The 71369-nt window shown below is 42.4% G+C and overlaps 4 protein-coding genes and 1 long non-coding RNA gene across 7 annotated transcripts; 3 read left to right on the forward strand and 2 right to left on the reverse strand.

Annotated features, from left to right (window-relative positions):
• Positions 1-5419: 5419 nt before the first annotated feature.
• Positions 5420-8596, reverse strand: LOC134864984 (E3 SUMO-protein ligase ZBED1-like). The gene is made up of 2 exons (XM_063884359.1): positions 8220-8596; positions 5420-7476 (listed from the first exon to the last, which is right to left on the reverse strand). The coding sequence occupies exons 1-2, from the start codon at positions 8459-8461 to the stop codon at positions 5859-5861; spliced, it is 1860 nt and encodes a 619-aa protein (XP_063740429.1). The 5' UTR covers positions 8462-8596; the 3' UTR covers positions 5420-5858.
• Positions 8597-11805: 3209 nt separating this feature from the next.
• LOC134864220 (uncharacterized) lies at positions 11806-13841 on the forward strand. The gene is made up of 2 exons (XR_010165804.1): positions 11806-12630; positions 12824-13841. It is a non-coding gene; the product is annotated as an uncharacterized LOC134864220 (long non-coding RNA).
• A 19480-nt stretch (positions 13842-33321) lies between these two features.
• Positions 33322-36418, forward strand: LOC134865325 (zinc finger protein 862-like). Its single transcript, XM_063884841.1, has 3 exons — positions 33322-34667; positions 34814-35034; positions 35213-36418. The coding sequence occupies exons 1-3, from the start codon at positions 33462-33464 to the stop codon at positions 36099-36101; spliced, it is 2316 nt and encodes a 771-aa protein (XP_063740911.1). The 5' UTR covers positions 33322-33461; the 3' UTR covers positions 36102-36418.
• Positions 36419-46604: 10186 nt separating this feature from the next.
• On the reverse strand, positions 46605-58237 carry cep44 (centrosomal protein 44). 2 transcript variants are annotated; one of them, XM_063884007.1, is made up of 11 exons: positions 58182-58237; positions 57911-58007; positions 56038-56185; positions 55735-55872; positions 52350-52424; positions 51252-51404; positions 50142-50270; positions 49934-50032; positions 48546-48623; positions 47292-47329; positions 46605-46878 (listed from the first exon to the last, which is right to left on the reverse strand). In XM_063884007.1, exons 2-11 carry the CDS (start codon positions 58000-58002, stop codon positions 46824-46826), a joined length of 1005 nt encoding a protein of 334 aa, XP_063740077.1. In that variant the 5' UTR covers positions 58003-58007; positions 58182-58237; the 3' UTR covers positions 46605-46823. The 2 variants fall into 2 exon arrangements, with proteins under 2 accessions (XP_063740077.1, XP_063740078.1); XM_063884008.1 differs by lacking the exons at positions 47292-47329; positions 58182-58237 and having other exon boundaries at positions 57911-58175.
• A 36-nt stretch (positions 58238-58273) lies between these two features.
• fbxo8 (F-box protein 8) lies at positions 58274-71111 on the forward strand. Of its 2 annotated transcripts, none has more exons than XM_063884010.1 (8): positions 58274-58482; positions 60197-60329; positions 61904-61987; positions 62901-63045; positions 63336-63462; positions 64909-65027; positions 66046-66242; positions 68561-71111. In XM_063884010.1, the coding sequence occupies exons 2-8, from the start codon at positions 60197-60199 to the stop codon at positions 68746-68748; spliced, it is 993 nt and encodes a 330-aa protein (XP_063740080.1). In that variant the 5' UTR covers positions 58274-58482; the 3' UTR covers positions 68749-71111. The 2 variants fall into 2 exon arrangements, with proteins under 2 accessions (XP_063740080.1, XP_063740079.1); XM_063884009.1 differs by having other exon boundaries at positions 58289-58636.
• The last annotated feature ends 258 nt before the right edge of the window (positions 71112-71369 follow it).

Consider the following 71369-nt stretch of genomic DNA (forward strand, 5'->3'; position numbering starts at 1 on the left):
CTAAGTACATTCTTCAGAAATGCTAACAGTACTAGCGATTAGGGCATTTCACATGGTAACAAAGAAATCGCTAATTTTAAACCATTTACAAGGCTTTAAGTAACCCGACACGTCTTTGGTAGTATAATGAGGGTCCTAACCATAGACTGTATAAATAATGGTCATAGTATCCGTGACGTCACCCATAGGTTTGTGAAGAGTCATAATGAAGTCTACCTCCCGCCCACTCCCGGCTAATCCAAATATGGACATAGGGTTGGAGCTGAAACGGGCGTGGCTACTGAAACACGCCCATCTAGCTCGAAGCTACCAAGCTAGCGAAGGCTTCCAAGCTAGGCTACATGCTACCTTATGCTACTCTCATGCGGTAGTATTTTCTCCAGCGGCAAGGTGGCTATCATACGCTCCCGTTTAGCATCGTGGGCGTCTTTCTCGAAGGCTAACCCACGGCTAATTAGCTAGCTAACGAGCTAATCTAACAAGTGAGCAGAGGATACTTTATACATTCTATGGAGCAGACACACTGATAATTAGTGCTGACGGTGCTGAAATATAAATAAAATCATAATAACATTTCACTTACCGAAAAAAGCTGGAGACCAGACTTCTTGGACGGTTTGTTAGTACAATTAATCGCACAGCAAGCCACATTATGTCTGATATTTGCATTCAAAAGGCACCAACACCACCAACATGTCCGACAGGTCAAGTGCAGAGCAGACAACTAGCGGCTAGCGCCCACTGACAGCGCTAACCTGTCAATCAAAGTGACCACGCCCTTAATTATGCATAACTTTAAGCCTTAATATAATTAAAACGGGAGAGTTGTATAGAAATTCACCCTCCTCACAGTTGTCATGAATAGGGAAATTAGCTATAGAGACTGAGGTATATTTTGTAGCGATGTTTGTGAAGATGATGAAGAAGTCTCCGGAGACACCAGCTTGTATATAATAAGGTGTATTACAACAGCATAGTATCAGACACCAACACGGGCAATACGAGGTTCCCAGAGCCAATTGTGGAAGTCCCCCTGAACTGTCTTTGTGCATGCCATTTATAGGAGAATTTATGTGTGCGTGTCCAAAGTGTGTGTGCTCACCAGTGTTGTAGTGAAGTCACTACGCCTTGAGTCCAAGTCCAGGTTCAAGTCTCCAGTGTTCAAGTCCGAGTCAAGTCCAAGTCATTAAAAAAAAATCCAATTCGAGTCCACTACTCATCCAAGTCAAGTCCGAGTCGAGTCCCTATTTATCAAGTCCGGGGGGGCACGATAACAGAGCGAACAGGTAAAGGAGGCGTAGAGCAAGGAGATCATTGTCCACTAGTTAATCGATCGCGAACAGCGTCGTCCTGGCGGACGGAAAAAAAAAAACTAAATGGGTCGTGAAATACACTTGGGCGGCCGTTAATATACCTGGGCCCACCCAGGTAAAGTCTATAGCTATGTCTCGAACCGGACACTTCAGACAGTGCACTGAGGTTCAGGGTCCTGCATTGCAGAGCACTGACATCTGTGGTGCGCACCTTCGCTGATAAGTGTTCGATTTGGGACAGCACTTAACGTTAAGCACCTGGCGGAAGTGACGAACGCAAATCTGCTTGCGACTCTAAACCCGCGAAACATTAGCAAAAATAAACTACATTTGTAAACAAACCTACATGAGCAAAAATTAAAAATGAGTGTGGTTTTGGTGATTTTTCTCTCCTTGGTCTACCCCTTTCTCCACCCCATGTGGAAACTTCACCGTCTCCGCAATCGTGGGAGGATACTGCGTTTACTTGCTGAACGCGAGCTGGTATGCAAATTTGACATTTTGAGGGGAGGCTCCTCCTCTTCCGCTACGTAGCCAAGATGGCGCCCGTGAGGTGCGCGAAGTGTCCATCGTTTCACACTCAATTTTTTTCCATCTGAGGGGCACCATCCGGGTACTTTTAGTGCGCTGAACTCTGCCGATTTTGCCAGTGTGAACGCCCTAAGCCCCCAAAGTCAGTATCCGAAGGGCAGAAGTGTGCGAATCAAGACAGGGCCATGTGGGAAACCCTGTGTTATTTAACTTTAAAAAAAACATAACTGTGGTCCCGCAGCTCATAGGCGTGTCCTAACGGCGCGCGCGATGAACCTTTATAGGCTATGCATTGAAAGGGCGAATAAGAGAGCTTGACACACACATCATTCACAAAGATGTATGCGTCAAGCTCTATTATTCGCCTCCTAGCTCCGGCTGTGAATCACGTAGGATCTTGCGGGAGAATGCATCTGAAAGAAGAGAGTCTACTGATTCCGGCAACATTTCAACGCCGTATTATGGCATAATAAATATTAATAGAAACATATCGAAAACATTGCGAAAACGAGCCGGCGAGTTCGTCGACCTCAGGGTTTTAATGACAAAGTTGAGTCCTTTCGAGTCATCGCGAGTCTAAATGCACGAGTCCAAGTCCGAGTTCAAGTCATTAGTGCTCAAAACCAAGTCAAGTCACGAGTCTCTAAATTTAGCTCACGAATTTAGCGGACTCGAGTACTACAACACTGGTGCTCACAGGAGGTAATCAATGACAATGTATGCCTCACTAAGTGACATGTGTCCGTTCATAGGGGCCCCCCAACATATGGCCCCTGAACGAGATCTTCCCTGCACTCTCTATGACCTCAGAGAGTAACTAACTGAACAGATTTAATACACCACAAGACCAAAAGCTATTTTTGTACCACGCTGTAAACATGTTTATTTATGCTGTAAAAATTGGCATTTTAACATGGGGGGGGGGGTCTATGTAAATTGCTCTGTTTTGGAGCCAGGGCTCAACCCCGGAGGTTGCCCCTTGGTCCTAACATAAAAAACGAGGCATTGACAGCTTTGTAAGTGTGAGATTCATTACGGCTCTTCACAAACCTATGGGTGACGTCACAGATACTACATCCATTATTTATACAGTCTGGTTAGGACCCTGATTATACTACCAAATAAGTGTCGGGCTACTTAGAGCCTCGCAAATGGTTTAAAATTAGCGATTTCTTTGTTACCAGGAGACATGCCCGGATCACTAGTACTTTTAGCATTTTGGAAGAATCTACTTAAAAATAAATACTTTAGAATGCATAGGATGAGCGCGTTTTTGCTCCCAAACGAACGTATGACCTCGTTATCAATTGTCCTTTCAGTCTCATTTTTATGCAATTATTGAGTGTCATGTAAAAGCAGTTAAAAATGGTTTACCTCAGGTCATCAGTTTCAGGCTCAGAGTCACTTTCAATCATGCCCACCCCCACCCTCCTCTGAATCCTCAGAGATGGTGCCTCTTGTTCTGGTGTGGACGTTTTGAATGCTGCCACCATATTACTCCCATTGTCAGTTATCACTGTGATTATCTTTTCCTTTGTTATTCCCCAGTTTTGCATGCATGTATCCACACAAGCTTTGATTGACTGTGCCGTTTGTCGGTGGGCTACTTGTTCAAGGGTCAACAATATGTGCTGTGGTTTATCTTGTTGAACACAAAAGTAACAGGCACTTATACCCAGGAAAGAAGCAGTAAGTCCTTTTTTTCCCCACAAGTCAATGCCAATAGATACCTTCCGGGCAGCAGCCAATGTCTTCCTGAATTTTTGTATTTCACCTTCATAATACCTGTCAATCAGACTGCTAATTTTAGTTTTCTTTGGGACAGTCAGCTTTCTGTCTGCTACCTCCATCATCAAAACAAAGTCCTCATCTTCGACTGTAGTATCTGGTAGTCCTGTGCGCCCAATCCATTTTGCTATAGCCTCCTCCTTTATCTGTTGTTCTTTAGAGTCACTTTTGTATTTTAAAGAACTTACAAATGCTGTGGAAATGTTCGGCTGGGTTGCTTTCAGCTGTTTTGCGCTAAGTTGATCACTGTTGTCATCCGAGGTCTTCTGTAACTATGACATGGATAAGAGGGGGGGAAAAATCACAACAGGGAAAGCTATTGAAATGTTAACACCCTCATACTTTCAAAGGTTTTGACCGCTCACTGTACTGCTAAATCCTGCACATTTCACAGCGAAGCCACATTCACATGATGTATACTTTAGCAAGCTTACCTTCGCATGGATTTCAGGATGACTCGCTTGCAAGTGTGGCTTCAAGTTTGTTGTGCTTTTACCGGTTATACATGCTCCACATGGTTTGCAAAGTGTCATGTTTTCTGTCGTATTATATTGGAAATGCGTCCATATGTCTCCTCTTCGCTTTCTCCCTGGCGGCACTGACATAATTGTCGTGTTGGTTTCATGTGATGACCGTTGATGGAGTAGCAGTCCACCTGAGAGTCTTACCGCTCTCGGGAGTTTGATCTGATCGGATGTCTTCGGCAATTGGAAATTCCAAGTCGTCCTGCTTCAACAAACTAAAGTAGTTCTGATTGGATATCGTCTTTGGCAAATATGTTGGTCTCGTTTTAATTTGTTGACGAAAATGTCAATAACTTTCGTCATAGTTTTAGTCTTTGAGTATATTTTTTATTTAGTTATCGTCTCGTTTCCGTCAGAGGAAAAAAGGTCGTTGACTAGAACTATGACGAAATTTTTTCGGCATAGAGGTGGAGAGGGCCCGTCTGGCCCTGACTGAGACTCAGAGGCCTGAGTAGAGAGCGCTTTACAAGCCCCCGCTGACAAAGAGGCTGGGTGATCAACAGTGGAGGATTATCCACCGCGCGGTTACTGTAAATGCCTTTGTTTCAGTGATCAACCCACCTGTTTCTGATACCGGTCCGTTCTGTGACCAAAGGGAAACCATCTTCCACAGTTTCTCAGAATGTGATCGACTCCTTTGTCTTTTTCAGTTACTGACCCAGATGTTTGTTTTGTTTGGTGAGGTTTTTTCCCCCAAAGTGTTTATCCTTGGTTACAGGTACACCCAGAGACAAAAGGTTAAATGTCAGCTCCTGAATTTTTTGTTGGGCCAGGCAAAGATGGCCATCTACTTCAGCAGGAGAAATAAAGTTGGGAACTCGATGGCTTGTGATGCTATGCTGATCTTTAAATGCATGGTGAGAGCGAGGGTCAAAACTGATTTCAGTTAATGCGGGGGAGTTTCAAAATATGTGGTGAATTCCTGAAGTGAAGTTGTTTTGATTTGACGTTTGTTCTAATGTGGTTTGTTCAATTTATTTGTGAATAAAAGTGCTCTCTCTCTCTCTCTCTCAGCTAGCTAGCTGTTGCCTCGGAATCATGGATAACCTACAGCTATTTGTTGACGTGTTAAAGAAGCACCAGAATAGAGCTGTCCCAAACGATTATTTTTCAAACGATTAATCTAGAGATTATTTTTTCGATTAGTCGACTAATCTAACGACTAATCTAACGACTAATTTTACGATTAATCTACCGATTATTTTTTCAGTTACCGATTATTTCACATTACAACTTTTCACACAATATGGATATGAAGACATGTGTTGTTAATATATTATTTTTTATTAAACATGCCACTTTATTCCAAACATGGCACTTATATTGTGCAAAGTGCAAACTGCAAAATAACGCATTTGATGCCAAATGTAGCATCTCACAAATTAACAAAATAAATAATAAGTCACCCAGGAGGAATATTCCAAAAAATAAAAATAAAAAACTCTACTACTCCTTCCTCCCTCTGTCTTTGCGCAAACATAGCACTTATATTTTGCAAACTGAAAAGTGTCGGTGCCAGATGCAGCATTTAACAAATAAATGAATGTCACCCAGGAGGAATATCTTCTTCCTCTCTCTCTCTTTGTGTGTGTGTGTGTGTGTGTGTGTGTGTGTGTGTGTGTGTGTGTGTGTGTGTGTGTGTGTGTGTGTGTGTTGAATTCAAGATATAGTTTGACGGTTGGAGTGGAGGAATGTTAACATGTCAACATGATCCGGCGTCAGACTTGCCCTTTTCTTGGTTACAATATTTCCAGCATCTGAAAAAAGACGTTCTGATGGTTGTGGAGGTTGCAGGCACAGACAAGTAGGATTTGGCTAGAACTGCCAGGTTGGGGAACCTTCCTGCATTTTCCTTCCACCATTGAAGTGGGCTTGTATCCCTTGGAATGCAACTCTCCCCAAAATACAAAAGAACCTCATTTCTCACAGATTCACCCTCAGCACTGTCCTCCTGGCCAATATCCTCGGTGCCCTCCCCCTCAGAGTCCGAGCCAAGCAGAATGTCCAGCATAGAGGTGTTCTTTCGCTGGGGACTGGCCGAGTGCTCCTGCTCAATCGTTTGCAGTTGTTGCTTGGCTCTTTTGATATCAATTATCAGAGCCTGAATTTGTACTTGTACCTTCAAAGCATCCTCGGGTGACAGGAACTTCAACCTACGAAAGCGGGGGTCAAGGGCAGCAGCAATGATGGCCACATTTTTTCCATTCTCTGTAAAAGCAGACTCAGACACCCACCTTGCCTGCATCTCTTGGTCTGCAGCAATCTGAAAAGAATTCACAGCAGCAGACTCGTATGTGGTTTTCTTTGTAGACTTATGGAGACCCTTCAGCAGTGGAGGTAAAACAGATATTGTGACATAGGACTCTCCACTGAGAAAAACAGTGGCCTGTTCGAAAGGCTTGAGGACCTGCTCCAGTTCCTCTAGCAAGATCCACTGATCATTCCTCAAATCCAGGTACTGCTTCCCACGCTGTGTAACGTCTGGGTCCGAAAGTGTTGCGACCACCGGCCACCGTTGTTCCAAAAGGCGACTCACCATGTAGTATGAGCTGTTCCATCTTACAGAGACATCCTGGAGCAGGGTATGCTCAGCTGTACCCCACTGTTTTTGTTTCTGTTTCAGCTTGCTGCTAGCAGGCTCACTTTTCTTGAAATGCTTCACAAGACACCGTGCAGCCCCGAGTGTCCTGTCGATCATGGGGTTGTTCTTCAAGGCATGATTCACCACCAACTGAAGTGTATGGCCGGCACAACGATGTGATGCTACCCCATGTTTCTCCTCTAGGATGCGAAGAGCTGCAACAACATTTGCTGCGTTATCATGTACAATCGCCAGTACATTATCTCGAAGGGAGAAATCAAATTTATCTGCCACCATCTCAACCCAAGAGGCAATATTTTCAGCAGTGTGGCGCTCCTCAAGCGGCATTGTAGTTAAGCTAAACGAGGTCAGCTCCCAATTCTCATTTATAAAATGACAGGTGACACCTAAATATGCCTCAGTGGCCAGACTGGTCCAAGCATCGGTTGTTAGGGACAGTTTGGACAGGCTTTTTTTAACTTCACTTTTCACTTTGTCCATGGTAGCCACATACTTCTTTTCCATTAGGTCAGTAAAGTGGCGCCTGGATGGAAGGGTGTATCCTGAGTGGAAAGTGTTTACCATTTCACGGAAGCCTTCACCTTCCACAATCGCAAGGGGCCTCATGTCCTTCACAATCATGGAGACGATGCTGTTGGTGAACACACTAGCCTCCTGGGGTGTGCAAGGTGCCTGGTTCTTTTTATGGAAAAAGTCACCCATACTGCTTTGCTTACTCCTGTAAAGGCAAAAAACATAAAGCACATGAATATTCACAGCAGCAAATCAAAAATATAGCATCGTCCACATCATTGCTGTTATTAATTATGATACATTTTGCTAACAGTAGGATATACTACAGCCATCTCAGAGGCTCAACTTCAAAAATGATTCATGTTATTTAAATTGTCAACTTGTAATGCGTGTTTACTACTTGGAACTGGTTGCTACTAGATCGTGGAATTTCGACAGTCAACAGGTAGACTAGAACTACATAATGGCAGAGTATAAAATCCACCGTCCGGTGTTAGCCAACAGATAACAGAAACATGTCGGGACTGGTAGCGCTAACATCTTTAAACTAGGCAAACACGGGACCATATTTATGCAATTTATGTGTTTGTTTATGCAATATGACACTAGTAAGCGTTAATGTTTCTAGCGTCTAGTGTAAGCGGACATTTTATGTTTCACGCGAGCAAACTTGAATGTTTAAAGACGTCAATTCAATAGACCTACATCGTAAGCTGAAGGCAGCCACGTTAGGCTAATGTGCAAGTGTTGGTGTTTAAAACCACGTTATGCTAATGTGTGCTGATGTATGCTGTTCTGTATTTGCAGAATAATTGACGAGTAAAGGAAGGATTTAAAACCTAAATGCACGCCTGGAAGATTCCTTGTGTCCAAGTGTGCAACATTTAGCCTACTGCAACTACTGCTACTGCTTGATAAATTAACATAAATGAAATCAACAGAACTTACGGTGTTTTACTGCCATCCTGACACAGAGCTCCAGGGTGTTTTCTCTTCAGATGTTCGTGCATCGCTGATGTACTGCTGTGGTAAGCCGACTGAAATTTGCATAGTCTGCAAATAACCACATTATTAGTCGCGTTGAGGGTGAAAAATTCCCAGACTTTAGAAGTCCGTGTGCGTGTTTTTTTCGCTATGTGCTCTTCAGTGCCATGTTCAGTGCTCCCACTACTGCTTGCCGCTGCCATCATTATGAATTCTTCTTCTTCCGTTTTAAACTAAGGCGTCTAACACCGATTGGCGACTCTGGTGCATATTTACTGCCACCGCTGGACTGGAGTGAGAGTTCATCTAGTGGGTTGTTTGGAACGGGACTTCAACCAAAAAAAAAAAAAAAAAACGACGCATCGACGCAAATTATTCATGTCGACGAATTTATGACGTCGAATAAGTCGACTATGTCGACTAGTCGTCCCAGCTCTACACCAGAAGCCTATATAACATAATCTAAGTTGTTTGTGCCTCCACCCTATAGAAACGCCACTGAGTAGGTGTATTTGGCAGATCATTGATATCAGTGCGTAAAATGATGTGGATTGATGCAAACAACTATGACTAAGTCCTGTGGTTTTTAAGTCTGTACCCTAATTTTACTATTTCCTGCTTTCTCTGATAACAATTTACATTGCAATCCAGATCAAAATTCCACATAAAAACACAACGAAAACATTCATTATTTTGGGCGGGGTAGGTTATGGCCCTGGTCTCAGTTTAACTGCAGCTAATAATTTCCAGATCAACGTCATATTGATTTTCCTGAATACTTGCTGAAGCACAACTGGATAATTGCTTTGTCCAAAAAATATCCAGTATCCAGCTATCCAGTATTCCACCCCTTCCTTTCTCATCCCGTAGGATCACTAATCCTATAGGAACATTCGTCTATCGATAGGGCTTGAGTTTGTCGTAGGAGTTGACGTGCCATATGAAATTAAGCCCTTGTGAAAAAATACCTTCTCCGGCTGAGATGCTTCTCAGGCAAGCTTGAGAGTCGACTGGGTCTTTGAAGTTGAAGCATTTACCAAAAACCAAATTATATATAGCCAATTGTACAGCAATGTTCAGATCAATTACTTCAAATAAAGCTGAATGTATTCCTTGTTTATATCACTTTATAAGCATAATATGTTACATAGCTTATGTGTTAATATTGGCTGTCTTTTAATACTAAAATGGTCTTGGCGTCCTCTACAGTGAACATCAAACATCACATTTAAAAAGCCTAAATTACAAGATTAAAAAAAAACAACCTAGATGAAATCAAACAAAAAAGATAATTGGAAGACATTTATTTCCTCGATTCACAGTGGAGAGTTGTGCTGATTTAAAAAGAGGTGGTGTGCAGCAGAAATGTGCAACATGTTGTGCAGGTTTTACAATATACTGTAAATAAATCCCGCTGGGGATTACCAGGGGCGCTTGTTGGACTTTAGGGGCTGCCCCCTCACATGGTTCAGTGCGGTCGGTCATATGAGATTATTGAAGGTGAATGGTCTGGGGCGACAGAGAATCTTCTGGGCTAAAGACGGCTCTACAGATGCTCAAAGAACATAGATACACACACCAGCTCTGTGTTTGTTATGCAATCTTTATGAAGTGACATCATCAAGTAGAAGAATATTCCACAACAAATCTTCCAGAGAAGCAGCGGAAGAGACCAAAGCTCACCCTGAAGCTCCGGTATTCTCCACTGAAAATAGATAACTCATCTGGATTTGCCCAACAGGCATTGGAAGAAAATGTCTCTGGTCAGATGAGACTAAAAGGTCACTTTTTGGCCATCAGGAAAATGCTACTGCATGTCTAGCAGAAGCTCAACACCTCACCCCCTACTGAGAACACCCTCCCTAGTGAAGCCTGGGGGCAGCATCATGTTTTGGGGATGTTTTTTATCCGCATGGACTGGAATACTGATCCGATTTGAAGGAATGACAAAGAACTAAATTACTGTAAATACAGGGAAACTCCAGAGGGAAAAATCGTTTCAGTCTGAAGGGATTTGAGGCTGGGGGGGAGGTTCACCTTCCAGTGATCTATGTTGAAAACATGTTGCTTGTAAAATAACTACAAGGCAAAATAATAAGAGCATACTGTATAATAATGTCCTGTGGTTATTTACAATAACACAGTAGGTACAACACAAACCTCAGGATAAGACACCACCAAGTGATTGGGATTACACCATCCTTAATCTGACTATGGGTATACAGTAAAGTGGGGGAATAATAGCCCCATCCTTTCCCTAACCCTAACCCACCCCCCAGGTTTCCGTTCTTATCCACAACCATCTTCAAATTGAGGTTTCAACTTTAAAGTTTTGTGAATTTGTATCGGGCCAGGATGTAAAGTAGGGGTAGAGGTTAGGGGGCTATGTCCCATTTCAAATAAAGCCATTGAGGGGTCAGATCAGAAATCTCACAAACTGTTTTGGAAATGGTCATATGGTCCCTTTAAGAACGCTCCGACTGATGCCCTGCAGGGAAAGGACAGCACCTTTTTATCAAATGTTGTTTTTAAATTGGAATCGGCACGTCCATTTTTGTTTACATGAAAGGTTGAATTTTATTGACAGATTTGTTATAAAGGTCCCCTATTATGCAAAATGTACTTTTTGATTTCTGTTATACATAAATATGTGTCCCCGGTGTGTAAGGAGACTCACAAAGTGTCAGAAAATACAACCCTCTCTCTTTTCCTCCTTACCCACATCTCTAAAAACGGGGGCACAAACGAGCTGACCCAGATTTGCTGCCGATATGACATCATAACTGAAATGTTGGCTGGCTTTACATTGAACTCCTGGCAACGTCCCGCCCACGTGACTCGTCCCAACCTATAGACCAATTATTTGTTTGTTACAACGGGGATTCACGCCCAGCTTGGTTGCGGAAAACCCGGAAGAGAGATAGCAAATTAATCTGATAGCTCTGCGGTAGGGATGTTAACGGTTAATCGACTATCGATTAATTGTCGAAAAGAATTTACTCGATTAAATTAAATTAATTGTGACTAATTGAACATTGTAATCTATGACCGTTTCCCACAGGACGTTCTTGAACGTGACCCGAGATTCTCGCGAGCCGCTAGAGCTAGACACAAACTTGAGGCGGCAAAAAAACTAAAACAAACAATGATGAGGCGGTCAAAACGGAGTGGAGTGTGGGAGCATTTTAGATTAATTAACGATGAAAAAGACGCACAATGCAAACTTTGCGGTGCTACATTTAAATACAACAGCTCTACAAGTTCGTTAAGATACCACCTGAACAACTTGCATGTAACGTTAGCCATTCCGTCGCCTTCACAACCTACAATTGCTGCTGTGCTGGGAAGGCGAGTATGCGACCAAAGAAAAGCAGACGGCATTACTCAGAGAATTTGCGGGATGATTGAAAGAGATATAATGCCAATTAGCACCACCGAGGGATTTCGGGAGCTGATACAATTCATGGAGCCAGGATATAACATCCCTTCGCGAGCGACTGTGACTTCCAACTTGGAGGCACGCTACGAAATTAAGAAGGCTAGGCTAAAAACATGTTTGTCCGCGGCTAATGTGGCTCTGACGACGGATTGTTGGACAGCACTGACTACAGAAAGCTACATCACGATTACTTGCCACTATATTGAAAACGACTGGCAGGTAAAGTCGGCAGTCCTTCTTACGGAGAGCTTATCCGAGAGACATACAGCTGATAATTTAGCTGCCAAACTGAACCAGGCTGTGGAGTCATGGGGACTCACCGGCCGTGTAGTAGCCTGTGTGCACGACAACGCTCGGAACATTGTTTCAGCAAACAACCCCGCACGAGTCAGTTGGAAGTCAGTGTGTTGCTTTGCTCATACTTTAAATCTGGCCGTCAATGACGGATTCGCTGCTGCTGGTGTCAACCGAGTAATTGGAGCTGCTGGCAGGCTGGTCAAGCACTTCAATCACAGCACACCAGCAACGAAAGCGCTAGAAGCAAAACAAAGACAAATGCAGCTACCAGCTCATCGGCTCATTCAGTCCTGTAAGACCAGGTGGAACTCTGTACATGCGATGTTTGGCAGACTCGTAGAACAGCGATGGGCCGTGTGTGCTGTGCTATCAGACCGCTCAGAGACCAAGCTTTCAGATGCGAGGACGCTGGAGTTGAGAGACGACTTCTGGCAGCTTATGGAGGACATAGCGCCAGCACTAGAGGCTCTCCAATGTGCTACTACTGTAATGTCAGCAGAGGCGGAGGTATCCATATCCAACACGTACCCCATCACATTTAGTCTGATTAACACGCATCTCAAGATGGCAAATGGAGACAGCAACAGAGTGGCGGAATTCAAATCTAAAGTGCGCACTTCGTTGGGGGAACGGATGAAGGTAAGCTATGGCCATTAATTAATTAAACTCTTCGATCACATTTGAGCTATATAACAGATTATGGGGTGAATCACTTATCACCAACACATTGTCACAGTGTAAACTGCGTTTTTATGCAGTTGTACCCTTGTCATGTCAAACCTTATTAAATAAAACTCTAATGCTAGCTTTCTCCTTTATTTAATTTTAACAGGTTGAGTCTGAAGACCTCACATCAACAACACCAATGATAGCAACGATGCTGGACCCACGGCATAAGCACCTGGGATTTCTAAGCCCAGCAAGCAGGATCTCAGCTAATACCAAACTGCTTGAACTGGCTATGGAAGAACATGTGGACTCCACATCAACAAATGAAGCCACCACTGGAGATGATGTGCCAGTCCAGGGAGCTACACTTCAGAGACACACTTCTGCTATGACTCTTCTACTGGGTGAAAACTATACCACCAGCAGCAACGATGACATTAAAGAGGAAGTGGACATGTTTCTGAAGGATGCCTCACCACTCCTTGATTCCAGTCCCACAGAATGGTGGAAAGTCAATGAAGGAAGATTTCCGAGGCTGGCAAATGTGGCACGACGATATCTGTGCATACCGGGCACGTCTGTCCCATCAGAACGTGTATTCTCAGCAGCTGGCCTGACTGTAAACAGGCTGCGCACACAACTTACTCCTGACCACGTTAATATGCTTATTTTCTTGAACAAAAATAGAGGGGTCTAGGTCAGGAGCCTATTCAAAACACATTGAGACAGGAATGTTTTTGTTTCAGGAGAGGTAGCCTATATCTTCATTTGACTGTTCTAAGGGTCGCCCTCTAATGTTACTGTCACCTTCCTCAGGGATGATTTAAGTTGTGTTCAGAATATATTTGAAGTTTCCAGGGCTAGTTATCTTACTGTTACCTTTCTCAGACCAAAGGGGATTATAAATGCTGCTAATGTTTCAAGTTTTACATATGTAGTTAACCAGATTATAATGTGTAGGCTTAATATTGTGTAGGCTAGGCCTACCCATATTGTTTAGATTTCTATTTAAAATTAATTTTATTTTGCTTAATGTTTCACATGCGACAGGTGAGCCAGTGCACAATTATTTTGTTATGTATTTTAATTTTCTGTGCTTAATGTATTTTGTTAAACTACATAAATGCCATTATCTGCACATTATCCTAACTGGTACAATAAAACATCAATTGTGCAATATAGCATGCATTTTTATTCAGTAAATAAGCAATATTTAGCTTTTAATGTTAAAGACACTATTGATACACTGAGAAATTTACATTCTCAGGAAAAAAGCCGTTTATATCAGTTAATCGTTAATCGATCGATAAGGTCAATCAACTAATGATTAATGAATTAATCGATAATTTGCATCCCTATGCCTAACATAGCATTATTTGAGATTTTGTAAATGTTTTCCGCGTATTACAACAGCTTGTCATCCAGCGATAAGCTCTGTTAGGACACGAAGTTGACATTACTGAGTGGGATACGTCTTACAGATCCGTATGCTGTAGCGACCTGCCAGTGGTTAAAGGACGAAAATAAGTGGCCACGAATTCAGTGGCTGGAAATATTTAATTACCTGATTGACACTCCAAGCGTTTATACCCGAGAGAAGTTAAAAGCGTACAAGTCTCTTGATGCGTACGACTTTGTTCTTTGTGGTCATGTCCAATATATACAATGTCACGACTACCATGTCCAAAACTTCGTGGTGCTGAAGACGGAGGTTCTGCAGAGCCAAAGGCAAGGCAAGAAGACAGAGTTGTTCAAGTCCTGGGTTATCGTCAATTAGGAAAATAACTGTATTCTGACTGTGAACTACACTTGTATGGCAGGGTATGTGACCAGTACTTTTACTAAATGGTCTTACATTTCTATTATTGTTTATCCAATCCAGTCTTTGTCAGTAATTTAATAAAACAAAACAGCACCGCTTTTTTGGCCGAAATCCTACAGCTGTTGTTATTGACAAATCTTACTTGAAGCACCTCTATACTACCTTATGCAGGTTAGGGTCATGCTCCAGCCATGCAGCTTCACTAATGTTTAAAGTTGAGCTGTGGGTCAGGATGGGCAGGACAGAGAGGTGTTGTACATCAGGGACAAATATGTGGATCAACCCATCCAAGAGAGAGGTGAAACCAGCCAGACTGACTGAGATCAGCTTCAAAAAGCCTAAGAGGACAGACACCCAACTGCTACCAGCCATAGCAAAGGATAGAAAGAGCAACATCAAAGATAGACACAAGTTGAATGTAGATAAGAGCAGGTATAAATCATTTACTTATTAGGCTATTAGCAAGACAGCCTAACAAAATTCAGCCAAAGTGCTAAAGCTCTTTCGACTCAAATACACATGCAAAAATCACATTATCCTCCATCCTATTGTAGAATAAGAATAATTGTTGTTAGCTAACCCAATTGATGACTAATTTTAGCATTAGCATAACCTTACCTTACCTGATATGAAGTGCGAGCTGCTTGTAACCAAAGATGTCTGTGGTTAGCATTAAAAGGAGTGTGCTTTGATGGTATTCGGTAAAACTTAAGAAAGCTGTTAACAGATTTACGATTCTGGCATCCCACAGCACAACACGACATGTTGCAGTAAGTATTTTGCAACCAAGATGCGCAGTTGAACTTACGTAACGTTAGTGAGACGTAGGGTGGTAATTGGTCTATCGTCCCCCATATACATTCACGATCTGAATCCCCTCCCCACAGTGCTCGAATTATGTTTTTGTCTTCAAGGGGGTCTCTCTATTTTATAAAAACAAGTTGGACTCCCCGCCCCCCCCCCATAACCTAACATGTCAATTAAATAGCCGCGTATAGGTGCGAATGGCGCTTTTGCGCACGGTAGACACAACTTACACACGTAACACACGCACAACACAACAGACAGATTTTTTGGGGTTTGTTTTACAGAAATCGGTTCCATTTAATTTAAACATATTATTGATTGTCCATATTTCATTCCAATATCGCAATACATACAAATACATATATTAAACATATTCTTTTGAATTTCAGTTTAGCTAGACTGTGAACTTATGCATTATGTAGCCTATATTGGCTTTGTCAAACAACATAGAAGAAAGCGCAACTTCAACAGACATTCTCAGCACTTGTCAAATCATGTAACCCAATGAACGCATATATAGACAAAACACTCGCATCATGTAGGCCTAACAATTCAGTTCGATGCTCTGATCATGTTTGACCGTGTTGGGCTTTACGGAAATAGATTAAACATATTCTTTTGAATTTCAGTTTAGGGACAGGCTAGACTGTGAACTGTTATGCATTATGTAGCCTATGGCTTTGTCAAACAACATAGAAGAAAGCACAAGTTCAACAGCAAACATGACATTCTCAGGACTTGTCAAATAATGTAACCCAATGAACGCATATATAGACAAAACTCACCCATCATGTAACAATTCAGTTCGATGCTCTGATCATGTTTGTTGGGCTTTACGGAGACAAAAGAGACCAAACTGCCCTGCTCTCAGCTGGCTGGGGCCTGCGCCCAGGAATCCATGATGCTGATGTCCGGTGGCCACTCTTAATCCATGAGTGGACAAACGGCACGGGGTTGAATTTCTCAATAGGAGGTCCATTCAAGTCAATGAATAGCAGGGCAGTGAGGCTCGCTGCACGCAGTCCGTTCCTAGTTTTATCATCTGTGTCATTGCAAGCCGAGAAACCCCTCTCACACTCCGCTGAGGTCGGGAGTATAGTGCGGCATGCGACGATAAGTTTCTTAAGAGTATTCCCCTGAGAACCTTGAAGCTTCCAATCTCGGAATTCCTCGATAGCCTCGGTAGAAGATTCACAGAGGAGTTTTGCGAATCTCCCCACTTCGCGCTCTCCAAATAGCATTAGGTCTGACCTCTCTGCAGGCCAAAAGTGCTGATCTAGAGGCTTGAGCATGGCAATAAGTTCACTGTCAGGAAGACGTGATCTGAGATTATCAAGGATGGACTGATAAAACTGGGGTTTATTAATCTTAGGCTGCGTTTCCCTAAGCACAACGCCTTTGAACCGACCACTTGCTATGCCTGCGCGAATCTTGGATTCCGTTTTACCGGCATCTTCTTTCATAGCAGACAGTATCTCGATGGTTTGATGGATTTGTCTGCTGCCATCCACCAGAGACGTGTCCCTTCTCTGTAGTCTCAATGAGAGCCCCTGCAGTTCACGAAGCACATCTTTCATCACTGCCAAATCGGAGAGGAAGCCAGTAGATGTCAGATGCTTGAGTAGGCCACCATACTTCGCCCTCTCCACACCGTTGCGCGAGGCATCTTCGCTGGCCATTGTAAAGTGCTGTGCCAAAACAGGAAAATCTTTCACCACAGCTTTAACTGTCCGGAAACTGCTTGCCACCCACCTGATTGTGAAGACTTTGCCTATTTTTAAAATCTGCATGTTTAGTTCCCTAGCAGCATTTTCAAGCTCCCGTGCGTTTTTGGTGGATTGGTGATACAGACTATGAAGCTTTGAAATAAAAATGTCAAAATGGTTGCACCCAGCCACAGCCTTCAAAGAATCATTAACAGCTAGTTCTAATCGGTGTGCCAGGCAATGTACATCCTGCAGTCGAGGGAAGTCTTGTTTAAGTCTTTCAATGAGTCCTGTATGCCTACCGGTAAGGACAGCGGCTCCGTCTGTGGCTATGCTGATGAAGTTCCTCTTAAGAAATTCTGCCTCTATCCCCACATTTTGAAGACTGTCTTTTAACGCATTGTAAAGAGATCCTGCATCTCCTTTTTCCAACTCAACAATGTCCAAAAACACGTTCTCTACGTCTCCATTACCTGTTACATCGCACCTCATGTAGATAATCATATAGGAGCGTCCATGCACAGTGCTTTCATCCAACGTTATGCTGATACGTGAGTCGAGTTTGAAGACATGGGAAACAAGTCTTCTTTTCATTTCATCTGCTATATGTTTCACAATAGCAGCACAGGAGTGATCGGAGCGGTGTGCAGGGCCCACTGTTGCACCATTAAGCTCATTAACTGTCATGATCGGCGTCATTTTGGTGTATGGCAATCTCTCTTTGGCTATAGTGTACGCCGCCCTAAATGAGCTTGATGTAACGTCGATGGCAGCCAAACTCAGCTCTACAACTTTGGTGGGCAGAACATCTTTTTGTTTTAATTCTGCTATCTCCACTGCTCTTTTATGAGCAAGGCTGTCCCGGTGCAGGTAAATCTTCTTACGTAATTGCTTTTGCAATGAGCTACTGACGGTCCCATTAACCCATGCATCCGAAAGGTGCACCCCAGTCTTTTTTTCATGGAGCAAGAGAGTTTTTGCTGCCTGGCAGGGAGCGCACCCAAGGCCACTCTCACTTGTACACAACCATGGATTTCTCTCCTTCCACGATCGCCACTGTGTGAGCCCCCAGTTCTGAGGCAGGTGGCGCAGGTGCTTCAGTTCCATATCGGTCCCGGACCCCGACCCCGTCTCCGCAGCCTCTTCTCCGTCCAATTCCTCCTCAACGTCCTCATCGTCATTGGTAAGTGTCCCAGCTAAAACATCATGATGACTGGTTGTAGCCACAACGTCCTCTGGCTCAGTAGAGTTAGGCGCCTGGCTAGAACTAGCTGTTGCTAGGCCATTTTCTGATTCTAAATCTGCAACTATTTTTGTTTTTTTAGTGGTAAAACCGAAACTGGTCAGGGCCGAATATGAATTCGGTGCAGGTGGCCTTTTTTTCGGCGGCATAACTGGCAATTACATTTAAATTTAAGATGTGTTGTTGGTCTTTACCTCAAAAGCACATTTTTATGTGACTTCTTCGGACTTGCGAGTGCTGTCAAATCGATCTTATCCAGTTTGCTCACGTAGCCTAGTGGTGTGGTGGTGAAGTGCAGTATGCTGCGCTCTTGAGCGTATAAGCACGTCCGGTATTAGCCTATTTTAATGTAACGTCTTTAATGGTTGGAGACCGCAAAGGGATGGATAATGAGTGTTGTTTACGATTAAATTACAATGCAATATATGGCAGACACCTTCAGATATGAGAGACCCCCTCAAAAATTTGACTTTGTTGCTTTCATGGGAGCCAGTTATCACTCTATGGGAGCTCGGCTCCCTCTGGCTCCCACGTAATTCGAGCACTGCCTCCCCAGCTGTGTGTGTGTGTGTGTGTGTGTCAGTGGCGGCTGGCCAATAGAGGGCGCTGGGGCGCCGCCCCACCAATCACCTCTCACCACATTTCCTTGAATAAGACATAAAAAAATTAAATAAAAATTAAATAATAAAATAAAAATATTTCAAAATATATGTATATATTTTTTTAGATGTGCAAGATAAATATTTCATAGTTCATGATGAGTAAAGTTGTTTTGTTCGTTGACATTGTCTGATTGGTGACGTATTTCCGCCCTGTGCGCAGGAATCTTTGCCCATTCGCCTTATTCACCTGGCGGCCATTTTGAAACTCGAACGAGGCTGAGGGGTACCAAAGCCCGTCTACGGAAAGCCCCTTCACTCTCTATTCACCCCCATTGTACCGAATTTGGCTGCAGTTCACCTAGGGGGCGATCGCGGGCGAGTGCAGAATACATGGACCCCTATGGAGCTAGGCGGCTAGCTACATCATTCTCCTAGCATATCGTCTACAAAATCCAAAATACTACTGTGGTTTCCGAGAGGTCGACAGGGATTTTTCGTCAAAAGTGGAATAATCTGGGGGTCATAGCCTTTTGTTTTCTTACAGGTTGGGCAGTTGCGACCCAGGTTCTGCTAGCATCTGGCTAATGAAAGCCGATTGGTCAATGAAGAACTCACGACTGGTTACGACCGAAGAATACGCTTTGTGGTACCTGTCCACAGAACATCAACAACGCTCTTAAGGTGCCAACCGCCGTTAAAAGAGAAGAAGAAGAAAGCTCTTAAGGAGGACTCTGAAAGGACATTACAATCGAACTTTTTTATTTGATTATGGTCAACTTTGGATGTACTGATCCTACCACACACATACATTGTATTGTAAAAATAAATTTGAAAGTTAACTGATTACGAGCATGTGTTTGTTTTCTTACCTTGAGCGTATGTTCGATATTGCTATATTGCTACCTTAAGGATAAATCCCGCTTTCTAGAACATTAAACATTAAACATTCCGTAAAAAAAAGTTGATTAAGATAAAGATGCCGCGTCAGTGTGCTGCAATTAATTGCAAAAATTCTCAAAAAGGACTGTCCTATTTCAGCTTCCCCAAGGATGATGAAAGGTAACATGTTTTCCTTCTATATTCAGTTATATCTGTACTATATGCAGCCTATCTGCGCTCGGCTTCGCAAGAAAGCCGGTATTTAAAAAATTTGGAGGGAAAATCTGCGCAATTGTCAATGCCTGAAGGAAGTTGACAAATGTGACTAGAGACATCACTGATTGTACTTTGCTCAATTACTTCATAAACACAGGTCTGCGAATAATTTGTCAAATGCTAAAGGAGATGAGTTCAAATCAGTCCCACGGAGCCAAATCAGCTGCGATCGTATGCAGCTGTTGCTGCGAGGGAAAGGAAAGGGAAGGAGAGACACTGTTGTGGTCACAGCAGTCTGCTGTGTTTTTCCTCCTCCTGGGTTTGCCACTCCCCCTGTCGGTCTCACTTCACACCTGGCCGTCATCTGCAATCATGCTCACCTGGTCGTCATCTCCAATCAACTCCCCTTCATAAACCCTTGGATTCCCTGCTGTCGGTGCCAGATCGTACTTCGCTCTACAGTGGTAATGATACGTACCCGGCTCCAGTTTACCTTGTTACCTTGTTACCTCGCTACCGAACTCTCGTCTCTTGTTGCCTTTGACCACAACCTAACTCTGTTTCCCTCTGCCTGCAGTTATCCGGATCACGCACTCCAGCTCGCCTGCCTCACCCTCCCCCCGGTTTCCGCGTCCTCTACCTGCTCCTCCACCTCACTCAATAAACCCCCTTGCATCAATTCAACACCGTCTCTTGTCTGCTCTTGGGTTCAGAATCGTTATCATAACAGAACGATCTGGCCAAGATGGACCCAGCAGACATGGACAGCATCCGCGGAGCTCTCGCCGCCCAAGGCACTCAGGTTGCTGAGCACAGCCAAGCCCTCCGGGAAGCTATGGAAGCCGTTAAGAATCTCGCTACCCGAGTCACTCAGATGGGTGCGCAATTGGACTTACTAGCCCCCCTTACCACAGCGCCTCCACCGTCAGCTTCACCTCCGCCGGCCCCCACTCTCCCGACACACCTGCCACGAGCTCGTGAGCCTCTCATTCCTGCGCCTGAGCGCTACGCTGGGGACATGGGTATGTGCAGAGCCTTTTTGATCCAGTGTTCACTAGTTTTCAGTCAGCAGCCCCTCACCTATCCCACTGAAAAGGCTAAGATCGCCTACATTATGGGGTCACTTAAGGGTAACGCATTAGAGTGGGCTTCAGCATTATGGGACAGTGATTCCCCAGTCAACGATAATTTTGAGCTTTTTGTAGCCGAAATGAGGAAGGTTTTTGATCATCCAGTAGAGGGAGGGGACGCCGCCAAGCGGCTTATTTCCCTTCGTCAGAGCTCCCGCAGTGTAGCTGAGTTCTCCGTCGAGTTCCGGACCCATGCAGCCAGGTCGGGCTGGAACGACAGGTCACTATGTGGGCTTTTTCTTTCCGCTCTCAGCGAGTCAATTAAGGATGAGCTGGCTACTAGGGAGGAGTCTAACACTCTCGATGAACTGATCTCCCTTTCCATCCGGCTGGATAATCGTCTACGCGAGCGGCGTAGGGAGAGGACAGGCAGTTCCGTACCCCCGGCACTCGCTGCTTCCTATTCTCCTCACTTCCCGAGAGCTGCTCTCTCTGCCCCCGTGACACATGCAGTCACTGAAGAGGAGCCCATGCAGCTGGGGCGCACTCGTCTTACCCAAGCGGAGCGGCTTCATCGGATCAAGACCGGAGTGTGTCTGTACTGTGCGCTGCCCGGGCATCTCATCTCCACCTGTCCGTCACGACCAAAAGACAGGGCTCGGCAGTGAGACTCGGGGCCCTGCTGAGCCACGCCCCCTCCGTCCCCGTTCCTCACTATGCACGCTCACCGCTGGATGCCACTCTGCTGTCCCTCGGTCATCCCTTTCCGGTATCGGCCCTTGTGGATTCGGGAGCGGATGAGAACTTCATCGACGCCGGCTTCGCGTCTCAGGTTGGCATTCAGTTGGAACAATTACCCTCTCCATTAAACGCTAATGCCTTAGATGGCCGCCACCTGGCCCTTGTTACTCACTGTACTAAGCCCCTGGAGTTAATTGTTTCTGGTAATCACCACGAGATGCTTCAGTTTCACGTCATCCGGTCTCCCCTTATTCCCCTGGTTCTGGGCCACCCCTGGCTCAAGCGGCACAATCCCCAATTTGACTGGTCTTCTGGCAAGGTGGTGAGTTGGAGCACTTTTTGTCACTCCACCTGCTTACAGTCTGCCCTGTTTCCAACAGAGGGAGGTGTCCCCTTGCCCCAGGAAACCCCCGACCTCTCCTTGGTCCCCCCCATCTATCATGACCTGGGAGAGGTGTTTAGTAAGTGTCGTGCACTCACCCTGCCTCCCCATCGCCCCTATGACTGTGCCATTGATCTCCTCCCCGGCGCCCCTTTGCCCAGTAGTCGCCTGTATAACTTGTCCCGTCCTGAGAGGGAGGCCATGGAGAAGTATATTAAGGATTCTCTTTCGGCTGGCCTCATGAGACCCTCCTCTTCTCCTGTTGGTGCAGGATTTTTTTTTGTTGCCAAGAAGGACAAGTCTCTTCGTCCATGTATTGATTTCAGGGGACTCAATAACATTACAGTCAAAAACAAGTATGCCTTGCCCCTCATCAGTTCCGCATTTGAGCCGCTGCAGGGTGCTACAGTCTTCTCCAAGTTGGATCTACGCAATGCCTACCACCTGGTGCGTATCCGGGAGGGCGATGAGTGGAAGACTGCTTTTAACACCCCCCTCGGCCACTTTGAGTACCTGGTCATGCCCTTCGGCCTCACTAACGCCCCTGCCGTGTTCCAGAACCTGGTAAACGATGTCCTCCGGGATTTTCTCAACCGCTCAGTTTTTGTCTATTTAGACGACATCCTTATTTTCTCTCGCAACCAGGAGGAACACTTCCAGCATGTCAGGCAAGTTCTTCAGCGGCTGTTGGAGAACAAATTATATGTGAAGGCCGAGAAGTGTGAGTTCAGTGTCACCTCTGTATCCTTCCTTGGGTTCATCATTGAGAGCGGGCAAGTGAGGACCTGTCCCGAGAAGGTCAGTGCAGTGACAGACTGGCCCATTCCCGATTCCCGCAAGAAACTGCAGCAGTTCCTGGGATTTGCCAATTTCTACCGGAGGTTCATCCGTGATTACAGTAGGGTTGCAGCACCTCTCACCCGTCTCACCTCTCCTGCCCGCCCATTTGCCTGGACGCCTGAGGCGGAGACTGCCTTCTCTGGTCTTAAAAGACTTTTCTCGTCTGCCCCCATTCTTATCCAACCTGACCCCTCCAGGCAGTTCATCGTGGAGGTCGATGCGTCTGACACGGGGGTGGGGGCGGTCCTGTCCCAGCGCTCAGCTTCTGATGAGAAGATTCACCCCTGCGCCTTTTTCTCTCGCCGGCTGGTACCTGCTGAACGTAACTATGATGTTGGTAACCGCGAGCTGCTGGCTGTGAAACTGGCATTGGAGGAATGGCGGCACTGGCTTGAGGGGGCAGAACAGCCGTTCGTGGTTTGGACCGACCACAAGAATTTGTCATACATCCAGACAGCTAAGCGCTTGAATTCCCGCCAAGCCCGGTGGTCCCTGTTTTTTGGGCGGTTTAATTTCTCCCTCACCTACCGTCCCGGATCCCGTAACGTCAAACCTGACGCCCTCTCCCGTCAGTTTAACACTATGAACACACCGGCCTCCCCTGACACTATCCTCTCTCCTTCCTGCCTCAAGGTTGCTGCTGTCACCTGGGAGATAGAGTCCCTCATCCGGAAGGCCCAAGTCGCCGAACCAGATCCGGGCAACGGCCCTCCTAACCGTTTCTTTGTCCCCAGTTCGGTTCGCTCTCAAGTTCTGGTGTGGGGCCACACATCGCGCTTTGCCTGTCACCCTGGCGTGGGTCGCACCCTGTCCCTCCTGAAGAGGCACTTTTGGTGGCCAGCGATGGACGCTGACACCCGGGCATTCGTGCTTGCCTGCACGGTGTGTGCTCGGGCCAAGTCCTCCCATCAACCTCCTGCTGGTCTGTTACGCCCTCTCCCTGTTCCTGGTCGGCCCTGGTCCCACATTGGCCTGGATTTTGTGACTGGTCTTCCCCCCTCTAAGGGCCACACTGTAATACTCACCGTTGTGGACAGATTTTCGAAGGCGGTTCACTTCATTGCGCTTCCTAAGCTCCCCACTGCCACAGAGACTGCCCAGCTGCTTGTGCAGCATGTCGTTCGCCTCCACGGGATTCCCGCTGACCTCGTCTCCGACCGTGGTCCCCAGTTCGTTTCCCAAGTGTGGAAGGCCTTCTGCCGAGCGCTGGGGGCCTCTGTCAGCCTGTCATCAGGGTACCAGCCGCAGACTAATGGGCAGGCTGAGAGAGCCAATCAGGACCTCGGAACCGCGCTGCGTTGTGTGGCTGCGCGCAACCCCTCGGCTTGGAGTGACCATCTCTCTTGGATCGAGTATGCCCACAATTCCATGTCCTGTGCTGCCACCGGCATGTCCCCGTTCGAATGCTCCCTGGGATACCAGCCACCCTTGTTTCCTGCTCAGGAGGATTACATCTCCGTCCCCTCGGTCCAGCACCATCTCCGCCGTTGTCGCAGGACGTGGAGGGACGCACGCACCGCTCTGCTGCGCTCCGCAGAGCAGAACCGGCGCATTGCTGATCGCCACCGGGCTCCCGCTCCTGCCTATCGGGTGGGTCAACAGGTGTGGTTGTCCTCTAGGGATCTCCCCTTACGAACTGGCTCCAAGAAGTTAACCCCTCGTTTTGTTGGCCCTTTCCCTATTAGTTCCGTCATCAATCCCTCAGCGGTCACACTCAAGCTGCCTCCAGCCATGCACGTCCACCCCACCTTCCATGTCTCTCGTTTAAAGCCAGTCTCCACCAGTCCCCTCTCCCCCCCGGACGTTCCCCCCCCACCTCCCCGTTTGACTGACAACCACCCAGATTACACCGTCCGGCAGTTGCTGGACATTCGTCGTCGGGGCAGGGGGTATCAGTACCTCGTGGATTGGGAGGGTTATGGGCCAGAGGAAAGGAGCTGGGTTTCGCGGGGCCTCATCCTCGACCCCTCCCTCATCCGGGATTTTCATCGGGCTCACCCAGAGAGGCCTAGGCCGCCTGGAGGCGTCCATTGAGGGGAGGGTACTGTTGTGGTCACAGCAGTCTGCTGTGTTTTTCCTCCTCCTGGGTTTGCCACTCCCCCTGTCGGTCTCACTTCACACCTGGCCGTCATCTGCAATCATGCTCACCTGGTCGTCATCTCCAATCAACTCCCCTTCATAAACCCTTGGATTCCCTGCTGTCGGTGCCAGATCGTACTTCGCTCTACAGTGGTAATGATACGTACCCGGCTCCAGTTTACCTTGTTACCTTGTTACCTCGCTACCGAACTCTCGTCTCTTGTTGCCTTTGACCACAACCTAACTCTGTTTCCCTCTGCCTGCAGTTATCCGGATCACGCACTCCAGCTCGCCTGCCTCACCCTCCCCCCGGTTTCCGCGTCCTCTACCTGCTCCTCCACCTCACTCAATAAACCCCCTTGCATCAATTCAACACCGTCTCTTGTCTGCTCTTGGGTTCAGAATCGTTATCATAACAGACACAAGGTGCCGTAAAGCAATTTATCACGCATGACGTCATCCGATTTACAAAAACCTAATTTTAGTCAAAATCAAGCGAATATAAAATACTAGCTATGTGTCGTTTGTGAGGATTATCCATTCCATGTTTAAAAAACTATAGCAGTGATTTAAAAAAAAATTATATCCAAAGAAATGTAGGAATCTATGGGTGGGGCTCCATAGGACCACATTCATTCTGCACTGGCCCACCAGCGCCCCCCAGGTGCAGTACCATACCGGAACGGTTTTGAGAGAGAACGTTCTCGTCAATATTAAAAGTTCTCTGGGGGTACACAAACCCGGAAGTTTGACTCCGACGCATATGATCTATGGAAGATTCAGCAGCACCAGCAATGGAAACTCCAGTGTGGACCACCAACCTTTCTTGTTTGCCAGAATTAACAATTCAAAATGTGGAGCAGTGGGCCAGTACCGACTGCAACATCCCCCGGGCGGTGTTAATTAAAGGATACAGTAACTGGATCGAAGGTTTTATCCACGACATTGAAGGTAAGAATGGACGCTAATTTACCTCAGTTTCTGCTAGCGTGTAGCAGCTAGGGGTAGTAAGCTTAGCTGTGATATGGAGTTGTTGACTGTACTATGTTTGATTTTATTTAAAACTTAACATGTATTTAATCGACAGTTAATAGGAGCCCAACACACATATTTGTGAGGGCTAGGTCTTTTCCCTCGGTGTGGAAAAATGAGTCACCGTACAACATACAGGTATCATAGTGCTAAGTGGGCAAACTGCTCAGTTCGCAGAGCAGTGCCACAGTTTAAACCAGCTTGCTAAATGTTCATTATGAGTTTTATCAACGATGTACCTTTCCCTGTCTGACTGAAAATAACATGTTGATTTTATCTCATTAACATGTTATCTCTAGTTGATGTAATATCACATAAGCCTCATTGATATCTACTCAAATACAGTATTATCTTGTTTGAAATTAGCAAAGCCAGACAGCGCTAGGTGCATGTTGCTATTGCTTGATGTTGCTTAAAACTCAATAAAACTTACCTTAAAATTACGACCAGGATCCCTTCTGATTTTTACTATCCATTGCCGACGTAGTCCATGATCGATGGGGAAACGGTGAAAAGTTTGTCCTCGGTTAGATTTTTAACTTTTTGATGATGTGCATTGGGGAACACAGCAGTGAGGCGCCATTGAAATCGCGTTGTGAGAACTCCCGGAAGTGGTAAGTGTACCGCTCAGGCTCGGTGGAACCAGAGAACTTTTAATATTGACGAGAACGTTCACTCTCAAAACCGTTCCGGTATGGTACTGCACCTGGGGGGCGCTGGTGGGCCAGTGCAGAATGAATGTGGTCCTATGGAGCCCCACCCATAGATTCCTACATTTCTTTGGATATAATTTTTTTTTAAATCACTGCTATAGTTTTTTAAACATGGAATGGATAATCCTCACAAACGACACATAGCTAGTATTTTATATTCGCTTGATTTTGACTAAAATTAGGTTTTTGTAAATCAGATGACGTCATGCGTGATAAATTGCTTTACGGCACCTTGTGTCTCTCCTTCCCTTTCCTTTCCCTCGCAGCAACAGCTGCATACGATCGCAGCTGATTTGGCTCCGTGGGACTGATTTGAACTCGGCTCTACATGTTTTGAAAAGGTGTGACATTATTTGATACTCATAATTTACAAATCGTTGTTGATGTTCTGTGGACAGGTACCACAAAGCGTATTCTTCGGTCGTAACCAGTCGTGAGTTCTTCATTGACCAATCGGCTTTCATTAGCCAGATGCTAGCAGAACCTGGGTCGCAACTGCCCAACCTGTAAGAAAACAAAAGGCTATGACCCCCAGATTATTCCACTTTTGACGAAAAATCCCTGTCGACCTCTCGGAAACCACAGTAGTATTTTGGATTTTGTAGACGATATGCTAGGAGAATGATGTAGCTAGCCGCCTAGCTCCATAGGGGTCCATGTATTCTGCACTCGCCCGCGATCGCCCCCTAGGTGAACTGCAGCCAAATTCGGTACAATGGGAGTGAATAGAGAGTGAAGGGGCTTTCCGTAGACGGGCTTTGGTGGAACGTTCGAGGTGAATAAGGCGAATAGACTCTCGTTAAAAGTTGTACATGCGCAGTAGCTCCTCTTCAATACAAGAGATCGGACGATGTTGGGGCGCACCTCTCCTGCGCCCCGAGCTGAATGCAGCTGGATTTGGCGGCGGGGCTGACGTCACAGCCTTCTGTCATAAAGTATGTGTATTGTCCATGTTATATATGATATTTAAATATATAGATATAGAGATATATTTAGAGATAGAGAGATAGATATAGAGATAGATATATATTTATTATATATGTATATGGGCCATCTGTATAGTAATATAGCACATCTGTATATTTGTTCATACTACATCTGTTTATACTATGCCAATTATTCCCACCTCTTTATACTGCCCTTATCTTTACATAATCACTCTTAACTGCATATACTGTACATACTCTATATATCGCACTTGTTTCTCTTTGCACTTCTATCTATCTATCTTTATTGTTGTTTTTGTTGTTTTCATTTATGTAAATACACTCGTTTTATACCTTAGTACATGTATGCATGCTTCTTTTTTTTAATATATATATACATTTTGGAGTTATAGCCCCCCCTGGAGAAAACTCTCCAGGGGGGGCTATAACTCCGCCACTGTTGTGTGTGTGTGTGTTCAGCAGGATGTCTGCAGGAGGGACTTAGAATTGTTGTATATATAAGTAATGTCACTGTTCTAGTCAGGGCCGGTGCTAATTGGTCAGAGGCACCCCCCCACGTGTCACAAAACTTTGAGAGTTCCACTCAAAGCTTTACTATTTATTTTAAAATTCCCATTGAATATACATAAACATATGAACTAGGGCTGAAACGATTCCTCGAGTAACTCGAATAACTCGATTACTAAAATTCCTCGATGCAAATTCTCTGAATCGAGGCCTCGTTTCCATATAACTAGCTCTATATAACGGCGGCGCTCTGTGTTTCTCTAGGATGATCATTAGTGGGAGCCAGGGCCGGTTTTTCCTACAGGCCATCAAGGCGACCGCCTAGGGCGCCAAATTGGCGGGGGGGCGCCCCCTAGTGGCGCCCTTAAGCACACATCTTTGTTTTAACAACATTGATTAACGATTTTTTTTTTTTTTTAAAGCATGGGATATAAAACCCTCATTGAATTAAATGAACATGCCCCAACCCATATTTCGAATGAAAATGTAATATTATATTATATAAAATATACGTGCATGGGGGGGGGGCCTAGGGCAGCCAATGGGCTAGAACCGGCCCTGAGTGGGACAACGCTGTGTTGATTTACGACACAGAGGCGTCTGATGTAAAGTAGACAGAAACGTAATTTGACGGCGCGAAAGTCAAAATGGCGGAATTAAAAAACAGCTAGCAGCGAACGGAAGAGATGGGAACAAGAAAAAGAAAAAAATTGTCAAAAATGTGGGATCATTACACACTGAAAAGGGAAAAAAAACAGTGTACAGTGTATCCATTGCAAAACTGAACTCGGGTACCACAACAGTACCTCTTCCATGCTTCAGCATCTGAACAGAAGGCATCCAGCCCACACATCCAGTCCACGGAGCGGACCCGACACAAGGTAACGCTAACTTTAGCATTAAACGTAAATAATTATCATTATCATTATTTTTGCTATTTGGGATAAAGGATAGTAAAGAGTGTACATTAATTATGGCTGTATGCGATGGCTAGTTTAGAATGTAAATCAATGGTGGCAACAGGTTATTATGTCCTTAAGTTAGCTAAAATTTGCTCAAGAAAATAACCACAGGAAATATAATGCTGCTGTCAATTTGTGAAAGCCTGAGCTCCATTCGTGTTATTATGCTTATTACACATACTTTCTCTCTCTCTTCAGTTATGCATAAAATAGCCCAGAAAGCAAGTTTGCTTTGCTGAGAAAGAGAGAGAGAGATGCACAAGTTATCCAATACAGCAGGTATAGGCCTATTCAGTCTAGTTTGACTGCAGTGCGTTACAACATAGTAAATAAATGTACAATTGCCAGTCTTATGAGGTTTCAAGGTTTCAAGGTTTCAAGGTTTTATTGGTCATATGCACAGCATATACAACGCATATGTTGGCAATGAAAATCTTATATCCCATGCTCCTCCAACAACTCCACATACATGGTGCAAATAAGATAAATAAAATAGTGCAAAAAGAGAGAAGAATATTTACAATAACAACAATAAAGATTTGAGGATGTATAATATATACATATGTGGAATACATTGAAATGATATAAACACTTTACACTGTTGAATGAGGAGGTATGGACAGATGCATATATTATGTATAACAGATGTATATGATATGTATAATATATAGATATGTGTACTATAAACAGATATGTATGGCAGATGTGTATAATATATATATATATTTATATATGTGTGTACCAGAGATGGAAATTAACTTTTTTGCCCACCGGCCACTGTGACTGGTGGATTCTAAAATGTACCAGCCACTTTTTATACGTAATATATATATATATATATATATATATATATATGCGTTAATGTTGACAATATAATAGGGTATATTATTTTTTTCTAATCAGTAGGCCTACCAACTACTTTTTCATCAGAATTGATTCTACAATAAGTAGGTGCTACCAAGGAACTGAGTTGCAAATGTTACAGTCTTACTGCATATGATATGATAAACAATACACAAGTATCTGCCATGTTAAGTCATGTTTATTCTGGGAAACATTGTGCCATTAAACTTCCTGAATGTACCTATTTCCTCAGGAAAAGGTTAACACTTTCAGTCACAGACAACACAAGCACAAGCCACTTGCAACCGTTACAAATACAAACCATAGGCATAGACAGTGCATCAAACTACCAAAGATCCAAGATGCTTCATAGAAAAGGATGATCTCCAAAACATCAGTGAGAAAACTTTTAGAGAAGTCACCACAGTCACCACAGTTCAGCATGTTGAACCCTGAGTCCACACAACAGTACAGAACACTTCTGTCAACCTCAATGTCCCAGTTCCAAATGTTACATAACTAGCTATTTTCAGGACGTCAATGTGATATTTAGATGATTCGTGGTCCTTCACGGCTTCCAATTTCAGGTTTTTTGTCCCCACGATGAAGTTGTTTGACCTGTGAGCGTTCGATGCGTACTGACGACAGGCTGAGCAGTACATGGTCTGGCTCATTTCCTCGTACACCAGCCTGTCGCGATCTCCCAAGTAACACAGAATGTATAGAGAACGTTGGCCTTTGGTTCTCTAAAGGTTAGTTAGAACCAAACCGTTTAGAGAACGTTCCCTCTTGGTTATGCAGAGACCTACCAAAGCCTAACGTCCCCCAAACGTTTAGGGAACCAGCCAACTGAAACGTTATCCTGTATTTGCACTGTTACCGCCACACAACGTTATGTTTGGTTGTTTTTTGGTTGATCTGAGAACTATGCCTATTAGTGCTGACTATAAAGTTTGTGATTCATTGATATTTTACACTTAGGCTACTCATTTGCATGTAGCCTATGCAAAGTGCCTTAAGATAGATAGATAGATAATTATAGAATAGAAATTAATGGTGGATCAACCACTGAAAGAATTAAAGTAGAAAAAATGTCATTGAATCAACATTGTATTATGGTTGGATTGGATGGCACCGCTCTAGGTGAAACCATTTGATGGGAGGGGGTGTCATATATTTTAAATTAAACACAATGTGCTGTGGACAATTGATTGTGATGTTTTATCATGGGTAAATCTTAGTCCAGGTGCGTAACCAGTAAGACAAAAAAGCATCTAAGTAAGAAAAAAACAAATATCTCAGTCACCTATAGACTTATTGGAACGGTCCAAATAGCGGCCATTACAGAACTTTCAGTCAGCCAGCGCGCCATTTCTTCACTTCTCAGCTTTCCTCCTCCCTTGTGGTAAGTTTGAACTAAATTTTGTGCTGCCACTAACGACACATTTTCTATCGACTACTTAAAAAAATCAAGTGTTTGTTATTTCATTGTGTCGCGTTTACACTTGTGTGCATGGCGGGGTTTAAAACATTACTGCCAAAGTCTCTCCTGTTTAAAGCCAAACCGTCGCCAAAATGCATTCTAGGGTCTTTTTTGTGAATGTACTTGATTTAAACGTTTGTTTAAAAGGATATTCACGACAAAAGCTGCACTTTTAAGATTGACTGTTAAGTCTTTGGGTCAAATGGCTTTTTGAATGGGTACAAAGTGCTATTGCTAATCAAAATCGCTATTTTTAAAATACTAAGCGGGGTCAACACAACATGACACTTTGCTTGTAGTATTATCAGGGCCCCTACACATGAACTCAGCATTGAGAACATTGTTGGTGTGCAAAGAGTTTGCTTAAAAGACGTTTTTGTTAGCACAGGCCCTGATCGCCTTGTCTTTGGGTTGCTGCCATATGTTCCAGCGTTAAAAACGTTATTTCCTTGTACACAAACAAGGTTCCCAACGCTCGAGATCATGTGGAGAGCCCTGCGCGGGACTGACTCTTCATCGCGCTCCCGCCAAATTTCTGACCATTACCGCCCGCACTGGCAACGTCTGTGTTACACTCCCACCTGCTCCCTGATGTGTATGTCCACTCCCGCCCGCACCCGCAACACTCTGAGAATGTATGCCTGCACTCGCCCGCAAGAGAAAAAACTCAGCCTCATTTTACAGGCTATTAGTAATGAGATTCATGGGGTTGTTAAGGCCTATTTTTTTATAAAATAAAGGCTGTTTCATAGCGATAGGAGATAGCAGACCACTAACACCAGGGTTCGAAATAACGACACGCCCGCAAGCCTGGGTCTAGTAACTTTCTTACCGGGCTAGTAACTCTATGCACTTGCCTGCCCGTGTGTCTGGCAATTTTACAGCCCCTTTGCACGGAGCGTCTATTACAAGCATTACGGCCGTCATCGCGAACCTATTTTTGCTATTGTAAACCTCTCTTGCACAACATAAGATTGGTCTTATTTCGCACACGCTGCATTCGTGTCTTATTAATTTGTTTATTCAAATGTTTTTGTCCCTTCTGATAACCCGTAGGGTTCATGCTGTGTGTTGCCCACGATAACATGTAATAAAGTTAGCGTTCAATCTTATAGGTAAGCCACGTCATTTTACGGTGAACATAATCTTGGTTTTAGAAGTTAAGGTCACACAGGAGTATATTTGTAATGAGTTTGCCTGAATGCTAATCGTGTACACTGTTAAATGTTGGGTGATTTGTATAACTAGCACTTTTAAATCATTTGTAAAACATAAAAAATGGATGGAGATGTCAATGAGGAGATGTTAGATCTAGCAGTGACATACGGTGAGGTTCGTGGCTGGCGAGGCAGACACTTCCACTTTCAGTCAGATTTACGAGTAGGCCTATCTTAATCACTATAAAATCTGCCATTTTGACGAACAAGGTCATAAACGTCAAAGACATAACGTAGCCTCATAACGTAGCTCAGATCAACGGCAGAACAAGCATAACCCCGACTGGTGCGCTCTCGCACGTCCCCCTCATTGAGGCAGAGCTAGCTACTGTGTTTGCCTCCCTTCTGCGTTTTCACTGCAGTTGATCTAGTAATGGCCCTATTCACTTTTGATTTTATTTAAGGTTTGTCTTAGGGATTTCGCAGATTATTATACAAAAAAACTCCAAACTCCATACACCCACCATAATAATAATAATAGGCCTATAGAAAAAAAAAATGACTATAACAAGTCAACAAGTTTAGTAGTCCAAGGGCTTGGCCCTATACCACATTTAGCTCTGCCTCCCCTGACTGCAAGTCTGTGAGTAATAGTAGTAATATAATCAGAACTAGCATTAAATGTACTGTATAAAGAATGAATAAATACATGTTCACAATCAATCTTATAGATGCTGTGCAAGAGAGGTTGACAATAACAAAGCAAAATCATGCTCCGTCAGTGGTGTGGTCTCACGCCTAACCAACCACCTGAAAAGAAAAAGAAAATGGATTTAAAGGAAGTGAATAAGGCATACGATGCCACTAAAAGGAAACGAAGTGTAGTGCCTGCATGGAAAGCAGAATTTCCTTGGTTGATTGTGGACGAAAGTGAAACTTTATTCTGCCTGCCATGTCAAACTGTATACGGCCCCCATGCTGAAACCCGACAACAGAGGGATATCTTCAGAAAGCGAAGTCAAGGTTCCTTTGTCAAAGGGTGTCAAAACCTGAAGCATGACACTTTAGTCTGTCACCAACGATCTGACGGCCACAAGGAAGCCCAGGAGAAGTATGAGGCCAGGAATAAGAAGAAAGGTGAGAGCATAGCCGAGAAGACCATTGAGACTTTGAATACTAAAGTATTTCAGAAGCTCAAGATACTCTTCATAAATGCCCACGCCCTTGCCATGCACTGCAGACCAGTTTCTGATTTCAAATGGATGTGTGAGATGGATGAGAAGAAGGGCCTGGATCTCGGCAGCACCTACAGAAATGAAAAGAGCTGTAAGGAGTTTTTGGTTGCTATAGCCGAAATCACCCGTCTAGCAATTGAAGACAAGGTAAAGAGTGCTAAGTTTATCACAATAATGTCCGACGGATCAACAGATGTCTCTGCCACTGAACAAGAGATTGTTTACTTGCACTTTGCAGTGGATGGCAAGACTCACTGCAATTTCCTTGGACTTGTACAGTGTGACAAACCAGATGCCAATGGCATCTATGATGCTATAATGCAAGCTGTAAAGCTCCCGGGGATCCCAAAGGAAGAAATGATGAAGAAGATTGTGGGATTTGCTGGCGATGGGGCGGCTGTCAACACCGGGAAAAAGGCTGGGGTGATCGCTCTCATGCGGGAAAGAATCAGTGGAGACATACTGATGGTGCAGTGCATGGCCCATAGGGTGGAATTGGCCTTCAAAGAAGCCATGAAACAAGCCTCTTTGTTCATCAAAGTCTATGTCCTCCTGGATGCTCTGTACAAGCTTTACAGGATCCCTAAACAGGCCGCTGGTTTGAAGGCAGCTTTCAGTACCACCAACATCTCCAAGATCTGGCCTGTCCGAGTTGGAGGAACGCGCTGGGTTAGCCATACCCACACAGCACTGCAAAACATGTTGCGTGGTTACCGTGCAATTGTTCTTCATCTCAGTCAAGTAAGACATTTGATAATAATAACATGTTATTAACAGCCCGATGAATTTTCTGTTGCATGAATGATATCATCTGATATCCACTGTGGCAACATATTGAAATACATTTTTGTAAATTGAAATTAAAAAAAATATTAAATGAATTGCAGGTTGCCACCACCAGGACAGCTAGTGGTATGCAAGCAAAGGCAAAAGGTCTCCTGAAAACGCTGCGCTCCAAAGATGCCATGACTTTTGCCCACTTCCTAAGTGACATTCTGGCCGTTCTCTCCAAACTGTCGAAGACGCTGCAGCAGAGAGAAGTTTGTACCTATCATGTACATGAAGCACTGAAGGCCACAATGACCAGCATCAACAAATTCAAGGACCGGTAATATAGATACATTGCTCATTAAATCATGAAGTCATTTCCTGCTCTAATTAGTTGTTTAACCACTTGCTTATTTACGTAAATGCTCTTTGCTATTGCTGGTTCTTTTGTAAATCACAACTGTTTTATGCCTTTATTTTTGGTGGTGATGGTTTTGGTGCTGGTTTCACTATTTCAGGGCAGGACCTGAGCAGCGGAAACTCCAGCAGGGAGACTGTAACTCCTTTGAAGGTCAGACCCTAACAGGGGTAGACTACTCTTCAGGCCAGATTGAGAAGGTCGTTGAGGCATTGGTTGGTTCACTAGCCCGGAGATTCAGTGACATGGGAGGTGAAGTCCTCAAAGCTACAAAAATAGCGGACATGCAGTCATGGCCTCAGGAGCATGAAGATGATTTTGGGGATGACTTCATTGGAGTGATTATCGACCACTACAGGGAGCACTTCGACAATGTTGGAGTAGATGTAAGTGCAATCGAAGCAGAGTGGACCTCCCTCAAACAAGCATTGTACGAAAACCAGGGGAACAAGATTCACTCCATGTCCTGGCCATCTGTGTTTGAGCTTTACAAGAGCACGTTTCCAAATATCCTGCATGTAATTGATCTGGTCTTATCACTCCCTGCCGCCACCTCTGAGTGTGAGAGAGGATTCTCTCAAATGAAGATTACCAAGTCCCAGTACAGGAATAGACTGAAGGCTACCACCATGACAATGCTCATGACAATTCAGCTGCACTCAGAACCTACAAAGGATTTTGATCCATCATCTGCCATTCACCAGTGGAATCAAAACCACAATCGCAGACCCAACTTCATGGAGGGAAGAAAGAAAGGCAGAATGGCAGCTTTGGAGGGAGCCAAACAAGTGCAGGAAGAGATTGATGGAGTTGACGGAGTGGATGGTGCTCAAATGGTTGCTGAAGCTGCTGGGGGTGCAGTAGTTGAAGCTGAAACCAAGGAGATAAACTCTGATGACTCAGACTGGTTTACAGACATGGAGGATAATGTAGATTCTGACGATGGTGAGATGGAAGATAGAGGTCTTGTTGGTGAGGATGAGGAATGATTGTGGTAGTCTGTTGTAGACCAATTACTACTGCTATTACAGCAAGTATTACGGTTTGTATTACCATTTTGCCTAAATGAACTGATGTTGATCGTTTGATCCACTGCTAATATTGTTCATGTCCCTTGTTCTCAGTCTGTTGTTCTACTTTAATAAATTATTGTTTGTAATCTGCTGTGTTTTTTCTTTGAAGAAAATGTAAAGCGCTGTCACTTATCCCAGCCTAAAGTATACTGATAATACAATCATGCCAAAAATAGCTGAAAACACAAATACAAAATAACAATAATGTCCAATTTTATCTTTTCTGAGCTGAAAGTCCGCCAAATCGCTTTTTTTATTATTATTATTATGAAAATTGTGGTGTATGATGTGAAAACGTGATGCGCGTGCCTACGACATACATTGATTTGCTTGGTCTAGTAACTTTACACCAGGGCTAGTAACTTTTGAAAGTTACTAGCCCTGTGGTCTAGCTCCTATTTTGGCCGAATTTCATACACTGCTAACACTGTATGATTTTGCTTTCATTTGCAATGCAACAGGTACGCATGGTTTGCATTATATTTGCATATAATGAGTTCACAGAAGTTGGCCAGACAGGCCAACACAAATCGATGGAAGAGGGCGCAGCCAGCGGTAGAAAAGGTGACAAAGCTTGTGCGAGCAGAGATACGTGCCGAGCAGGATGCGCGAGATGCAGCACGGGCTGTGCAAGAAGCAGCGGGCTACATCAACATCAGGAACAGCTACAACTGGCAGAGGAGATTGAAGAAGAGCCAGAGTTCATGGCAGTACCAACAAGTTCTGTCAGCAGCTGATATGATCAAAATGTTTCCCATTGACTACATGCACCAAGCTTGTTTAGGTGTTATGAGGAAACTGCTGGTGGAATGGGTGAAGGGAAGCAGAAAGGTTAGACTGTCTGCTGGACAGGTTCAAGAGATCAGCAGAAGACTCTGTGGTTTGAAAGAATCTATACCAAGTTGCTTTACCAGGAAGCCTAGGAACTTGGAAGAAGTGGACCGCTGGAAGGCTACAGAGCTGCGTCAGTTTGCCCTGTATACAGGAAAAATTGTGCTCAAGGACATTCTGTCCAGGCCACTGTATAGGCCTTTCATGGCTTTCAGCGTAGCACTGAATATTTTGGTTTCTCCAAACCTGGCACGCAAACACGCAGACTACAGCAGAAGTCTGATGGAGTATTTTGTGTAAAGACAACAGAGCTGTATGGCAGGCACTTCATGGTGTATAATGTCCATACCATGCTCCATTTAACAGATGAAGCAGAAACCTTTGGATGCCTGGATGCATATAGTGCCTTTCGGTTTGAAAACTACTTGGGACAGCTGAAACGTCTGGTCCGATCGGGAAGACGACCACTTATTCAAGTGGCCAAAAGGCTCTCGGGGATGGAACAGGGTCCAAGCAGCACAGTTCCAGCACAAAAAAAGAAAATCCAAAGACCAAACCTTGCATACATCTTGGCAGGTGACAAATGCTGTGAGGCCATTGAGGAGAGGAATGACATGGTTTTGTGCAAGGTGTTTGAGAAGGTGGATCCTCTGTTCACAGATCCTTGTGATTCAAGAATCATCGGGTGCTTCAGAGTGAAAAAGGGAGACTGTTTCATGAAGCTGGTGCCAGAATATGAACTCACAACACCAGGCCTTGATGATTGAGGAGCCACAGAAACAGACAAACGTTTTCTTGACAGTCCTGCATGATTTTTAGGAGATATCCAAACAAACAACTTCAATCTATTTTTGGAGGGGTTCTTTGAGTGTATTTGCTGTGTACGCTTGCAACAAATAAGTACTCCGCTAATATGTGATATTCTGTTTTTGAGCCTTGTATTGATAAAGGGTGGGTTGGGATGGAGTTTTAAAGCGAAATGTACCCACTCCATCCTGATGCTATGTATATCTATTTTTATTCAAAACTAAATAAAAACTGCTTTACAAAAACACCTAAAGGACTTTGTCTGTGGCTGTTTTCATTAGTGCAATCTATGGTGCTCTATTTGCCATGCTAATGATGCCTTTCTGTTAACAGATGAGCTTCACTGTGTTTGAGTTCACAATGCCATTGAAGTTGTGCCATGTTCATGGCTCGAAAGCACTTCTGAGGTATGCGGTTTTGTATTGACGTAATTTGTTTTTCCATTCTAAGTGTCTTTTCACCACATTGTAAGAAAGGATCTGAAATGAGTTGTATTTTTTTTAAACAGGGGGGCTTCCTCTGCTACTGGACACCACTTAATGCGAAAGCATGTAATTAACTGCAGCGAGCCAAACAGAAGCTGGGCTAAACATCCAGTCAAGAAAGTATGGTACACAACAGGTGAGCAATCTTTGTTATGCACTATATATAGAATATATTCATAAAGTTTTCTCTGTATGGAAAAACTGCTTTGTTCTGCCACTGGCTCAAAAACATGTTTCTCCTTACATAGATTCCTACACCAAAGCAGACCGGAAATGTCTGCGACTGATTCAAGTGTTGAGACAGAAGATGACGCTACTGTTCATCAATCAACAGGGCTTGAAAACGAAATTATTTTTCAATCGTTCCGTTCCGAACGGTTCAGGCATGTTTAACGTTTTCGTTCTTGCGTTCCGCCACCAACATATCGTTCCTGAACCGGTTCGGAACGTAAAATATCGTTCGTTCTTATCGTTCCGGCAGTGTTTGGCGGGCCTATCAAGTCTATGTGTGTGGACTTTACCTTAGAATAGACGTAGGCTACTCATTAGTATTTGCCCTTGATTTACACCGTAGCTCTGCCCAAAAATAATAGGCTAAATCACCGGCGGCATCCAAAAACATTCTGATGGGCTACCCATCCCACATAGCTTACTGTAGCCTGTAGGCCTATTCCATGATAAATAATTTCTTATCAAAAACATTTCTGGATAAGTGGGGGAGAGACGGGACGAATGAAACACGTGCGCCAATGCGCGAGATCCACATTTCTGTTAAGCTTTTTTTCTACCATTCTGAAGACTATATTTAATCTAATTCACTTATTCTATTATTATTACTTTAGGCTACTTACTTGAGCCCTGTTGCAGAATTTATAGTGGATCCTCCTGTTTTATTTTGATCCAGCATTAAGGCGTGGGTGACGATTGAAACAAGTGTTTCATTCGTCGAGTGTCCTCCTATACTGACACTTAAATCCTTTTTGTCAGTAAACCTGACAACGTTAACATTTCATACTTTCGGATTTATTAAAGTAACGATTCATCTGCTGTATGGTCATAACATCCTACTGCATAAAACAACTAAAACAACTTTTGATCACAAAAAAACTACGACGGGTAAGATGAATGTAGGCTACTGACAGAATAGCCTACATGTTTCATATGTGTACTGTTCTCGAGGAAATCGCTGTTTCATTCGTCCCTGCTCTCCCCCTCTCCTGCTAGAAACTCCTTACCTGGTTGTAAGTTTTATCCATATGGAGATCTTCAAAGGCTTGCTCAATAATTCCTAACCCCGCTTATAAGCGAACATGTTGTAGCCTGTCTGTTGCTGACAAATATACCTCCAATTTCCTATTTAACTCTACATAGCCTATAATTGCGCAAACACTTAAAATCCCGACTTTAAAACGACAAGGCGTGGACAGGCAAAATAGGCTATTATGTTATGCCTACAATTTCCAAATCAATTTCACTTTAGGCCTATGCTACGAGCTGGCCTAAGATCTGAAGTGGCAGACTATAGGATAGGCCTACATTACAACAGCAAGACAAAATATACACATTTGGACCAAAGGTCCATTTATTCGTTTTTTACAAAGTGCAGAAATCAAATTATTATTCGCCTACAATCAAATTATGAACAGAACACATTGGTAGGCCTATCTGAAATAAAACAAGTTTAAATTGTGCTCAGGCTTGGGAGGAGGTGACTGGCTGCTACAGTCCATACTGTTTATTCAGACGTACCAGCAGAATGTCTTCAAGCACCTTTTCGTTCAATGATGATCTTAACGGGGAAAGAATAAATTTCAAACTCGAAAATGCCCGTTCGACACTGACTTGCGTGACAGGGAGAGGGATGACGCTCATAGCGAGCTTGTACAGGTCGGGGTTGGATACAGAATACCTAGCCCAGTACTGAAACAGATCTTCGGTGCGCCTTAGACGGGCTTCTTTGGAGTATGTATCCAAGAGTGACACGATGGAGACGTGGGGGCGTCGCTGTGTTGAGCTGGTGTCTCTCTCTTTTTCCATCAAAAGGTGCTCGATTTCGTCGTCAGATGATGTCTGAGATTGAGTAGGGGAGGCTGCTGCGCACACATCGGAGCCGCTGGCTGCATTGCGTGGTTCTAGGTTCTGTATTGCCTCCCATGTACGGTACAGGTGTATTTTCGCCTTCTCGGTTTGACATTCGGTCAAAAACAATCGATATCTAGGATCGAGGAATACAGCAGCTATGAATGCGTCATTGTCAAATAATGTGCTCTGGCGTGCTTTGATGCACTGGGCTACCTTTCTCGCAAAGGGGCTTGCTAGTTTTTCTGTGTCCAGTGAACATTTGAGCCATACGCCGTAGAACTCACCCGCAGTTAGCTGATCAGACTGGAGACATTTAGTGGCGATTTTCGCGGGTTTCAGTGCATCTACTGTGTTGGACACATATTCCCATTCAGATTCACTTAGATGTAGATCGGGGATGGTTGGGGCCATGTCTTCACAAAAGGTCTTAAGCTCGAGCAGCCGCTGGAGCATATCATGAGTGGAGTGCCAGCGAGTTGCACAATCCACAATTGCTCTCTTGTGCCCCATTCTCTTCAGAACACACACCACATTCTGCGAGCGCAATCGTTTTGCTACACGTCTTGCCTTTGCTATGATGTTGGACGCTTGTTTTAATGAATCGTCAACGGCCAACTGTAGAGTATGCGCCGCACATCTTACACTACGCAACACATGACCGTGCGACACAGAATCGAGTTGAAGGATTGGCTCCTCCTGGCTCCCCTCATCCTCCCCAACCATTTTCACATCCTCCCCGATCTCCTCTGTCTCCTCGCAGGTTGCATCTTCGTTGCTCACAGCTCTCTCTTGGATATCTGACAGTAAGCTCACGGCTTTAAGCATATTCGCCCCATTATCAGAAGTGACTGAATACACCTGTTGCAAGCTAATGTTATATTGACGCAAGACGTCCATCACCACAGATGATATGTACTCAGACGTGTGCCGTTCTGTCAGATCTCTCACTGCCAGGGTCCGCAACACAACCCCCTTTCCGTCAGAGTACTGCACGTTAATACCCAGCACAGACCGGTCTCTACATGTTGCAGAATCTATTTTCAGCATCAGAAGCCTCCCGCTCAGTTCAGTCTCGAGCTTTTCCCTTTCGTCCTGAGCAATCTCTGACACCATATCACGAATGTTCGATGAATTGATTGTAACATTTTTCCCCATGGCGTTCTGTATTGGGTCGATTATTTTTCTAAATCCCGAATCTTCCATCAATGAAAAGGGTCTACCGTTAACCGTGACTAGCTCTAAGCACGCCTCTTTGAGGGTTTCAGGGGTTAATGCCACTTGGACCTGTCTGGGCTTTTTCACTATGACCGAGTCCAAAGTATTTTGCCCATCCGCAGCTGGCCTCTTGTTTGGATTTTGAAGGTCTTGTAGTGACTTCTCGAACAACTCTGGATGTCGTCTTTGAATATGTCTCTGCAGGTTGCCGCCGTGATTCCCAATGATTTCTATCCCGCAGCCCTCGACTTGGCAGGTAGATTTGTTGGACGCCGCATTAAAGGAGAAATGTTTTCTCATCGGGTTTTCCTGGTTCCGTCCCATCTAAACAACACGTAAAAGCCAAAATAAATGTAAGCATTCAATCCGTAACAACCAAACTAGCCAGCTAACATTAAGTCCTAATTGGCTATATAGCTAATGTTGGCTAGTTAGCTCACATTAACAGTGTAGCTGATTCGTTTTTCGCTGCTAGAAATGTCTAATACATAGATTTTATATTTATATATTTATATTTGTAACCTTGTAGTGAGTTACTGCTAAGTTAACGTTATTATTGTGGACTCGGTTAATTAAACTCAGTTACCTTTGTTGATGTTTTATATAGCTCAGCTTCAAAAGCATCGCCTCTCGCTGGGGTGTGATTCGTGACAGCAGCCTGCATTGAGCCTAGCGGGCAGCGAAGTGAACGTTCAACCGGAAGTAGTCTTTTTTTCCCCTGACAAAGGCTATGCTTTTGTGAAATTTTATAAAAGTTTTGAGAACGAAAAAAAACGTTATTAACCGGTTTTGTGGATTTCAGAATAACAATTCTGTTCCGGAACAGTTGAAGACCATTTCGTTTTCGTTTCCGTTTCCGTTCCTCGTAAAATTCCGTTCGTTTTCGGTTTTCGTTTTCGTTCCTTGAACCGGTTCGGAGCCCTGTCAATCAAGGCAGCGTAGACGCCCAAGGAGATTAAATTCAGACTCCTCTAGTGATGGTAAGATCTCTTCAGTACAGACTACACTATGTACACAATTCAATGTTCGTTTCCCAATCGGTACACGTTATATGGTCTTTCTTTCAAGATGATTCCAATCCAACGGCAAGAAAGCAGGTCTTTTATATTATTTTCAGGTCAGCAGATTTCTCTGCCTACACCACCGTCATGTACAGTAAGGTTTGTTTTTTTTATTGTCTGATGTGTTAGCATAGGTTCATGTTTCACAAATACCATGTATAAGAAGCCCAACTTAAATGAACTGACATTCATATCCACTTTCTTTTCAGATGGGTCAACACCACTCACATGTAGCCAGTCACTCGACCAGACATGTAGCCAGTCATCAGATGGATACATCTCTGAACCCAGTTCGAGGTTCAGTTGCTTTGAATTTTGCATTTAGAGTCTGAATACAAATTCCTGACCAAGAAGGCAAACAATAACATTTTCTTTTCAAAAACTTCAGCAATGACTCATGATGGAGAGGAAGGGGCCTCAGCCTCTCAGATTGAGAGAAGTACTTTATACACACTTAAGATGTTCACATAGGAAAGTATATTATGTATAAAAACTAAAATGAATTCCATCACAAATGTCCCAATAGTCATGGAAGCACACATGGGCTGCCTGATGAGGAGGATCGATGCTTTGGAGGCTATGGTCGAAGCCCTCATCTCTAGAACACACTCGCCTCAGCCTCTGCTTCAGGCAGAAGATCTCTTGTTAGCACCCTGCAGAACAGTAGACGAGCTAGAGGAGTTGGACAGGAGTCTGGCTCAAGAAGACAGGAGGAACAAAATGGTAATAATTGGCCATAATTGGCTTATAAAACTAGATTGTATAAGCTCTCCACGTTCATTTTCATTGTATAATTATGTTTTTTACAGCAACATTTCCTTGGAACCATTGGAGGGGTAAGCCAGGGGCAGCCATTCGACGTATTCTACGGCGAGTGGCAACCAACGATGTCCTGGCCCAGTACAGCCTGAGGGGGAGAAGGGCCAAAAAGTCCTTCCAAGACTTAGCGCTGTGCAAGATAATAAGAGGTAAGTGTTTATATATTGTTCACATAAGTTTCATGCCAAGCTTGACTGATGAGATGTAGATGTGTAACTTTTTGACTTCTACCTGTAGCGGCCTGTGTGAAGAACTTCCCTGGCCAGACCGAAGCTGAGGTCGAGGAGTGCATTGGGCACATGCTCAAGTTTGCTCCACACAGAGGGTAAATTAAACTTCAGTCTCCATTTTCTCAGTTGGTGAATGTTCAAAATAATTAAATAAACTGGAAATCTTTCAATCACTTGTGGTGATCAGAAATGTGTGGGTTGGTAGTAGGGTGTTTTTGTGAACTTATGTCCATTCTTCTTGTGTTTCAACTTTTGTTTCTTATTCTTTTTAGGCCAGCTGGTCAGCAACACTGAAGATGCCGGACCGGCAGTCAAGAAGTTCTACACCAATTCTGCACCTTTTTTTTAGATATTACTTTTATTGTTTTTTATATTTATATTTATTTAATTATTGGCTTATGTTGTTATATTTTTTCTATTTTGTTATCTTTATTTTATTTTGCATTTACATTTTGTATTAAACTTGTATTTTATTATATTTTCTATTAAACTTTCAAGTCCTGCCAAATTTGCCTGTTCATTCATCACTGACAATATTCTCAGGTAAATAGTTGTCATATGCAACCAAAACCTAACCAAAAAATAACATGCTACATACATTACAACGTTAGGGGAACGCTGAAGGAACCAACATGTAACCGACAAGGTTGGGAGACGTTAGGAGAATGTTAGGGGAACCAAACATGTAACCAACAGCTAACGTAGAGAACGTAAAAAAAGAAAAAGATAAACTTTGATTTGCCTACTTTGATTTAAGTGCAGAGTCGGAGTGTCATTCTCACGCCGCTTCGGCCCAATCAGAAGCACATCATTTGACCGGATCTGACTGTATGGTTGTGGAAAGCGCAGCTGTCATGCGTATGACCCATGTATGATAGGCAAATTCGATCGGATATGACTGAAAAGTATTACCCGCCACAGTGGCTGGTAAAGTGACACAATATACCCGCCAGCATACAAATCCTGACGCATATGGCGTGTGGCGTGTGCTAATTTCCATCCCTGGTGTGTACTATAAACAGATGTGAGTAGATATTCACAGAGCTCAGGAGTTCAGCAGTCTTATAGCCTGTGGTATAAAACTGTCCCTGAGTCTGGTGGTCTTGGTCCGGATGCTGCGGTACCGTCTGCCAGACGGCAGCAGACAGAACAGATTGTTGCTGGGGTGATGGGGGTCCTTTAATATCCTACCGGCCTTCTTCCTACACCACTGGGTGTAGAGGTCCTCCATTGATGGCAGCTCCATTATGAACTTACAGTATGATATTTAGGCCTAGTAATAAATATAAATATTTATTATTTCTCCTTCTTCCCTTTTCCCCCCAGTAAATCACAGAGTCGTATGGACAGCTTCATGCGGACAGCGGTATCATGTTCAACTGAGCAAGCAGCTGTGAACTCAGCTCAGCTCAGACAGCATTTTGAACTTTACACACACTGCCTGAGCTGTTCTGGGTTGATACAAAATAGTTAAAGTTGAACAATTTAAATGTATTGTTTATTTATTTTTTATTATTTAAGTGTGTGCCTTAGTTTTAGGCTGTATTTGTCTATATTGTATTATTTAATTCATTTTAAATTCATTTAAAATTATTTTATTTTTTCTATTTGTTTGATTTCTTTAAACCCCAAAATGTGATTATTATTATTATTATTATTATTATTATTATTGTTATTATTATTATTGTTGTATCATTGTTAAATGTATACCTTAGTTTTAGGTTGTTAAATTGAATTAAATTGAAATTATGATTTTATTTTTTCTATTTATTTTTGAATTTCAGAGAAAGATTTCTTTAAACCCCAAAAATGTGATTGTGCAATAAAATGTAGATGTTTCTAAAAAGGAAACCAATTAGTTCTTTAACCCCTTTACTGTCCTGTAAAATTCTCCTAAAACGCCTTATCCGATTACTCGATTAATCGATGGAATAATCGGTAGAATACTCGATTACTAAAAAAATCGATAGCTGCAGCCCTGATATGAACCTGTGGTTAAAGAACAACAGCAACAACAGTACCATCAGTAATATATAAATAAGATATTAAACTTCTTAACAACAGCATCACATAAAATAATAACAACTGCAGACTCCAGAGACGAACCAAAAAAATGATGCACATGAATAAGGTATAAAAGAAAGTAACATCTTCTAAACACACACACACACAAACACACTCAAAAACTACCTTAAAGTGCTGTATTGTCCTGAACAAAATATGGGCCTGTTCATAACTAATTTATATATGTTTTTTCGTGTAATAATGTAATGATTATTATGACTTTTTTCAATCTTAATTCCAGGGGCCCCTACGCACTCTGCGTACTCTGCGTATAGGGAGCGGCGGCCCTGGTTCTAGTGGTAAACTCTGAGAAGTGTTTCAGAAATAATGCTGGATGTGGTTTGGAACATCATATGGCGTTTAATCACGGCAGCGTTTAACTGAGTTTCTCCTGGTAGAAAACTCTCTTCAGAGGAGAGATCATGACGCTGCAAAGGGGCGTGGCCAGCAGCAGCTCCAAATGGGCGTGGCCAGCAGCAGTTCCAAAGGGGCGTGGCCAGCAGCATCTAGTTCATTTAAAGCTACAGTCACAGAATCAGCACTTCAGGAACAGGGCTGAAATAGAGGGGGATGAGGCATGCTGCAATTGGGGATCTGTTTGGTATTTTGAGGAAAACACTTCACAGACATGTTTTGTATAGATAAATAATATATTGTTCAAAAATAGCATAATTGGGGACCTTTATTCATTTTATAGCCATTTGAACTCCTTGACAACATAAACATGAAACTAATGATGCACTTGATTGAAGTGGAGGCTTTCAAGCATTCTCAATCTGGACCTTTAAACAATAATGCTGTAAATAAAATACAAGTCCCCTGCAGTTTGGGAAATAGAGCATTTATTTGTGAATGGCCCGTTTTCTCTCAGCCAAGGCCTCGCAGCCAGGGCTTGTGACCGGATTTCTTCCTCACTTAGAGCTTGTCAGAAGTACAGGAGGCCAATAGAAGTTACAGATCAAGTTGATTGACACAAAATGCTGATCATTAGGTTTAATAAGGAACATGTCAGAAGATAAAGTACTCCAACATTGTGCTGGTGATTCAACACAAACTGGAGGACTCAGTGTTCTTCAGCAGACTGGAGGTGCTCTTCAGCCTAAAATGTCAAACAGACACACAAATCATTACATTCATTTGGACTGGAACACATGATTATATTTCATTTGTTTTATCATTCTTAATATGATATCTGTGGCAAATGACATTCATAAAATTAAGTGTTGGAGGGGCATATGTCGTTATCATCAGGACAAAATCCCCTGCAAGAAAGAATTCAGATTTCGTTGGGGGGTCAGACTGACAGTAGAACAGAAAACAAGGTCAGTCAGATATGGGGATTGCATTATGTGAACATTTACTGATCAAAACAAACAGGAGAGATAAATCACAAAGCCAAAATCAGCAGGCAGATCCATGTTGTGTAAATTGGGACTGAGGTCTGTGAAAAGAGGATCTTTATAGAAACTACTGTAAGGGCTCAATATTAAAAAACTATAATTAAGAACTTACATTTTGGTGATCCTATCCAGTCTATCCTTGATGTCCCCCTGGATAAAGTAACCGAAAATGTGTTTACTTGCAAACAAATATTGACCTGAAGAGATTCTTTGCAGCAGTGTGGAATGGCTTATAAGACAATCCTGAGGACGAGGGACTTATGGATGTACAAGTGGGGATATCAAAATCCCAGCAGACGAGTTAAGAACGAGCTGTATGCAGGAGAGAGATCTCTTCCAGGCAGCAGAGAATAACAGTACTCTGACTGAGTGGTGATGAAAGCAGGGTTAAAGAGAAATGATGAATGCAGGATTGAAACATTTGGGATGTTTGTCTGAGCTGAGGTTTTGATAATGACACCTAGATTCAGCTTCATCATCTAGACATATCATTTTCTCTGACTTATCAGCATTTATCTGCAGGACATTTTGTTCCAGCAGGTTGACAGGGTTCTGGTAGCTGTTTGCAGGGTCACAGCTTAGATGGACCAGAGTATCGTCTGCGTACAAATGGAAACTGATGTAATGTCTACATACACTATATAGACAAAAGCATTGGGACAGTCCTCCTAATCACTGAATTCAGGTGTTTCACTCAGTCCCATTGCCACAGGTGTATACATCAAGCACCTAGCCATGCAGTCTGCCTTTACAAACATGTGTGAAAGAATGGGTCGTTCTAAAGAGCTCACTGAACTTGAACGTGGTCCTGTAATAGTTGCACCAAATCAGTTTGGGAAATTTCTTCTCTCCTAGATATTCCACGATCGACTGTAAGTGGAGTTATTGCAAAGTGGAAACGTTTAGGAACCACAGCAACTCAGCCACGAAGGCAGACCACGTAAAGTTACAGAGCGGGGTCGCCGAGTGCTGAGGTGCAGAGTACGTAAAAGTGGCCAAAGTTCTGCTGACTCAATATCTGCAGAGTTCCAAACCAGCTCTGCATTAATATCAGAAGCAGAACTGTGCCAGGAGCTTCATGGCTGAGCAGCTGCATGCAAGCCTTTCATCACCAAGCACAATGCAAGCGTGGGATGGAGTGGTGTAAAGCAGCCACTGGACTCTGGAGCAGTGGAAACGTGTTCTGTGGAGAGACCAATCACACTTGTCTATCTGGCAGTCTGATGGAAGAGTCTGGGTCTGGAGAATGCCAGGAGAACGTTACCTGCCTGACTGCATTGTGCCAACTGTATGGTTTGGTGGAGGAGGGATAATGCCTATATGTTTATACATAGTGACAGAGAGGAGAGTGTTTGCTCCATCTCACCTTTGAAGCGTCAGACATGGAGCTGGATGAGTCGTTAGAGTCACATGGACAGGATGGACACTGCGGCGGGACACTTAACTGAGGCAGAGAGGCAAGGAAGCAAAGGGATTGGTCTGGTTAAATGGTGCGTATTAAAGACACATGGAAAAACTGACTGAGTGCTGAGTGCAAGATAATCACATTGTAGTCACTGCGCAGGCTGCAGTTTGACATAGACAAGAGTTTCCCTCTTCTTTCTGATGTTACTGCAACTTAACAGCAACGGTTATACCATGTCAACTACTCAACTGACACTATATCCACATCTAGAGAGGAAGTTGCCCGACTTTATTACAGCATTATTCCCGGCCCATTTTAAAGTGATCATTAGAGGAGAAGATAAAATGATTCTGAAAACTCTGTGACACTGCATAAACTCAGAGGCAATGATTGTTATCCTGAAATAATCCCACAATAACTTATTTAGACTTTTGAGTCTAGTTCCCAGCTCTTAGAGTCCTATTGTTAACCCGGAAGTTTTATGATAAAAATGTATAGAACGGGTCCCCAGCAGATAGAAACTGCCGGATGCTAACTTGCGTATGTTGGGCAATTGGCACAATTAGCATAAATGGTGTTAGTCAGCATTATTTATCATTATAGCCTACAATAGTAAAACAAATGACTTGGCTGAGTTGGACAATTTTGGAGTGGTCTTGGGGGTTATTGAGTCCATTAAGGAATGTTCACGGTAAAAAACAAATCTGTTTTAAACCACAAATGCCAATATGTGTACTCTGTGTACTGATTTGATTTGGAAGATTTAGGGCTACTATGGATGATTGAGAATGAGATTGCTTATTTATTTCAAAATAAAATTGTCTAGGTAGAGGTAATAATTGTAATCTTGTTCTCCTTATATTCAGTGGTTGCAACATCAATCATGGTAGTAAAAATCAGCCCACTAAGAACAAATTTGGCCACTTTTCGGTTAAAACTTCCATTTTTGATCCTGAAAATGTCAGAAATGGCTTCAGCGTCTTCAATAACACCAACAAAAAAAACACTTAAAAACTGTCCAAATTGGTCAAACCATTTTTTGACTATTGTTTACATAGGCTTTAATGCCATTTATGCTAATTATCGCAACGTATGCTAATTATTCAAAATGACCAACATATGCAGGTTAGCATCTGGCAGTTCGGTACTAAACATTTCTATCATAAAACTTTGGGGTACTCAACATTTCTGGGTTCACTATGGTAGCAACTACACTGTTTCCTCAGATGTTACATCTTCACAATTATATCATGAAGATGCACATGTAAGATTAGATTAACACAATAGCAGAAACATGACATTTATAGACTACCTTCTACTAAACTAAAATGTCACAGCATGTACACTACCTGTATATTGTTCAGATCTACTTTAGTTTCCAATAACAGCAATCTGCTCATCAGATGTTCCAAGCTCTTTCTGGATAAGGTGACGAGCTGTCCTTCGTCCTGGAAGAACAAGATAAAGTGGATGCAACAGTAATGTGTTACTTTGCTGTCCGTCCAGTAAAAGACATATACTGTAAAACAAAGGGTTGAAGATATAACAGGAGTAGACCTTGACTGTGTTTCTGTGTTGGTCAAGTTCCTCCATGCGTGTCTCCAGCACACTGAGCCGGTCCAGCACACACACCACACTCCCCAGTTGAGCTTCCAGCGCTGACAGCCTCCCCTCCACCTCGGATGACTAAAAGACAAAAATAACAGTTACATTACATTTCATGTTGCATGTGTTCAAAGTCACCCAGAGGTCCTCACAACTTTAGGATGTGTAAAAGTTTCAGGAATGAACACAACAAGGCTGCTGAAAGTCAGCAGGGTGAGGAGTGCTGAGAGAAAGGCAGTGTATGACATCATACTAACTGTAGGAGCCTGAGTTTATTATTTGTATTATTATTATTGGTTTACATCACTTTTATTTGTATTTGTCGAGCACTTCCGGTAATTGTCACATGGGTATGGTTCGTGTATTCAGCAAAAGGCTAATTTTCCCCATAACATTTTAAGGAGATGCCAGAAAACTATATTTACGTTCGTCAAAGACTGTATAATTAATCCAAAAATATGAAAACGAGTCAAATGTCTGGTCAGACGGCATACACAGCTTTGTTTTTACGGAGAATAAATAGGGGATGGATGTCCGTTGGGTCTGCCGGTGGACGAGTGGCAGGCAGCAGGCTGACACTGAAACTGAGATTTCTGAATTACAGCCTTTCTTTTTTACTCTCTTTTTTTCTGGAGAGGAAGTAAAGAAACTAGAACTCTGGATATATTTGTTGTTTGAGGTGCAAAGTGACATCAGCGCCCTCATAATATATTTTTTCTTGAAAAAACCCTGATTTATAGTATATCATGTTGTATATTGTAACAAAAGATGTGTCTCTGTGGGTGTGTTAGTACAATTAGCAAAAGACAAAGCCAATTGGTTAATATACATTTTTGTAATTGAGTAAATCTAAATAAATAAACTCTATCCCCTCCAGAGTCTTAGGACTACTGTAAACCAAAATATCCTGAAATATTTTATTAATATATATTTTTTATACTTCTTCTACAGTTATGTGATAAAAAGAAAGTTTCTATTTGCAAATTGCTATTAATATTTGCTACATTAGCTAACTCCTTAGCTCTTTAGCTAAGTCTTTACACTGTTTCAGTTAATGCTTACATAGAGAAAGTCATCGTTGTCCACACCCTGTCCTGCCAGCTCTCCCTCTCCAGGGAAAGTGGACGAGTCAACTTCATTATGAGAAATATGAGTCACATTATGGGGGGATAATACTTCTGCCATGTGGTTCTCAACCAATGGCTTCTTGGACACCTGAAACACATAAAAACACACTGGCATTCAACTAAAGGAAAAATACTGTATGTAAACTTCTAATCATCACAGCTTTCTTTAAAACATCAGCCTACTTACCAACCATCAGGGTTTTGTCTAAACTGGGTAACAGGGGCGCTGCGCCCTTTTATCGTCGGCGTGTGCCCTCTAACCAAAATGCAGATTTTCCCCGTAAAATGTTAAAAGTGATGCCAGAAAACAATATTTATGTTCATCTAGAGTGCATGACATCATCACCTAGAGTGGAGAATATATTTTAAAACAGCTGTCAGACCGAAATACACCCTATATTCAAATAATTTCAAAAGATTTCAGGAGCAAAATTAGTCAGGCCTGCTCAAGAACCTTCATCATATAAAACTGACCCAGCGATCTGGCAACAATGTCAGAGGTAAACCGCAATGCATTCTGAATGAGCCGACCTCTGCTGCTCTGACCACGGTAACCGAGTTACTGGGCAGATTGGGGCAAACAGAGCTGAGTGACATCATCCAATCAGATAAGACACCAACAGGATTGGCAGGATTTGGGGTTAGCAAGGTAACCTCAGAGTAAACTCCTCTAGTTTCTAGTCCTATTTCAGTCGTTCAATTCTAGGGTAGATTGCCATGGTAACTTTTCGAGAAGGTTTTGAGATAAGAAATCAACTTGAGTAAAAGCACCACCTGCTGACCAATCGGAGCTCTCTGCACAGATTATGCACTGATAAAAAACAACTGTGAACGCGTTCCTAGCCAGACTGAGGGACTCTGGGTCTGTTGAACAGGCCTCTTGTGTTTTTCGGTTTAGAACAGTGGCCTGTTTAGTTCATGATGTGTTGTTTTTCCAGTAGAAAGCGGATATTTATTATCATTAGGCAGTGTTTCAATAGTTTAGACTACTTGGTATTTTTAGTGGAGATTTAGAACATTGCACTATGCTTACGGTGTCTGCATCAGCCGGATTTGGATGGGCTTCTCCTCTGTGTTCCTTGTGTGAGGCAGGACATCTAACTCTGGGCTGCAACACATAAACAAACAACTCTATTTGAAACTTCACAGAATTGATGTTTGTCTTTGAAATCACAGTGCTGTTGATGTTACTCTACTTTGTTCTTTCCCCAAACATCATTAGTCGTGGCACAGATAGTAACGGTCACATGATCTCATTTAGTTCTGGCTCATTTCATTAAAAAGAGCTCTATGGAACTGCCCTCAGATTTCCCCCATTACAGTAAGTGGAATGTCATATCCTACATCATTATATGCCGACGACACATTAATCTATATGGCCGATGTTGAGCAAACTCTCCCGTGTCTTAACAGTATGGGAGCAGTTTGGGCAGCTTTCGGGATACAAGAATAACCTATCAAAAAGGAGGGATTTAATTCATCAAAAATGTTGTGCAACCTGTATTGTAAGTTGATGATTTTGCAACAAAGAATAAATGATAAAATCAAACACGCAGCTGTCTGCAACAGTAGCAATAGCGCTTTGTAAAAGTAAACTTGTATCACTTCCATGATCATGATTAATATTTTGATCTAGAGATGGGCAATTGCTATTTTGGTGGCAGGGCGCCCTGATATGTACAGTAACTATTGTAAATTGGTCGGGGTCTACCAATAGGTCAGCCTGAAAGGGCACTCTTCTGTAGCACTAGGTAAACTCCTTCAAAATGTTTAATGGGTCAATAAAGTTGGAAAATGTTGTTTTCTCATAGTCAAACAACAAAACACATTTCTAATAAATAGAGACTCCTACTTTCAACTCAAATCACCCAGATTGGAGACACTCACATTGAACCCTACATCCCCTCTTGCTGCCTACTACGTCCTGCAGCTAGGTAAATGCTAACTATAGTCTGATGTGCTCAGTACTCAGTATGTCAGGCACTCCAGCTGAACAGCGTATAAACCTGGCAGTGAGACCTCCTGGACCAGATGATTACAACTTGGTTGTCTTTCAAAAACACACACAGGAAAATATGCTAGCCCAGAGCTAAAGCTAATTAGCCACATTAGCTAAGAAAGACAAACGTATGTCAAATCTTAAGTTCTGTTCTTGAAGTGCAAATTGGATGTACAACTTAACTTAAGTATTCAATTTGATTATGCAACAATTGTTAAGCTAAAGTTGTAATTTCTACTTTATTGTATATACAGTGGTATGCAAAAGTTTGGGCACCCCTCTGAGATTTCATGACAATTTGCTTTTCCTTTATAATAGAAGATCACAGCAACAACATTTGTTTTCCTACAAAGATGTAGACGTTTTAGTGTTTTCCAGACCAAAATTCTTAGGGTAGCATTACATAGTTTTATTATAATAAAATAAAATGCAAAAAATGGGATGTGCAAAAGTTTGGGCACCCTTATAAATAGCATTCATTTCAACACCTGTACGGATTTATAGCTGACAGGTTGCTGCACAAAATTGCTTTGATTAGCTCATTAGACCTTCAATTACAAAGACAGGTGGAACCAATCATGAAAAAGGCTATTTAACATAGGTAATAGCTGGCTGTGCCTGGCCTAGGTTCTTTCTTAGGGAGTGGCAAGATGGGGACCTCAAAACAACTCTCCACTGACCTGAAAGCTAAGATAATCCAACATTATAAATTAGGAGAAGGGTACAAAAAATTATCTGACAGGTTTAAACTGTCTGTCTCCACAGTCAGAAACGTAGTTGTGAAATGGAAGGCCACAGGAACAGTCCGTGTGAAGGAAAGATGTGGTAGGCCGACAAAAATAGGGGAAAGGCACAGGCGAAGGATGGTGAAAATGGTCACAGAGAAGCCACAGACCACCTCCAGAGAACTACAACAACATCTGGCTGCTGATGGTGTAGTTGTTCACCGTTCCACAATCCAGCGTACTTTGCACCAGGAAGAGCTCATTGGAAGGGTGATGTGCAAAAAGCCTTTCCTGAGTGTTAATCACAAGAAGAGTCGCATGAGGTATGCAAAAGCACATCTGGACAAGCCAGAAGCATTTTGGAACAAAATACTGTGGTCAGATGAGACCAAGATTGAGTTATTTGGTCATAACATGAACAGGTATGCATGGCGAAAAAAACACACTGCATTCAATGAAAAGAACTTGTTGCCCACTGTAAAATTTGGTGGAGGATCTATCATGTTATGGGGCTGTGTGGCTAGCACAGGTACTGGAAAACTTGTTAAAGTTGAGGGCCACATGAATTCCTTACAGTACCAGGAGATTCTTGACAAGAATGTTCTAGAGTCAGTCACAAAGTTGAAGCTACGCCGGGGTTGGATTTTTCAGCAGGACAATGATCCTAAGCACCGATCAAAATCCACCAAGGAATTCATGCAGAAGCACAGGTACAATGTTCTGGAATGGCCATCCCAGTCCCCAGACCTTAACATCATTGAAAATGTATGGATTTATTTGAAGAAGGCTGTCCATGCACGGAGGCCAAGAAACCTGACTGAACTGGAGACGTTTTGTGTGGAAGAATGGGCCAAAATACCACCTGCCAGGCTTAAGGGACTTGTCTGTGGCTACAGGAGGCGTCTACAGGCCGTTATTGCAGCAAAAGGAGGCAATACTAAATATTAATGGAATTATTTCTTAGGGGTGCCCAAATTTATGCACATGCCTATTTTTGTTTGAATGCACATAAACATGTTTCTGTTTGACCAATAAAAGTTATTTCACTACTGAGATGTTTCTGTTACCATAAGGTATAACATATGTTAAAATGAAGTTGCTGCTTCAAAAGCTCAGCAAGTGACAAACTGATGCAGTGGTTTTCCTAAGGGGTGCCCAAACTTTTGCATACCACTGTATTTGGCTAGACAAGGTACTTAGCAAAATCTGATTAATAATACGACATAGAAATCTATAAATTCAGATATACTGTATACAGCTCCGGAAAAAAACAAGAGGTCACTCCAGTTTTCTTAAATCTTTATCTCTAGAAGTATGGCACAGTGTCTGTTGAATTTCAACACAGAGAAAAATGTTCATTAGTTTAGAGAATACAATAAAAAAAATAATTTAACTCAAAGACATACCTATAAATAATAAAACCAGAGAAAATGATAATGCTGCAGTGGTCTCTTAATTTTTTCCGTGGCTGTATACATTTCTAAAAGACCCCACATTTACAAGCAACAATACGAGTTATTCTTACACATTGATAAATTAATCATTCAAATCTGATTGTAAAATGGCCATTCATGAGTAAGATTGGAATATTAAGTGCATTTAGACTTTATTGTTACACACTTTTTTTTCACACTGCTTTTGGGAAAACAGATTTATCTTTGATATTAAAGATGAGTCATTAAAAGGTTCTGTACCTTCTTTAGTAGGTTGTGTTTCTGCAGGACCAAGTTAATGATGTCACAGATCACAGAGATCTTCCTCACAGAGAAACCCCACTGCAGAAACTGCTGCTTGGTCAGTATGGGCTTATAGTGGAAGATATCTCGCAGTACCTACACACACAAATCACACTCTTACATTTGAACACACAAGTGAAAGTTCCCTGTACACTAGTGGGATGTTAGTCACTGTCTCTGAAAGATTGAGGAGGAATGTGAAATGAGAATGAAGAGCTTGATAATGCTGCACTGGGCGCTAACATTGTGGCTATGTATTACCTTATAAAGAGTGTCAGTGAATCGGAGGTCCGTTTTGCCAGTCAGCTCAAGTCCAGCCTCCATCAGTTGGTTAGCAAAGGGTGGAGAGAAGGAGGTGAGGGTGAAGCTCACAATAGGTAGGAAAGCGGAGGGATCCCCTTTGGAAAGGCTAGTGGAGAAACAAAGATGTACTTGCTAGATTGTGAGAAAACATGCCTAGGAAAGATAGAATCTGATATTTAATGTCCACTGCTAAAAGTAGTTGTGATGACTCATAAAAGTCAGGGCTCAGATCAAGATCACACGGAAGTGATAATGCAGAGTGGCAATCACATCCTGCATACACATCACCTGTGTGCCAGAACCACATTACACAATAGCGTGTCAATTTCCTTACGCTTATCTGACATTGAGTCTATGTTTAAATATCTGCATTTGTTTATGTTACATTAGAATTTAAAATGAACTTGGGGTGTATTTCGTAATAGATACTGTTGGTTTGTTGGACGTGTATATAATTGTGTATGATATCTGATATTATACCGTATCAGACATCCACAGCTTTCACATTTCAAACTAAGTGATCTGGTTGTATATGTCTGTGCTGTTTCTACACAAAACAGCTTCAGAAAAACAATTAAACAGGATCTAGAGTTGGATGCTGGACCCAATGAAATTATGATGAGACGGCAAGAAAAAAAGAAATTATTTTGGAATAAAAGTTGAATGAAAGCAGCGAAGTGCATATTAATCTCCCATGACGTTAGACCATATGCCAGCAGCAGTAGGGTCCCAGGTTAGTGCTGCTTGCTGTGTAATAAACTTGCTCACTATCATTTATGGAATTACTCTAGACCAGGGTTGTCCGAATCTTTTTCTCCGAGTAACACATACAGAAAAATATGCGAAGGGCTGGGCCCTTCACTAGGGGTAAGTTATACTGCCTCATGAGTTAAGTTATGAGTTAACAAAATCAACCAACTGTAGGTAAATTATGCTTGATACTTGAATATGCTTTCAGGAAAAAACAGCCTACATCACAGCTCTCCGTAGGGGTTCATTTATTTGGTTGGCAGCTCATTCCTTAAAACTGAAGCCTCAGATTGTTTGTAATAAGTGGAAACACGTAGGGTAAATTTCTAGGTTGTTATCCAAAAATGTTATTGGGGGTTTTTATCAACTAAGATTTGTTAGAAAATGTTTTCAACTTTAATTGACTGAATTTATTTGGAAAGTGGGCTCATCAACACATGAATACTACTGTGTAGTATATGTTTACATACATATTTAAGAAGTACAGTATAAGACAAGTTCAAGTTTCATTAGTGGGCCATATTCCATGAGCCTTTTGGAATTAGGGCCGATTCAAAATGCCATAGTTGGACACCCCTGCTTTAGACAATCCTATAGATAACTTCAGTCAATAATATTGTTATTCTATGTACATTTTATATTCATAAATCCAAATGTATCAAAGTAAACCATACATTTGATGTATTTCCGGAGAGTTCCTTAATTTAAAAAAAAAAAAGGATTTAAGTTAACAAAAAACAAATATTCAATTTCACTTTTTTAAGCATGATTGAAAAATCATGCTTAACAGTTTAAGTACATACAACCCCTTTGCTGTATGAACTTAACTGTATTGTAATACTTTGATGTCTTGTCAATTCTTGTAAGGTTTATTATTGCCTTCTGTAAGTACCTTTCCAAAGACATGTTCTTTGAAGACTCTGAAAGCCATGTTGTTTGTACATGCCTTTCCCAGTAAAGAGCTTAAACCTGCTCACTGACTGATGCTGTAATGTACACATGCTAACCGTTAGCACTGTGATACGTTAAAGTATGAAGCTTCGAAAGGCTGCTGTCAGGCCGGTGTGTGTTGTATTGTTACCCATTATAGTCCACATGTCCCTGATACTTTATCGTCCGCAGGAGAGTTTCGAGTTTCCGAAGACAAGCATTGATATCTCCATTAGACTGCATCTTACCTGCGAGAGAAAGAGAAACGCTAAACTAAAAGTCTAACAAACAGTAGGCCTCGCTGTAGACGACATAAACGTGCTAACAACAGCATAACATTTCAATGACTTTTCGTCATGTGCAAATGAAATACAGTCGTTAAAAAGGTTGCTGTAAGCTACCGCTCGTTAGTTTGTTTTTACCGGGTGATCCCGGACTCTTGCGATTGGCTGTTGCAAAGCAAAACTTTACACGTATTGTAGCGCGATGACGTCATTGACGTAACCTGTACGCACACCGCTTTCTGATGGTTGTTTTTTTCGTTTAGTTTAGTTTATCAGTTTGTCATCGTCAGTGGGAATGTACATTGAATATGCATGAGTCTGACACATAATTGTAAAATCTGAATTTTCCAGCAGGTTATCAGTGTGTGTGAAAGCTGGGGGCACAGAAGGCGGGGCGGAGGTGACAGGAGGAGGAGTGTAAAGCAGATGCTAGACCGAGGTATGAAAGGTTCCTGAACCCAAAGGAGCAACTGCTCTCTTTTGTTTTTCTTGGTGAAATGAAATGACATCTCGATACGTCTGACATAAAGGACAACACATTTCCAGCTGTACTTGTGTGCAGGTCGAGTTTTCACAGGAATAACTAAACTCAGGTAGGTTGTCCGGGGTTACGCCGCTGTATCGTACTCATCCGGAAATACTGCACCATTCCTATTAAAGAAATCACACCAATGTCCTCTATCAGGGCAGCAAAATCAATCAGTTTGTGTCGACACTGTCTTCGTCAACTTAAACTAGCTCGGTAAGCTAAGTCGGGGATTTGTAAGAACGAATCGCTAGTGATAGCCAGTTCAGCCAATGACGTTCCATTGTGAATGCTGTTGTGATATCTGTGACCAACGATAAAGAGAGGAAGGCGGGACTTAAGGTCAAACTACCTTGCTTGCTCGAACTTCCAACGTTGATGTTTACAACAGGGATGGATTTGTTTATGCAACACAGCTGACCGTAGGCAGGCTGAGAGTGAGAGTGCACAGAGCTGTGTTTATTACCACACACACTTAAACAATAGACTCATAGCCCACCTGTGAAGCTTTTTAAGTTTATCAGCACAATAATGTCTCAGCAGCTATATGCATACTAAACTTCATTTATTGGTAAAATAGTACAGTTATTACATTTTGTGTCATCTGACACACTGCAATTTAGTTTAATACAGTAAAAGAAACTTAGTATCATAAACTTGCATCACTGCCAAAGGTAATTTGTTACTAATTGGCCACCTCAAAAGTCAGTAACATAATGTGAACTACACATAACAATTAGACCGTTCATAATTAACAATCAACACTCACATTAAATCAGTTTAAATTAAAAAGTGTATTGGTTTTTTTTTAATCATATAATGAAGGAAAAATACAGTTCCAGAACATCATGCAGGACATAAAACAACTGATAGATTTTGTATTAAATGCTTTATTCACTAGTGATTAGTCTGCTGAGCAGCATTCTACCCAGTGGGGAATGGGCTACATGCTGTGAAACATGATTAGATGTTGTATCAGTCGTATCTTATATACTATATGATTCAGACACAGGGTTTGTCTTCAGGGATTTCTTCTGATTTCTATGGCTTTGCCTGTTGTACCAGACGGCCGTTAATGAAAGATCGTAGAGACAAGTGAACCTCTGCGTGTCCCGGAAGGAATGAAGTGTTCTGTCATTGTATTACTTGTTGGGTTTTTTAAAAATCCATAAGTAGTTATTATGGTTGTACTAGTGTTTTTTAATTGTTTTTAGATGTGATGGAGCTGGGTGTACTTTTATTAGAAATGTGTCAGTTGTCTGTGTTGTTTTTAGAATGTGTGTCTTGATGGATCCCTTGTCTTTTTGTCTGCAAACCAAATCTACGTATGGGTATAAATAAATAACCGGAACCTGAACCTACTGTAGTTAGTTGTAGTTAGTTGATGCACAACACATACATGTGATCATAAGAAAGCTATTGTAAGTATGACCAGGTTAGTGCATGTGAACTGCTGCTGTATACCTTGTGATCATGAGCAGTACGTCTCCTGTGACATATCAAACACTGGAGAAAAAAAAGAGAAGTGTGCGGGCACATACTGCCTCTAACTACTGTAATCACCAGTCAGCTGTAATAAAGAGTATTTGTTATATATCATCATACTGTGTTACTGTGCTGCATGCAGATGGGTCAGGCACTGTGGAGGCTGCCTCCCAGACAACAGCAGCAGCTTCAGGAAGAGCTCGCAGACCGACTGGCCGACCGAGGAGGAGGAGGAGGAGGAGGAGGAGGAGGAGGAGGAGGAGAACAAGAGCAAGGTAATCTGAACCTCTGCTAACATTAATGTAACTTTTGGCTGAGGAATTTGTAGAGTTTTCTTCCGATTTATAAGCTTCCTGCTTCCAGTCATTTTATAAAGTATCTTTCAAAGCAATACAAGTGCAGCAAGCAGCCATTTAAATCATTCTACCTGAACACAACCAACCAAACAGCTTCATTATAAAATGTTCCCTTTTGAGTTTGGGTTAGCATTGTGATCCCCTTTATTAATCCCCATAGGGGGAAATTCAGTTTTCACTCAGTTTTCACATGCATACATTAACCACACACAGGTAGGTGCACACATTTTTAGTAGACACACAATTTGACACACCATACAGTTTGTTGTAGGTTACACACATGCACATTCATCTGTAGAGGTGCCGGAGCGAAGGCTGCCAGTCTCGCTGGCACCAGGGAGCAATTGGAGAGGTTCAGTGTCTTGCTCAAGGGCACCTTGGCAGGGCCCAGGAGATGACCTCTCCAGCTACCAGTCCACACAGTTTTTGGTCCGATCGGGACGTGAACCGGCATCCCTTATTTGGTTCAAAGCCCAAGTCCCTACACTGCCGCCCAATAATAATAATAAAATAACGACAATATTAAATAATGTGTCAGTATGTTCCTTGAATGACTGAACCAGACACACTTTTGCAGAAGACTAAGAACCAGTGATTCAAATATCCTAGCAATAAGAATACAACATTGTTTAAAACTGATGTTTTTAAAATGACAGAGAAATAAATTCAACCCAAAGTGTAGTTTCCCCCCCGTGCATAAACCCTGCTGTACAGAAAGTTTTACAAAATCGTTTCCTGCCCATAGTGAGAAGTGGATAAATATATATTGGTATATATTTCACTCTATAATCCCAATCACAACCACACATACATGTTTTTTAATCAGTAGTTTTGTTACATCCTCTTCACTTTTTTGGTATAATATTACCGTTTTATTTTCTATTCCCAGCATTTCAATAAATCCCTTGTTTTTCCTGTGTTAAATTTTAGCTGTGTTTCTGCCCTGAACCATTTGTCTTGTTGTGTAGCTCCTAGCTTTGTGTCTCATCCTGGGTGCAGTGCTTCTTAAATTTTGCAAACCGCTAAACATTTCTCCTTAGTCTTAAAGTTAAGCGATAATGTTAATTTCTGGTAGAAATAGAACATTTTTACACAAAGTAGGCTCGGACAGAAGAAGGAAATACAACTTGAGATGAAAATGTATTATTGAAATGTTATTCAGCTGTCCTTTTTATGAGCACTGTATTCATACCTATAGAGAATAAGAAGATGGCAAACTTTCAGGTTTATACAATATACCAAAAAACTAATACTGTACATGGAAAATGAAAACACCAGTAAAACCACAACTTCTGAAATAACACCACTATGAGAATAAACAAGAGCCAAGGATAATAGAAGTTAACAGAAGTTATTGGTCTTTATTATATTTTAAGTTTATTATGCCGTGTCACTCTTTACCCACAGAGCATGCTGGGATACTCTTCCACTTCAAGTATGACAGTGAGTTAAAAAAAAGTTGAAAGGATTTCCTGATTTTTTTGTTGTTTTAGGGAGAGATGGAGGTCCCCAGAGAAGAGCTCCTCAGCAGTGTTATGGTCCTGACATCTACCATCTGCTGAGAACACGCATGGGAGGTATTAACACACACACACACATGCACGCGCACACACACACACACACACACACACACACACACACACACACACACACACACACACACACACACACACACACACACACACACACACACACACACACACACACACCCCCAGATACATTAAAGCTCTATCAGTGACTTTGGAGAAGCCAACAAGAGGAAACTAGATTGTAAAATGTATCTAACTGAAAACCCTGGCTCAATGTGGCCAACCCTTCTTCAATAAACGTAGTTAACAGCTCCAAAGTCCCTGACTCTGGTGAGAAAGTGGCCCCTCCCTCGAGGGCCCTCTATAAAGCCGCTGTCCCGAAATGTTTGATTTGATAGCATACAACAACATGGTTATTGTTAAAATCCTCAGGCCTATTGCTTCCTTCATTTTATTCATTGTGTTGGGTGTTGTTTGACAGCAGCTAGCACAAAGGATCGGGCTTGAAAAACGGTTAAAAGAACTGAGCCTCATGGAACGCCAGATCAGCTGGCTACTTTTAATCTGCGAGTAGGACATGGAACGCCAAGACGGCACTATCTGTCACCTGCCCTGTATGCAGTGTGTCCGTGTTTGAATATGAAGTGTGTGAGGGAGCTGTGTATCTGTGCAGTGTGCTCCTCAGAGCTGCCTCTCCTCTTGTTGTCAGGTCTTCAAATAAACATCTATCATTTTCTCTGAAAATGTAAGTCAATGGTTGTAGATGTATTCTGTCAGTGCATTTTTCACTCTTTTCTACCAGAAGCTTTTTTAAAAAAATCAAAAACAAAGTAAAACAGACAAACTTAAAGGTGAATAAACCTTCTTCACATAATTTTAAGGTTTGGCAAATGAACTTGACTCATCCACCAGTTGTTTTTCTATGTCTCCTTGACTCCTTCCTTTTTCTTGCTGACTGCAGGCAAGGAACGGAATGGTTTTATAGACTTGGAGATGTTGCCCCCTGAATTAGGCATCACCATACTTTCATACCTGAATGCTACTGATCTGTGCCTGGCTGGCTGCGTGTGGCAGGACCTGGGCAATGACGAATATCTGTGGCAGGGGTAAGGAGGCTGTTTGTGCTGATGAAAGGAAGGGGTGACTTGAATTTTAATTCATAATAAATGCTTCTATGTGACCAGAAATGATTCTATGAAATGATATTGTCTGTCTGTCTGTCTGTCTGTCTGTCTGTCTGTCTGTCTGTCTGTCTGTCTGTCTGTCTGTCTGTCTGTCTGTCTGTCTGTCTGTCTGTCTGTCTGTCTGTCTGTCTGTCTGTCTGTCTGTCTGTCTGTCTGTCTGTCTGTCTGTCTGTCTGTCTGTCTGTCGTCTGTCTGTCTGTCTGTCCCATCAGGCTGTGTAAGTCCACATGGGGACACTGCTCCATCTACAACAGGAGACTACCTGCTGGATTCTCATACAGGAGGCTCTACCTACAGCTGGATGAAGGCTGCCTAACATTCAACGCTAACGCACAGGAGGTAACGCTTCTGACATCTCAATACCTCACAGCTTCTTCACTGTGTGTGCTTACAGTAGATAGTGCAGGAATGAGTCCTGAAACCTGTATATGACTCAGCATTTCAACTCTCGAAGTCAATGGTTTTGTTGAATGGGTAGTTGGTTAGGTGCCTGAGATAAGGTCTGTGGTTAACACAATCTTAATGTTTGTTTATTGATTTATTCAATGACATAATATGTGTCAGTCAATTCCCAACACATGGATTTAAAAAGTTTCTATTTGTATTGAAAGTGACGGGCACTTACAAGGTGCTAAATAAAATGACTAAACCTATTAACGTCAAATGATAGCTTTTAGCTTAGCAGGGGTGTGACATAGTTGGTGCTGTTCATATGTTGTATAACTAGCATTAACATTTGTTTTCCACAAAGCTTGTTCTCTGCTATTATCAAAAACCCTAAGGCAAAAATATTTTTGTGGAGGGAAGCATCACTATAGTCTAGGTGCCTGCTCATCGAGTCTTATTGTGAATTGTGAAATGTATAGTACGGGTCTCCAGCACATAGAAACTGCTGGATGCTAACGTGCATGTGTTGGGCAATTAGCACAGGTTAGCATACTGTGCATATGTTAGCACATGTAGACAATAGCTGAAAAATGGCTTGGCTGTTATAAATCAATTTGAAGTGGTTTCGGGGTTAATGACGACAATTTCCCATACTTTAAGGATCAAAAATAGCAGTTTTAACTAGACAAAGGCCACATTTGTACCTCCAGGAGGTCCGATTATGATACATTTTGGGTCCTTTTGAAAGCATTAGGGGACTCCAAACTGTTGAATGGATTCATCATTCTTAATAAACCCCAAAACCACTCCCAGTGCCTAATCGGCTAAGCCGATTGTCTGAATATTTGTATGTTTATTAATGCTAATTAATGCAACTTGTGCTAATTTTGCAAATATATGCAAGTTAGCATCCGGCAGTTTCTATGTGCTGGGGACCCGTACTATTCATTTCCTGGTTCACAACAGGATTTTATGAGCTGGCAACTAGACTATAACGCTAACTTGAGCATTCTCTTCTATTTCTACTTTTGTGCATGCGTTGTTTTTTATGCTGCTGTGACAACAAAAAAATCTCAATTTGGAATCAATAACATACATCTTATCTTGTCCCTGCACCACCATACGACGTCAGGGCAAAATTATGTGTTTTAATAAAGTCATTACTCTGATCCAATCTGTACTATCACACAGTGTGTGTTAAAGGGACTCTGTTAGAATTCACTCACAACATTAGGTCCTCTCTCTTGTGTGTGTGTGTGTGTGTGTGTGTGTGTGTGTGTGTGTGTGTGTGTGTGTGTGTGTGTGTGTGTGTGTGTGTGTGTGTGTGTGTGTGTGTGTGTGTGTGTGTGTGTGTGTGTGTGTGTGTGTGTGTGTGTGTGTGTGTGTGTGTGTGTGTAGGGTATCAGTTATTTCATGTCCAAAGGGATCCTTGTGGATCATCCCAAAGAGCTTGCTAAATTCATCTTCTACACCAGACGGCTCAACTGGAAGATGCTAAGGGTTTATCTGGATGAGAGGTAACAACACCCAGAAACATTTCACCATGTCAAACTGTGGGAAGGTGTTGGGGAGTCGACTGTTTACTGTATTTGCCAGCTCATAGAGTCTTATTGTGCACCCGAAATGTTGAGTACCCCAACGTTTTTTGGGGGCTTTTTGCCTTTAATCGGATAGGACAGAGGAAAGTGGGAGAGAGAGTCGGGGTGGGATCCGGAAAGGACCACGGGTTGGGAATCGAACCCGGGTCGCCGGCGTACGGTGCAGGTGCCCCAGCCAGTTGCGCCACGGCCGGGGCCGAGTACCCCAACGTTTTATGTTAGAAATGTATAGTACGGTCCCCAGAACATAGGAACTGCCTAATGCTAACTTGTATATGTTGTAGCATAAGTTGTGTTAATAAGCATTATAGCCTATATGGAAAATAGTTACAAAATGGCTTGGCCGGTTTGGACAATTTTGAAGTGGTTTTGGGAGTAATTGAGTATGCTGGGTCCATTTCTGACAATTTCAGTATCAACAAAGGCAATATTAACAAGTAACTGGACATATTTGTACTGCCGTTAGACTGTTTTTTATTCATTTTGGGTTGGTTTTGAAGATATATGGGACTCTGGATCATTGGGATTGGACAGATTGCATCACCATTTGAAAATAAATTGTCCACAGTAGAGGTAATTATGTTCCTCTTGTGCTCTCTATATCCAATGGTCACAGCAACATGGTAGTCAAAATCAGCCCACGGAGTAAAAATATGGCGCTTTCTGGTAGAACTGCCATTTTTGATCCTAAAAGCGTCAGAAATGGATTCAGTTCATGCAATTATGTGAGAATCGGCCAACATACAGGTTAGCATCCTTCAGTTTTTATGTGCTGGGGACCTGTACTATACATTTCTATCATAGAACTTTGGGGCTCTCAACATTACCGGGTTCCCTAGCTGGCAACTAGACATGAATTATGATATTACCGTGTGTAAGAATGAATAAATACTTCTTCTATCATGCACCTTCAGTCTGTGTGTCTTTGTGTGTGCAGGCGGGATGTTCTGGACGAGTTGGTGACGCTCCATAACTTCAGTAACCAGTTCCTCCCCAACGCTCTGAGGGACTTCTTCAGACACATCCACGCCCCGGAGGAGAGAGGAGAGTATCTGGAGACCCTCATCACCAAGTTCAGCCACAGATTCTGCACCTGCAACCCCGGCCTGGTCCGGGATCTAGGCCTTAGTCCTGGTTAGTATATGCACACACACACACATACACACACACACACACTGCAGAAGATCGACATTTGACCAGGATATTTGGGGAGGCTTAACATTTTAAAGTTGAGAAATCATTTAGTTATATCTTATTCTGGTTTGAATGAACATGTTCTTTTTTAGTAGTAAAGTGTAGAGTAAACATGTTAATGACTTTTTTATCCTGCAATTTCTTGCCACCAGTGCACATATACGATCCATCAGTGGAAACTCTAATGATGCATGTGTTGCGGTGAACACTCATCTCCTCACTGTTGTGTACGTTGTATTTTTAACCTGAAGGTGGCGCTAGAGGAATGCAAATGGATTGTCCCAAATTAAGCGAATGAAAGCGTAAATACATTCAGTACATTCTGAGGAAGAGAAAATATATTGTATTATTAACAAGGATCCGGTCAACATTTAGCTTTGACGATGTATACATTTTAATTTTTTTATTTGAAGCTACCACACTTCTGACCAATCGGCTCAAAATGAGGGTGAACCCTGAAGGTTTTCTTTAAGTAATCTCTGGCTTCAGTATGTCAGTGGACTGTGCATTCACCGATGGAAGACTTTGTTAATGTCAGCAGACCATACCGCCTCCGCTGCTGGTAGCTCCTCGGACATGCTCATGTGATTAGCGGGATTAGTGTAATGGTTTGAGCCCGCGGCTGGAGATGGAAGGCTGCTGCTCGTTTCACTCCATCCCCTTAGAAAGGATTGGCCACAGCAGAGGCTGAAGGTTTATTACTGACATTAGCCATACATATGTGTCCTATTCATCATTTTTACATAGAACTAGAGATTATAACGTGTTAGTGCAGAAGTCATTAAGGAGCGGATATTAGAGTTCCATGCATAATCCTGACCATGCTTAAAATCCATGACAGTGACTCTAATGTAGGGTTCATCTTCATTACCTTCTTCACAATGTTTACCAATAAAAACAAGTAAGAAATATGTAAAAAAGAAAGAAAAAACAGACATAGAATTGGGAAAAATGAACAAGACTAAAAGAAAAACTATTAAAGCAAACAATGTAGTTGCAGGGAGGAAACAGTTAACAGTGTAAAGTGGGGTGAGGAAGAAACTATAAATCAGGGGTGTCCAAACTTTTTTTATGGATTTGAAAAAGAGGGTTTATTAAAACATGAATACTATAGTGTAATATTATTTTATTTTATTTATCGTTTGTTTGGTAGTGACAGATACAATATACATTGACAGAATGAAAACAGCTATCCGATGCAAGTACCGTAGTGTTTATAGCAAATGCTAGTTTGCAACACTCGTCCCTAGAAGGGCTTTTATATATATATATCTTTACATACAGCTCCGGAAAAATTAAGAGAACACTTCAGCATTTTTATTATGTATAGGTATGTCTTTGAGTTCAATTTTTTTGGTTTTTTTTGTATTGTATTCTATAAACTATTGATAGCATTTCTCTGTGTTGGAATTCAACAGACACTGGAATGGCTGCCATACATGTAGTGATAAAGATTTAAGAAATAATTGAAGTGGTCTCTTAATATTTTCCACGGCTGTATTTATATATTTAAGAAAAACAATATAAGAAAAGCACAACTTTAATGTGTGGGCCGTATTCCTTTATACTTTTTGAATTTGCTGAGGGCCATTTAGAAATGGACAACAGCGTTTGGCCCCAGGGCTTTATTTTGGACACCCATGCTATAAATCAATAATTACAAAAACCATGATTATAAGAAATAAAACAAACATATCTGACTCATTAAAAATCATTATTAATCCAGATGTGAACATGAAAGTACCCTGGTGAATCTGTCTCCAGATATATAAGCCCACCCAAAATATTTTCATAGTCTCTTGGTTTCCCCTTCAGGTTATCTGAAAATGTTTTGCAACCCGCTTTTCAACTCTGTGTTTATATGTGATAGAATGTGATTTCACCGTGATAAAAAAAGCTGGCTTGGTCCCTGAGCGGGGCTCTGAATGTAAACAATAGATGAAAAATGAATTGGCTCATTTGGCCAATTTTGGAGTGGTATTGGGGGTTATTGGGGATGCTGAGTCAGTTTCTGACATTATGAGGATCCAGAACCAGAAAGTGGCCAAATTTGTCCTTTCGGTGGGATATTAACTGGTGTTTACATGGACTATAATGCCAAGTTAGCATCTGCCAGTTTCTATGTGCAGGGGACCCATACTATACATTTCTAACATAAAACTGTGGGGTAATCATTTCCGGGTTCACAATAGGACTCTATGAGCTTGGGACTAGACTATGAGTGCCACACACAGCTGATGTTCTCCATTCCCCTGCAGACGCTGTGTATGTGCTGTGCTACAGTCTCATCCTGCTTTCCATCGACCTGACCAGCCCCCATGTCAAAAACAAGATGTCCAAGAGGGAGTTCATCAGGAACACTCGCCGAGCAGCCCATAATGTCTCTGATGACTTTGTGGGCCATCTGTATGACAACATATATCTGATTGGCCACGTGGCTGCGTAGCTGCGACTCTCATACTGCACTGAAGATAGGACGCGTGTCATGAGGAAATGGATTGAACCATTTGCAGCACAACCACTGAGTCTTGGTAGAATGGCAAGAGAAACGAATCAAATCCACCACTGCACGGTGAGACACTGTGCTACCAGATATTAGATATGTTATTATATTTTTATCAGAGGTGTGAAACATCTGAAGTGTCTTTAAAACCACGTCACTGCAAAGAAGGAGGTTTTAAAAAAGAACCATGAAGAGGAGCTCTGACACTGCACTGACGGATGGTGACTACAGATTGGTGGAGGAATAGGAGCACCGCCCTCCACCTGTCACACATGCCGGGACAGTCCTGCTGCTTTCCTATTGGACAGCTGCTTTACGGTCACCAGTAGGACAAACTCCGGCTCATTCTTGTAGGAAGTGACACAGGAAGACCACTCACTAATATCACTAATGGCATTTACCAGAGGGACTGGAGACTGAGGCACGCCGGAGCTTTACGACATCGTGCAGCTGGAACAGGTTTCTGTGGCTCATACTACATCTTTTTCTTTTCAGTTTTACAACAAAATGACACACAGCAACACTTTCATGCAAGAATATTTTCATAATGTTATCATTAATCTTACTTTTTTAAAGATGTGCTTGTCTGTGTTCCAAGATAAAGTCGTCAAACTGCACAGACCGGAAGTAAAAAAGACGTTCAGTCCACTGAGGGTCAGCTGGTCCTGATGAGGTGTGCATTAGTCTGATTTAAAACTGAACTCAATCAATGCCTCAAACTGCCATATAGGCTGTTCCACTGTCAGAAATATTCCAATATAGGTTACTCAATTCTAAAATTGAACTGATGCTGATAAGATGATGGAAGAGACAACATTATAAGTTTGTAATAGTTGTAAGTTTAATTTCTGTCTCAAATTCCAACTCCAAATTCATTCAGATTAATGAATTATAAAGTCAAATACATGTTTTTTTTTTATCAGAAAAAACACGTGTGAAAGGAAGAGTAAATAGACACTGAGTATTTCCAGTGTTGCAGGAACCAGCCGTATGCCAGCATGTGTCCAGATTATGACGGAAATTGAATGTATTAATACACATGACATGATGGAAATATTGAATCACTGTGCTTTGAATGTGGCAGCTCTGAAGCAGCTTCTTGTTAGCTGCTGAAAAGTGTTGGTGTAGCGACGGTCTGTGATTGACCTGGACCTAATTCCAGCATTGGTAACAAGTTCATGGCGAGAGTGTAGACCGAGTAAAGTGAAGTAGAACAGCAGATGTTTATCAAGTCATCCTGCAGTTCAGACTGTTGACTGGTCATACAAGGACAGCGCTGGCTGAAGCGTGTTTCCACAGAGCAGTCTGTCGGTTCCTGAAGTTCTTATGTTTTAACAACACACATATTAACCCCTCATTACCACAGCTTTAGCATTAGTTACTCAAGTACTGTGCTTCAATTTATATCAAGAAAATATTGCTGCCATGACATAATGGCATAATCCATCAATTGAAATTAGACATGTAGTTATAATTACTGTCAAGCACTGCAGCTGCAATCCTGTCAGAACTACTGTCATTCTTCCAGAAATGACTAAGGAAAGATTAATTTGCATCTCAAATTATGAAATTATCATCAGCAGGGCACACTCATTGGAAAACCAGATTTCTTTATCACTATAATAAGCAGTGTGCTAAAGTAATCGGACAAATATATGTGTAGTTGAAGATGATGGATTACTTGTGTCAGTGCAGGAATATGCGCGATTGGTTTTTAATGGATTTTTGCAATAGTGAAAGTCTACGACATCTGGAGGGCAGCACTACGACACAGAAGAGATCTGTTGAAATGGAAGTGTACAATAAACTCGAATGTGGACCTAATGATGGCTTCTAACATTTAAATATATGATATATTTTCAGCTGCAATGACTCCCACCTGACCGGAATGCAGCATGCAGTCACTGAGTCCCAGCAGCTAGCATGTAGCCGCAGCTAACAGGGAGCGGGAACAGCAAGTTTTTTATTTAATCCTCTATTTTTTTATGAAGTGTTTATATCATAACCTAGCTACTTGCAATGTCAATAAATATTCATTTATATATTTTTTTCAATGTTAGGATTCTCTGCTTTGGAGTGTAAATCTGACCATGGCTAAACTCAGAAAAAAATGCTAATATTGGAGATATATATTAATGCTGATGGTGCACACTGATTTATAATGTCATTGTTTTCTTTAAATGATGAAGGAAATCCACTTCCTGTTTGTTGTTTTTCTTTGTGGTTACTAGAATGCTGTATGACTGACACGATGTACTGAGGAAGTGTTCTAAATGTCTGACTCATTAAAACAGGGCTTCATTTTACTGATGTTTCAGACACCTGCATGAATCTCTTTTTCTTCCCTTGCACTGAGGTCTCAGCTCTGCTGCCTCACTGCTGCCGAATACAGCCAACAGCCATCCGAGCTTTGGCATAATGATCAGGATATAACCATAGCGCTTGTAATGATACATACACACATAACAATGAACCGTAAGAAATCAAATGTTTAATGTGAGTAAACTGAAGATCTGAGCATACCATTTTTCATAAACAACCAACAGTTTACAGGTACTGCATCA

Source organism: Eleginops maclovinus, chromosome 5, assembly GCF_036324505.1.
Source record: "Eleginops maclovinus isolate JMC-PN-2008 ecotype Puerto Natales chromosome 5, JC_Emac_rtc_rv5, whole genome shotgun sequence".
NCBI lineage: Eukaryota > Metazoa > Chordata > Actinopteri > Perciformes > Eleginopidae > Eleginops > Eleginops maclovinus.

What these genes read in the sequence shown, in the direction of transcription:
- fbxo8 (XM_063884010.1), top strand. Translation starts at nt 60,197, where the DNA reads ATGGGTCAGGCACTGTGGAGGCTGCCTCCCAGACAACAGCAGCAGCTT. An exon ending in GCTGAGAACACGCATGGGAG is followed by an intron (nt 61,988 to 62,900) that starts GTATTAACACAC and finishes TGCTGACTGCAG; the next exon opens with GCAAGGAACGGAATGGTTTT. An exon ending in GACGAATATCTGTGGCAGGG is followed by an intron (nt 63,046 to 63,335) that starts GTAAGGAGGCTG and finishes CTGTCCCATCAG; the next exon opens with GCTGTGTAAGTCCACATGGG.
- cep44 (XM_063884007.1), bottom strand. Translation starts at nt 58,002, where the DNA reads ATGCAGTCTAATGGAGATATCAATGCTTGTCTTCGGAAACTCGAAACT. An exon ending in AACACAACCTACTAAAGAAG is followed by an intron (nt 52,425 to 55,734) that starts GTACAGAACCTT and finishes TATGTGTTGCAG; the next exon opens with CCCAGAGTTAGATGTCCTGC. An exon ending in AACACAGAAACACAGTCAAG is followed by an intron (nt 50,033 to 50,141) that starts GTCTACTCCTGT and finishes TTGTTCTTCCAG; the next exon opens with GACGAAGGACAGCTCGTCAC.
- LOC134865325 (XM_063884841.1), top strand. Translation starts at nt 33,462, where the DNA reads ATGCTCCGTCAGTGGTGTGGTCTCACGCCTAACCAACCACCTGAAAAG. An exon ending in TTGTTCTTCATCTCAGTCAA is followed by an intron (nt 34,668 to 34,813) that starts GTAAGACATTTG and finishes AATGAATTGCAG; the next exon opens with GTTGCCACCACCAGGACAGC. An exon ending in ATCAACAAATTCAAGGACCG is followed by an intron (nt 35,035 to 35,212) that starts GTAATATAGATA and finishes TCACTATTTCAG; the next exon opens with GGCAGGACCTGAGCAGCGGA.
- LOC134864984 (XM_063884359.1), bottom strand. Translation starts at nt 8,461, where the DNA reads ATGATGGCAGCGGCAAGCAGTAGTGGGAGCACTGAACATGGCACTGAA. An exon ending in CAGGATGGCAGTAAAACACC is followed by an intron (nt 7,477 to 8,219) that starts GTAAGTTCTGTT and finishes TTGCCTTTACAG; the next exon opens with GAGTAAGCAAAGCAGTATGG.